This window comes from Meleagris gallopavo, chromosome 3, assembly GCF_905368555.1.
Source record: "Meleagris gallopavo chromosome 3, MGAL_WU_HG_1.1, whole genome shotgun sequence".
NCBI lineage: Eukaryota > Metazoa > Chordata > Aves > Galliformes > Phasianidae > Meleagris > Meleagris gallopavo.
This window is the reverse complement of record NC_139406.1, coordinates 56,817,442-56,889,530: the sequence shown is the minus strand read 5'-3', so window position 1 is coordinate 56,889,530 and position 72,089 is coordinate 56,817,442. Positions and strand designations below refer to the sequence as shown.

General features: G+C 40.4%; 2 protein-coding genes across 2 annotated transcripts; both read left to right on the top strand.

The window, feature by feature from the left end:
* Positions 1-42,325: 42,325 nt before the first annotated feature.
* PENK (proenkephalin) lies at positions 42,326-46,409 on the top strand. Its single transcript, XM_085221148.1, has 3 exons — positions 42,326-42,529; positions 42,799-42,940; positions 45,431-46,409. The coding sequence occupies exons 2-3, from the start codon at positions 42,803-42,805 to the stop codon at positions 46,094-46,096; spliced, it is 804 nt and encodes a 267-aa protein (XP_085077274.1). The 5' UTR covers positions 42,326-42,529; positions 42,799-42,802; the 3' UTR covers positions 46,097-46,409.
* A 9,596-nt stretch (positions 46,410-56,005) lies between these two features.
* LOC100550995 (epidermal retinol dehydrogenase 2-like) lies at positions 56,006-66,634 on the top strand. The gene is made up of 6 exons (XM_003205059.5): positions 56,006-56,329; positions 58,826-58,957; positions 60,312-60,411; positions 62,062-62,206; positions 63,180-63,302; positions 63,823-66,634. The coding sequence occupies exons 1-6, from the start codon at positions 56,006-56,008 to the stop codon at positions 63,914-63,916; spliced, it is 918 nt and encodes a 305-aa protein (XP_003205107.2). The 3' UTR covers positions 63,917-66,634.
* The last annotated feature ends 5,455 nt before the right edge of the window (positions 66,635-72,089 follow it).

The following is a 72,089-nucleotide window of genomic DNA, read 5'->3' as shown; positions in this document are numbered from 1 at the left end:
CGAGTAGAAAAACAATTTCATTCAACACTGACAGGGGATACCACAAGAGAAAGGTTTTCTGGGTTGAGACCCTTATCAAGGATTTTTGGTTTCTACCTTGCTTCTGATTATGTGGCTCTTTCCACTGTGCAGGATGATATCGTTAAGGGCTTGAGAGAAGATAGAGGAGCTTGACTGGGGGAATACTGAAAATGAGATCTTTCAGTTCAGACTGATTGTCAGAAATTTTTTTATAAAATGAAATGAAGGCTACATTTAAGATACTTGGTGTATCTACTTGTCCAGTGCATAGTTCTTGCCCCTGCCTTTCCTGCTGTTAATCATACTGAGACAAATCCTACTCTGCAAGTAGCCTCCTAAAGTGGAAGCAAGTGGAAGCATCCCACAAGGTGTTCCACACTGTCAGTAAGAGAACCAGATTTTGAAAAGCATTTCCACATTACTGACTTGTGAAAACATTTTGTTCTCCAAAGTGACTTAGGCACAGTTTCTTCAGGTAGGAGAGAGTCAGTCATCTGAGGGGAGCACAATCCAGGCTCATCTGGGACTTGATCTGCATACCACGGGATGTGGGGGGAGGGATCCCCTCTGGCTTAAGTAACTGTTCAGATTGCTTCTTCTTCCAGTGGAGGAAGGAATGTACCTTGAGTATTGTAAATCTGGATAAGGATTTCTCTTAATCCACTGGCTGTATAGGTAACTGGTGACTCTAAGTACAACCACTCCACTTTTGTTTTATTTTAACAAGGAAAGACACTAACTCTGCCTGGGCTCCCTGAAAAATTGTTAAGCACTGACTGGGATAGAGCAGAAGAATAATGGCTAGTTAAGAGAACTATAATGGGCAGGCACAAGACACTAAGCTGATTGAGCTAAATGTAGAAAGATAAAGAAGCTTATTTCTGTGGACTGTGGGCTGCTTACTAAAAAAGCCTTAGAAAAGTGTATGGGAATTGCTGCTATCTGGATGCAAATCAAACAGCTTTGCTCCAAGAAATGAAGCTGTGAAGTGGCATGCAGTCTGTCTGTCTGTGTTCATATATATAGCAGGAACATTTTTGAGGGAAATTCCCAAGAATTACCAGTGGGATTTGCAATTTCTTGAGCAAACAGAACAACTGTTGAGGAAACAGGCCCACTCAGATCAGCTAATATATGCCCAGAATCTATTAAGCAACATCATTCCTTTTTTGACAGAATTAGATTTCAGTTAAGTCATGAAATGAATGCAGAGCCCTGTGTTCCGTTATCACTGAACAAATCAACAGCAAATATTTTTAATTAAATTATAAGTTGATTAAAATACCTTAAGGATGGTATAATTGTGCCTGAGTTTGCCATGTACACTTGGGGATTTAAGAAAATGTTGAAAAAGAGCAGAAAACTTTTTGCTCTGTGATGAAAAAGAATATAAACTCTAAAGTAGAGCTGAAAACTATTCAAAATGTGAGAATTAAAATTTAGATATTCCAGAATAGAGCTGAAAAAAAAAATATAATAAAGTGCTTGTGTTCTAGCAACAGATTTGATTGTTATCACTTAAATTATATTGTTACATCAAGGTTCTCCTTATTATGAGGAAAACTCAAAATCTCCTCAGTACAAGCTGCTGATTTTCCAGCTATTTATACAAATCTATTCTGATAATATGCAGTTATATATGCTTCACCTCTATCAGATGAGTCTAATCCAGCTCCTGTCAGCGTGGAAGACAAGTGCAGTGGGAGTGGACCCAGTTGCTTAAAACTAAGGTCTAGTATCCTGCAAGAGTAGTTATATGGACAGTAGCAATCTGCAGCCTACCCAAATATCTGGCATTTGGAAATGTTATGTTTTCAAGTGGGCCAAGAAGGAAGACCAAAGACAGTTGCTAGGAAACATCTGTCTTTCCAGCTGCCCCTGGAAAAAGTTTATTTCCATTCTGTCCAAGCCTGTCACCTCAACACTTTGGAAGCTCCCAATCATCAATGACAAATTTCTTTCTTTAGTGAACTGACAAATTTAATGTTGAATGCTGTTCCCAGAACAATAACTAATTTGAGTGGCCTACATCTTAGCCTCCAAGGTGATTAGGTCTGATTCCCTGCTCTGGAGGCTGTACATTCAGCAGTTCAGAGGAGGTGTAGGCCTCTTTCCCCATTGCCTGCAGTCCCTTCTAGAAGACCCCAAGGATCAGTGCCATACTGCCATGTGTAAGGTACTGGCTGCAAAGGCCAAGGTCAGTAAGGCAGATCAGACGCCAGAAGGACTGTGAAGGCCCATCGTGACACAACTTCAGTTCTGCAGCCTTGGCAGGAAGGAAACCCTGCCCCATTGCTGAGCTGCCTGGAGCTGGTGAAACAAGCCAGCCCCCTACAGGCTGCCCTGCATGAGTTCAGAAAGCTGTTATTGGAGAGTCACACACAGCTGATAACCTGGAGACTCTTCCTTCACTTACCACCAGTGTTCTCCACTTATCTGTTAGTATATGATTATAAAAATCAGTGAATTCTCTTAATACAAGGCAGTATGTCCTGGGTTGGGAAAGAACAAGGTGTGGGTGCAAGTTACCCTGGAGGATTCTTATGAGGAGAGAAGTGGAGTGTATCAACGTGTACTGCCATTTTTAAGGTTTCTACCAACATAACATAATATCACTGGCTTGGGATGAATGCTGAGACTTACTCTGAAAACCAAGAATAACAGAAGTCTGCACAGCATTGACATGTGGAATCAAACTCTATAACCACAAAATTGTTATAAAGCAGGTATGGTTTATTCAGTGCTGCGCAGACACCGGGTGCAAAGGGGATGGATCCGCCTAACTTGCACACCGTCTGGAAAAATGGTGCTACATATATAGGCTGAATACATAATCAATAGTTTTCCCAGAATTCGGATACATATTCATTTCACCCCTGAGAGTTCATTAGCATGCAGACCCTCCCCTCTTGTGCGTGAGTAGTGGGTCGTGGGATGAAGATTTGTTGTCTTCCTTGCGAAGGCTTCTGACCGTTTTCGCTGTAAACTTCTGACCTTTCGGGGGGGTATCCCAACTGGTTTCTTCTTGCCCTGCGGACATCTAATCACCTCCCTGCCAAATGTCCTCGGGCTGTTCTCAAACCCTTATCTTCATGGCCTTCATCTCCCTCACTATCCCAGTCACAGTGTCTGCCATCCTTTATTTTCTAACAAGCTCTACATTCTTGCTTCTATAAACTATCTCTAACTATTCCCCTTCACCCCCCTTATTCTCAGTCACTGTGAAGCCTTCTTGCCTTTTTACTTTCACTTATGGGGCCCATCTCACCTTTCAGCATGTGTATAGGGAGAGGAAGAAAGAGCACAACTCTGAAGTACCACAAACTATGTCTGTTCCAGAGTTCATCCATATGTATGATCACAACAAAACATGAGGGAAACACACTCAGATAATGGGAAATAACCTCAGATAATATCCCTGGTAAACTCTTAGGACATTCTTATATTGTATAACTGAAACACTATTCATGATCAGCAGGGAGCATTAAAGATCTCTGCGTGCAGCCCGCTGACATACAACTGCATTGGTTCACCAATATCGTATCGTTCATTTCACTGATATTCCCTTTGAAGGTAGAGAAAAACATAATATTCATCAGAGGTTCCTTATCACTAAGGCATAGCCATAGCATCAACTCTGTTCTTGCAAAACTGAATTTTAACATAAAACGATCATCAGCAATGGCACTCAGTTGTTAATTTACTTAGCGCAACTCTCACCAAAACTCCTGTGGTCAAACGTACTATGAAATAAATCCCAACAGCAATTAGTAATGCTTTACAATTATAATCATGACTGATGACACAAAAGATATCATAAACTCTCTCTTTAGCAGAAGCTAATAGTGTGTTTTCGTAGAGGGGAAAATTTCATCTTCTTCACTCCGAGAATGTATTTCCATACTCGCTTTCCATCTAAAACAGAAATCAATTATCTCAATACTGAACTCATTCATAAAGAGCAAAGCTAGATAGCCACTTCTCTTTCCAGATGAATTCAAACATGCATGTGGTCTAAGCAACAAAGCTGTATACACGCCTTGTGAGTCAGCAGTTTTTTTGAAAATATCAGCTTAATAACTGGGACTGTAGATGAAAGGATATCTGGAGAGGTACACATTATTGTAAGAGGACTGATCAGTAGAGTACAGCTAGAAGAGGTTATACATTGTTCCCTATGAGTCTTCAGAAAGCAATATAAGTTTCTAAACATCTTGGGTGAATTTGAGTTCAGACTCCCTCAGGGCTATGTGCAAGTTTCCTAGCACAGTCAAAATGGAGAAAATTAAAGTGCATGACTAGAAAGCTTGAATCGAATTATCAACAATTCTTTGATTAATACTGATAAGCAACATCTTTGTTCATGAGAAAAAATATTAGTCTCAGTTGCAGAGTTTTGCTGTCCATCAGGTATTATTTTTTTAATTTTATATATCTGAGAATATTATGTGATTCACATTAGTGCATTTTTTCCTCAGGAATAGTAAATCAAAACAGTTTGGATTATTCTGGTGCTGGAAGTTAAAAAGTAGAAAGGGATTTTTATTTTTATTTCACTACAGAGAAAGAAATTAAACGTCTAGGAACTATTTCCATCTTGAAATAGACAAAATTCAATATCTTGAAAATTTCTTATAAAACTAATCTTTCCAAAATTCATATGAAACCAAACAAAATTGTGTGCTTAAAATAATGTTAAGATAGTTCACTTTGAGTATGGTATGTTCTTTAGAAGCTTGTCGTGCTTATAACCGCAGAGTCAAAAATATAGGCTGAACAAAACACAAAACTCATTCTGAAAATATCTGAGAAAAATAGTCTGATTATTTGGAAAATCTTCACAAGTGTGAACCATGGGAAAACAGAGATTACTTTATGAAGCATTATGGATTTAATAAAATTATATTTTACAGCAAATGGAATTTTGCTTCAGAAAAATTCCTGAGGGTAGCTCCAAATGTTGTGATGTAGGACAGGGAGGTTAAGACTGGCAAGAAAATTCACTTTTCTGGAAAGTTTTTATTTGAATTTATGTTACAGTCCCCCTAGGGGTATTTGGTTGCCAATGAATCATACATTTCATCCATATCCATGACAGAATTGGTGCTATATTCCCAAAAAAAAGAAGAAAAAAAAAACCAACAGATATCAAAGACTTTTGAATCCTGTGCAGATGACACCAAGTTGCAGATGACACTAAGTTGGGAGGTGGTGTGGATCTGCCTGAGGGTTGGGAGGCCCTACAGAGGGATCTGGATAGGCTGGATCACTGGGCTGAGATGAATGGGATGAGGTTCAACAAGGTCAAGTTCTGGGTCCTGCACTTTGGTCACAACAACCCCATGCAGCGTTATAGGCTTGGGGATGAGTGGCTGGATGATTGTGAAGAAGAAAGAGACCTGAGGGTGTTGGTTGATGCTCAGCTGAACATGAACTGACAGGGTGCCCAGGTGGCCAAGAGGGCCAAAAGCAGTCTGGCCTGCATTAGAAATAGTGTGGCCAACAGGAGCAGGGAGGTGATCATCCTCCTGTACACAGCACTGGTGAGGCCGCACCTTGAGCATTGTTTTCAGTTTGGGGCCCCTCACTACAGGAAAGATGTTGAGGCCCTGGAGTGCCGTGTCCAGAGAAGGGCAACGAAACTGGTGAGGGGTCTGGAGCACAAGTCTTATGAGGAGCTGGGATTGTTTAGTCTGGAGAAGAGGAGGCTCAGGGGAGACCTTATTGCACTCTACAACTTCCTGAAGGGAGGTTGTGGTGAAGAGGGGTTTGGCCTCTTTTCCCAGGCAATGAACGGGACCTGGGGAAATGGCTGCAAGTTGTATCAGAGGAGGTTTAGGTTAAACATGAGGAAGAACTTTTTCTCTCAGAGAGTGGTCAGGCACTGGAATGGCCTGCCCAAATAAGTCGTGGAGTCGTCATCCCTGGCAGTGTTCAAGAGACACCTGGATAAGGAGCTGCGAGATATGGTTTAGTTTGTGGTAGCGGTGGTAATGGGAGGACAGTTGGACTAGATGATCTTATAGGTCGTTTCCAACCTTGTGATTCTATGATTCTATGATTCTATGATTCTATGTCTGCATTCACATGGAAGGCAAAAGTTGGTGCTCCTGCCTCCCCCCCCCGCCCCAAACTCATGCTGAATTTAAAGATGTGTGTCAGTGCTTCTGAGACTCTAATTACAATCGCTAGATGAAAAGTAACTGCAGAAAATGCTGTCTCTGAGCAGGAGAGAAACCTATTCTCCAGCAGCAAGACAGAAACAGACAAGGTCAAGGAAATCAGAACAGCACAACTTCAGTCCAGTCTACAGCATCAGGTGATCAAATTGGGTAGGAAAGCAAGAGGCAGCAAGCATGAGAGCCCCAGATTACCTCAGCTCTCTGCTAGGATGGGTCTTATGTCACTGTACATGATTATGTAGATCTCAGCACAAGTTCCCAGCTCCTCAGGTGGAGTTTGGGGAGGTGAGAGAAGGCTTATCTGACATCCTGCCCTACCCTGCCCTGTTCCATATTGACCCCAATATAAAGGGAGGCCCGCCCAAAGGTGCTTGTTCTCACATTTCTCATCACCCAGGTCAGAAAAAGACACAAATTTATGGCACACTTTTTCTACAAAAAAAAAGGTACATAAATCCCACATTTTTTAGTTATAAAACATAGGAAGGAAAGTACTTCCAAGAGCAGCAGGAGCATCCCCATAAGCTGGACCAAAGAGGTTAGTACTGGTCTAAATAGCAGGTTTCCTCCGTTTTTTATTCACTGTTAATTTAATATTTTCCCTCTCAATTTCAACATCTGCAGAACCATTATCCAGCTGAACAGTATTGAGACAACTGCTGTTTGACAGTTTATCTTCTACAGTCAAACACAGCTTTTATTTTTACCCTGCCCAAGATTAAGCACAATAATCCACATTAGAAACGGATTTCTGACATTAGCAGTCAAATTTGATAACTGTTTACAATTCCAGCTGGGCAATTAAACAGTGTTAAGTTTTGGAACCCCTCTTCATTCAGTAATATAACAGGCACTTTTCTGATTAATAAGGAATTAGACTATCCATAAACTCTCTGCTGGATGCTAAAAGCTTTGTTGTGACAAAAATCTTTCACTGTGTGACAATTAATGCATCTAATTTCCTAGTTTCCAAATCTTCCATGAAATGTTAGGTTCTTTTGTCATCGTTATGTCCACAGAAAACACATGATGTCTTCTCATAGACACGTGCTCAGTATCTGACTCAGAAAAAGGCTCCAGGAAAAGTGTCATTACTTAAACATCATTTCTGAAAAAAATATATATATTTAACCCAATAAGAAGGAGAATTTACTTTGCTGAGTAAAAGTCACACATAGGTACAGGGATAAGACATGAGTGAGGATGCACTCCACCAATTTTTAAGGCTGCAGCAGTGATCGCTAAACCCTCTCTCTCTTATTAACTGGTCTTAGTTTAACTGTTCTTTGTGATCATGACTGACTTGATCTTACTCCTTATATGAGTTACTCGTACATGAAGTCAATGGTAAACAACTACAAAACAGGTAATTAGTAAGAAGTTATATCCCACTATTTTGCATACTGTAAGGCTCAAATGAGTTTTCTGCATGCAAAGCAGATGGACTAACAAGTAGAACTGATCTGATAAAATAGATAACCAAGTCCACAACTCACTAAGGTAAAAATTGTTCTAGTTTTATTTTTTAGTTTTTGTTTGTTTGTTTGTTTTTGTTTTTGTTTTTTTAATGAATGGTCTTAGTTACTTACCTCAGAGTTCCTTCTTATGACAATGAAATCTAAAAACATATTTCACTTCATTCAAGAAGATTGAGAGAAAATTTGCGTGGAAAAAACTGTAAGTATTTCAAAAGTGTGAGGAAATAAACATTCAGAAACAAATCATATATGTTTCATGAGTTAAAATGCCTTTCTTTTTTTTTCTGAGTATTCTCTTCTAAAAATTTATTGTTTCCTAACTATCAAAAATAAGCGAATTCAAAAATTGCCCCAACACAGCATAATATTTTATTCTCACAGTTACTAGTTTTCATGTTTGTAATGGATTAATTAGGATTATTCTAAATTAGTCTGTAAATCTTTCGCCACTACGTCATGGAACCATGTCACAAGAATCATAGAACCAAAGTATCATAGAAACACAGAATGGCTTGGGTTGGAAGGAATCTTAAAGCCCATCAAGTTCCCACTCCCAGCCATGAGCACAGCTGCCTCCCAGCAGCTCAGGCTGCCCAGGGCCCCATCCAACCTGGCCTTGAACACCTCCAGGGATGGATCATCCACAGCTTCTCTGGGCACCCTGTGCCCTGTGAGTAAAGAATTCCTTCATAGCATCTGTCCTAAATCTCCCCTCCTTTAGTTTAAAACCAGTTCCCCTTGTCTTATGACTATTAGACCATGTGCAAGCACACACTGTTGATTCATGTCAAGCATTTCATCCACCAGAAGTCCCAAGTCCTTCTCTGCAGGGATGCTCTCAATCAGTTCTCCAAGTCATGTAGACGTTATCTGGGATTATCCTGACCCAGGCATCACACTTATCGCTTGGCCTTGTTGAAGCAAAGATTCAAGCACTCCAAACGTAAAGACCTTGAGATACAAACCCAGATTTTGAAACAAGATCCATAAGTGTAGGCACGTCTCACTCACAGCCTGTAGGCTGCATGCAGCCTGGCCCAGCCCATCCTGTGGCTGCCCCCTGCCCCACACCATCATGGCTGCAGGTCTGACCCACCGAGTGGCCTGACCTGGCCCTGGGCATGCACCCATCAATCACAACAGCTGAACGTCGGTGTGCAATTGGCACTGACTGGGCTGAAAATGGGAGATGGTGGTGGTATGGCAGCAGAGGTTGAACTTTCCCACCAAATCCCATTAAATTTTGTTACCATGTGACAGATGGCAGCAGAGGGGCAGTCCAACAAAATGGTATCTGACATGGAAGTGGATATGAAGTGAAGGTGTGACATTGAATTGTTCCATGCAGAAAAAATTGCTCCCATTGACATTTATTGATGCTTGCTGAACATTTATAGACCAAACAGTAGATATGAGCACAGTGAGGTGGTGGGTGGTGCATTTCAGCAGTGGCGATAGTGATAGTGGGTCACCTCTGCTGGTGCAGATTTTTATGATGTATGGCATGCAGGCTCTTGTTCATCTCTGGTGAAAGTGCATAGGTAATGGTGGTGGATATGTTGAAAAACAGTGTTTTGTAGCTGAGAAATTGCTCTATCAAATAGCCTTATTGTGCTTTTTGTATCTCTTGTTGTTTCCATGGAAATAAATAGGAGGCATTACTTTTGGTGCAGCCTACCTATATGTGGACCAAACTATTCCTCTTTGTTCACTGCAGCCCAGGCATGACAAAAGGTTGGCCACCCATGCTTAAGTGGGTTAAGAGGGGGGCTCTAAAGCTGGTAACAGGGCTGAAGGCATGTCCTGTGAGCAACTGCTGTTGTCACCAAACTAGAATAGCAAAAGGGAGGTCTATATATGAAATTAAAATAAAGACTGAAGCAAGTATACTCGTGATAAATTCAATATAGCTTTGTGATTAAATTGGTAGTGAAGAATCAGTGACGCAAACATTAGCACAAGACTGCAGCCTCAGCTCTTATTCAGGATTGTCCCTTTTCAAGGGAAAAAAGGCCACTGAATACAGCCCAACAGAAGGTCTTGTACAGAGCATGGACTTGAAGTTCCCTGTGGTTACTCCTCTGGGCAGAGGTGGAAGGTTGGTCTCTAAAAATGTTTGTCTGTTTTACGACTGTGAAGGAAAAGGTTTTTTTCTCATAATAGTAAGGTCAAAGAATTTGTTTTCTCTCAAGCTACGAAATAAATAACAACAGTAACAGAAGATCATCAAACTGATGTTCAAAGGAGAAAAATGGAGCCAACAGATTACTATCTTCTCAGCAGGGTAGACATTATTACAAGTCAAAACACTTCAAAATCCCTTTTCTTATGTGATTCATTAACAGACTTTCAGCCCTCTTTATTTTCGTAAGAAAAACGTATGTATTTCTTCAGTGGCCTGTCTTTAAGAAAGTTGGGGCTAACAGTGCAAAACCTATTGTCCAATTACTTGTCTCAAATGTGGCACTTCTGTAAATGTCAGTGCTACATGAGTATTAAAACCATCCATCTGTGCGTGGTCTCTGAGCTTTGCTAAACAATAAAAGTAAATTGTATCACTGCACTCTGGAAGAAAAAAGAGGTTTAGAAGTTTTGGTATTTCCTTACTTCCTAGCGTATAGCTAATGCAAATTCTGCATATTAATGTGTTCTCTAACACTAAGTTTATAGAAAAATTGCAGATGGGATTCAGGAAACCCACCTAGAAATGATAGTCTGTATCATTATCACTGTATATCTTATCTTAGTCTGCATCTATATCACTGTATTTCTTATTGTGGAATACTGTTTTGTGACTTTGGATATATTTTATTTTCAAATAAAAATGTGTTTCTATGATCAAACTTAGACTGTATGTACTTCAAAGCACTATCTGAATTTGTTTATCATGGACTAATAAGCCTATCATTTTCATTTAATAATCATCATCACTTTCATTAACAACTCTATTTTTTAATAATCTTGAGTATGCTAAAAAAAAGTTTGCTCATAAGAGTGTTCATGGAATTCATTCTCTGAAACAACAAATACCTGCTCGATATTTGTAGCAAGTTCAGACCCACACCTATGAAGATTCTTGCTAGTACTTTATTATGTTACACTAATACATATCCTCATGACACCCAGAGGACAGTGTCATAAATACATTCAAAGAAATCATGATGCTAGTGAAATCACAGAGCAATCCAGATTACAATCACACAAAACAATATGGACACTTGTTACATTTATGGTAGACTTAAAGACTGAGTACGTGCAATACTAAATACTAACCTTTGGAGCTGACTTGATAGTAAAATCATTACTGAAGTGTTTGCCTGACACTATATACACTGACTAAGAAAACATTTGAAATGTGTGGATGTCTTACAATAAATAAATAAATGAATAAATCATAGAATCACCAAGGTTGGAGAAGATCATCCATTCCAACCATCTGCCTAGCACCACTATTTCCCCACTAAAGCACATCCCTTAGTACAACATCTGCAGCTCCAGGGATGGTGACTCCACCACCTCCCTGGGCAACCCATTCCAGCATCTGACCACTCTTTCAAAGAAGAAATTTTTCCTAAAATAGTAATAATTAAAGTAGCAAATAAGTGAATTTTGAGTGAGTGTATGATACATGTAAATCCTTCCTCCTGCTACCTAATATATAATGATAGCACAGTCTGTATTGCTTATGTGTCCTCTGATTTTGTTTCCTGCGAAAGCCAATTACTCCTAGGAACCATGCCCAGTATATAATTTACAATAATAAAATAATAATAATAATAATTAAATGCGTAGAAGGAAATTGTAGATAAATGGTTTTGATCAGTTCATGCCATGCAATTCAATTTAAAAAATATAAACATTATCTATTTAAACACTCATCATTTAAATTTATTAACATTGTAGAACAAGAAATTTGCCAGTCAATCAAGCTTTGTCGGAGTGCTACATGGCAGAGTATTTTACACCTAAGTGTCCACAGGAAATCCATTCTGGCTTTTTGACTGCGCAAAGTTGAACTTCTTAGTTTTATGCTGCCTTTGTAAATATTTCTGAAAATGTGCAGCTTTATGGTGTAGATGCTTTGGAGAAGACTTCATTCATGAAGATTTTGAAATTTCCAAGCCAACGCTGTATCTAAAGCCTTAAATTTTCCCACAGGAAAATTTTAGAGGCAAATACAAATTTCTGATCAATGGAAATATTTTCATTTAACTTTCTTTTTATTTTGACTTTTTAATTTTTATAGGATATATTTAAATTGACTCAATCCATCATTTCAAAGTCAAAAATTGAAATGTTTTTTTCCAAAAATGACTATACTGAGAACATTAACATTTTCAAAACTTTTCCACAAGCTTTTATTTCAAGCAAATCTTCAATGACATCAAGATTGATTTCATTACCATAGAAATTTTTCAAGAGCTCTATTCTATCTTAGTAGCCTCATTTTATTTATGTCCTCTGAGATACGTTTCCCATCTGAGATTTAAGTCATGGAAAGAGCAACAGTTGTCAACAGTTGTGCCATTTATTCTCTTAGCCCAGGATTTTAAGCTTTGTGTTTCAAAACAGGACAGATACAGCCATTGCTTTGTTCCTAAATATCAAGTGTCCGGCAGCTGCTGGCTGCATCAGGCACTGGCAGGTGGAGCAGTCCCAGACAGTCAGGCAGTTGTCTTCTGCCTGTCTGCCCACCTGCCCCTGGTGCCAGCTGTAACTACACAGAAATCCAGAAGAAAAATGGACAATGACTTGACATCTGGTTTTCATTCATCTAGGGAAAATGTTTACATGGTCTTGATTTCTAGAAATATGCAGTGAAAAGTCTTTTTCCTAAAATTGCTAATCAAATGTTAGGCAGGTGTTCAGAGTGCATGGAACCCCAGGCAGAGCAGAGATGGAGAGGCCTCCCACCTGCTCCACACCACAGTCTTCCTTTTTCCATACAATTAGAAGGGTACCATAAAAGCCAAGTCTGCTATATAAGTCACCCTGAAGGTCTCATAACAATTCTCAAACTATGGATTTTCAGGAGGAGATTCCTCCGGATGTGGGAGATAAGAAGCCACCACTGGCATCTGTCTCAGAAGTGGATGTGCTCTTATTACATGACAAGATTATGTCCACATGACTGCCAGTCTCTTGACTGCTATCAGTCTGGGTCTGTATCATACCTGATATCAGTAAACAAATGCAAAATACCATCAGAAATTGAAGGATTTCATTGCAGGGGAAGGAGTGGTACAGCCTCAGTGCTATTAAATTCTTGATCTTGTAGTTTGGAAGGCTTAACAACTTACCATGCCTAAGCCTGAATTCCCATTAATGTGTTCACACATAAATTAAATTAATTGTTGTTATAGTCTTAAGTTTTCCCATGCCTGCACTAACAGGACACTGCACAGAGCTATGGCAAAGATGTGTTGTGTAAGAAGGCTTTCCTCATCACCTCTGAGCTGAGGGACAGAAGCAAGCTGGACCTCTGAAGACGCAGCACAGGGGACAGAGTCATTCAGCAGCATGCATGTAGCTGAGAATCACAAGGAGGGAAAGAGACCATGGGTTAGGTTAAGAAAACAGTCTAGAAAAAACAATATAGGAAAATCACATCTCATTCAATACCTAAGGCAATCTCACAACCTTCCTTTCTTACAATAACAAAACAGTAGTAAAAGCACCTATGGCTCTTTCAATTAGAAGTGCTGATGTGCAGCTAAGCCAGAAGATCTAGGTGTCCAAGTGGGCAGAGTGCTGTCCTTGGTCCCCTTTGGAGAGCAGCAAACTGGATCCAGCTGATCTGAATCTGTAGGAAAGAAGGGAGAGCTGTGATACGGATGGAGGACCATTGGGCTGTAGCAAAGCAGAGCTGCATCAATCCATGTCCCTCCTCTGTTATTGGTACATCTGGCTGTGGCAGCAGTTTCTCTATGCATACTCCATAGAAACAACTACAAGCAGAGGTGAGGGATACTTACCTGTCTCACCACAGTGCTTTCTCTCACCATAGTGCTCATAGCTGCAAAAGGCTGAAGCAGACACACTGAAAGAGATTCAGATTAGGATGCAGCCGATTAATTCTGTAAAGCTCGGGGGAGCTGACTGTGACATTCTTACATTGTGAAATTTGAAGTGGAAGCGCAATGAGTTATGAAGTACTGACATTATGCAAATGACATGTGACTGTATGTGCGTGAACATTATCCAAAAATGAAAGAGCAAACAAAGATCTATAAAATAGCAGTTATCATTAGATTGAGAGGCTGTATCTTCACTTGCTCGGAGAAGCTCACAGGAGGAGATAAAATTCACCAACTAATAATTATCACAACAATAAACAATAATTTCTAGCAATTCTCAAGGCAAACTGAAGTGTGTGTGGGCTTTCCCTAACAAAGAAACTTTGAGGCTACTCACAATAAAAATGCCAGCTTGTGGGCCCTCTTCATATTTGTACTTGTGCTAAGTGTAAAGGAGTGAGTTACATGTACAAGGCATGAAATCCGTCTGAAATTCAAAGAGGGATTTAAAAACAGGCACTGAAAGTATGCTTGAAAAAGTTGAAGAATCACTGGGGCAATGCACTTTATTTCAATCATAATCATAAAGGATGGCTTTAAAAATACATACTAAAATCAATCTTAATGATCAGAAAATGTAAGAGAATTTTTTATGTTTTATCAAAAAGAGCTTTGAGGTAAAAAAGAGCAAACTACCAGGCTTCTGGCAGTTTGATACACCCCCTCACACTTCTAATGTCAATATCCATTATTAAAGCTTCTGGGCACCAAATCCAGGGATTTAAACTGCTGTGATATGCCTGTATTTGTTCAGTCTGTCAGCTCTCTCTGTCTGAGACCATTTGTATCGGTTGGCAAAGGATGGAAATTGATAAGAAAGGGCATGTTACACAGCCTAGTGATCCTACTCTGGCATGGATGCTGCAGGATGCTGCACATCGTCATACAGCCATAGCACAGAAAGATCTCCAGCTAAAAACTGACAAAACACAGAGCTTTTGACCTTCACTATCCATGGCTCAGCCTGGAAATGCAGTGAGCACACTGTAACAGTGGCTGTGCTTGCGAATGATCAACTATCTGTAGGGTGAAAGAAAAAGAGTAAAGAGTGTAGGAATCCTTGGTGCTCCAACTTACTTGTATAGTCACTCATATGAGAGGTAAAATTGGAAATGTGTGAAAGATAAAAGGCTCACAAAACAAAAAATATACTATGGTCAACAGGAAGACAAACAGAGGTTCCTGAAAATACAGCCCTGCACTTATATTTTCCTGTTAGTAGGTCACAACTCTTTAGACTTCTTCTCAGTGAATAATTTGGGGAAACAAGTTCAGAGCTGATTCAAATAATTTTGACTTACATCTTTAGGAATGATTTTCTAGCCCACCAATCCTCGCTTTCCAATTTACTTGTAATACATGTTCTGGGATGCAATCACTATGATGAACCCATTAGCCAGGACTCGCAAAATAAAAAAAGTAGCCACAAGATTTAGGGGCATTGGTGCAACCTGAAACTACCTCTAAGTCTTTTTACAACAGACAAGCAATGCTTCAGATATATCTTTCTGGTTGTAACCCATTTAACCTGTGTGTAATAGATCTACAGAATATGACCTGCAGAACAAAGATATGCAAGAAGTGAATAGACACAAATGTAGTGCTGACTGTCATTCATGTGGTGCTTCACACCAACCTCCCTTGGCTCTTATGTCCTGTAATTGTTAATCTTGCTGGCAGAACTTACCCAATACTTGTGTTGCCTTGTGTGTCCTCCTTCTTTAATGTTTAAGAGGTGAAATAAACAAAGAAATCTGAACAAATTGGAACATTTTCAAGTGCATCTGGACAAAAGCGCCACTGCTGTGGTATTGTCTGGCTGCTGTATGTGGTAAAGAGGCAACCAATCTCTTTGTGCAGGTCACTTCTCAGTTCTCTCCTTTCATTTCGCATATTTGGATTATGCTGTGTTAAAGTGATTCCGAGCAGTTTATGTAGATCTTGAAAAGCTGCAACATAAAAGCTGCATGGTACCACTGTTGTTAGCACAGTCTCTCATCTCTGGGTATCTTCAAATAATAACAGAACCAAAGGTACAGTTTCATTCAAGATGAGCTTTATAAGAAGGATCAAAACACTGCTGGAAACAAAGATCATAGAACTGCAGCTGCTGGGAATTCCTTCATCACTGAACCCATCCTACAAGTAGTACAGATTTGTGTGGGTATTTTATCCACTCCCTCAAAGGAAATTCTGTTTTGTGCTGGATCATTATTGGTAAAAAGATCCAGAGGCAATTTTACAGAGTTAAGGAGATGAGATTAAGCACACAGACATTTGCTTGCCCTTTCCCCAGTGGACTTATTCCCTGTCACAGTACAAAATGTGGGCACCCTCTGGGGTGCCTCCAATGCAGGAAAAAGAGAAGAGGCAGTTCTGGTCTCAATGGGGTGAGAGATCAGCAGACTGGCACAGGAGCATGGCTTGCGTGGCGGACTGGAGTTCCATTATCATCCCAATCAGTGCTGGGCCCTGAAGACACCTCAGCAGCATCTTATTGCAGTTTTTAAAGCAAAATAGAAAAAAAATTATGACTGCTTCAAGTATGCCTGGAAAAACTTGGCAATGCTATGAAGAGTAAGTCATATTTATGTTCTATCAGCATAGGGAGTACAGTGGCCATCTTTTAGAGGTGCATGTAGAAAAGAAGCTGCACAGTGTATGTGGTCAAGAGCCCAGTTATGCAGTGATGGCCTGGAGGAACTACAGGCTGGACTAGACTGCAATCTCAGTTACAACCTGATGACAACAGACACTGATTTTAATCAGCTTTGCAAAGGGTACTACACTCAGACCAGGAAATACCCACACTGAAGAGAAGTTTGTGCTGCCCAGTATTAGCCTGAAAGTTGAGCACATGAACAAAGCAGTTCATCCATAGGAGCACAAGTTAGGTGCATTATTACCTGCAGCAATAAACTAACATGGGATATGATGTGCCAAGCACAAGGAGAGCAAAGGAGAACTCTCCATCACAAAATGGTCAGTAGATCTCCTCAGACTTCAGTTTTTTCCCTCTGTTCCACAGTGCAGCACTGCTGATCAACCCAAGCAATGAATTGAGCAGGAGGCAGATCACCGAGATGAGAAGTACAGCATGTACTCCCCGTAAGGCAGTGGGTTTGGGAAGCCATGTCCAACAGTCACTTCAGTGTCTGTTTGACAGTGTTACATGCATGACTGAAGGAATGTGGAAGGGTTTTAATTGAATTGAAATACTTATTTTTTTATGCTTATGTATTTGTTTCACAATATCTTAGGTATTTCACAACACTTTGCATAAGGCAGGTTACTTCTTTCATTCTTCTACTGAAGAAGTGTGAACTAATAAATTTCTGCAATGGGAGAAAAAAGGATTTATATTAAGCTTCACTAGACCTTAAAGTGCTGAGATATTACAAAATCTGAATGCATCTCAGTAAACAATTATAACATTTCTTGGAGGATGAATTAATGATATATTTTACTGAAGATTTAATACGGATCAAAACAAAAAATCATGATTAATATAGAAATGTAACAATTTAATTTAGGTATGAAATACAAACTGTATGCCACCTTTCCAGAGAGTTATTAGAAAGAGAAATTGATGAGCCCAACATGAAAATGGAAATAATATTACTGAACTTCAAGAAAATGTCAGGTCACAATGGGCTTGGATGTTGTTTTACAGGCCATTCACTCTGAAGCTTTTCCCACACTGCAGTGGGAAAAGCGTGCAATCCAGTGTTAGATAATACCACATACCCACAAACCCTCAGGGAAAAATTGGTTATAACTGCCAGTGTCCACATCCCCAAACAAAGCAGACCTTTCAATTACACAAATGTGTATTAAACATGTAATTGTTTTTGCACTGCAATCTAAGAAGCATTCACCCATATTCTGTGGGGATCTGGCTGACCTTCTCTTTCTCCAGCTGCCAAACTGCATGAATGAATTAAAAAATATACGAGAGACATTCCTGACAGTATTTGTCAGTAAACAACAGCAGACATGCTACAAAGATGTTATGCAACTGGGAGTGCAAGCCATGGTATATTTTCCATATTAACAGGAGGCCAATATTATGGAAAGTTTCATAAGCCCCAGAATCGCAGAAAAAAAAAGTGGAAGGCTTTGTCAGCCTTGGACAAACCTAACTTGGTTGTCTCTTGTTTCTTACCATTTTTCCTTTTTCCATAGTCCAGTTGTCATATTTCCTTCTGCCCACTCTAGCACAGGGCAAACCTCCACTGCAGGATCTCAGCCACCTGAGATCCTTTTTTTTTAAGTGTCAACATAATGCAGGTCCTCTACTCTATAGACCATCCATGTATGGCCAGGTACGTTCTGCATTCTGCATTTTTCTATTTTATAATTTCAGTTTCCTCAAGGGAGCAATCAGTATGCTTCTCCCCTCTTTGTAAAGCTATTTCCTGTCTTTTATTAAATCTCTGGGATAAAATTTACAATCAACATATTTTCCTTCCTATTTTTTTCAGTTTAAATTTGAATGAAAAACAACCACAGCCCTTTTTCTCTGCAGTGACTCCTGGCTTTGACTGGAAGATGCACGGCTTTGACTGGAGGATCTCTCAATTTGCCCTAAATAGAAGAGCTACTTTAGACTCTGTGATGGTCCATCACCATGGATTGCTTTCTTCCCCTCTCACTCTCTTAATTGTACAGGTGCTAATTTCTCAGGCTCTCTCAAGACAACTCAGATCCCCATGCAAAATGCCCTAATGTCATCTCTAGCTACCAAAGCTAGTGTGTGGGGGAATTATGCTAAAAGCAAGCTCCTTTGGGGGAGAGTAGTAAAAACCCTGCAAAATTATTACTAGTTTCTAACTGTGTCCAGATCACAAAGGACACTAGATGTCCTAGATGCAGCTTCTAAATGGTCACAAAAGTTGTTATATTCTTGAAGAACTGGTAGTATTCTTTTGACTATAGAGATCTCTTGTTCAAACACTTGCACAATTTCCCAGAGAAAATTGATCACCATAAGAATACAGACAAGTAAGATCAGGAAATGGATATGAACAATCAAGAAAGAATCCTTCAGCACAACGGAAGTATGCTGCCCACAGATGTCATGTCACCCACGTCCATGTGGGAGAGCTTCATAACTTGACTGGACAAGGTCCTGAGCAACCTGATACACTTCTGAACAGGAGTCTGAATTAGATGATGACTGGAGGTCTCTTTCAGTCTGCACTTTGCTGCGATTTGTTATTCTCACAACCATTGCATTGTTGTGTTTTGAATGGAGACTACCGTCATGAGAGCAAATGTGCCACAGTAACGTCTAACAGGACTCTTGCTGTGTCCATTAAGGAGCACCTGTTAATGATCACCCCATAAAATAAGACACACTTGTTGAATAAGAATATGCAATGTTTAATTCACAGAAATGAGCAGAGGAGGATGAAGGGGGGGGGGGTTGATTCAATGATCTTTTGAGTTTCCTTCCAACCTCTGCAATTCTGTGATTCTGTGAACTTGTCATTTATGTGGGTCTGTAATATTGCATCTAGGCTTGCTGCTCCTCATTGTATTCTCCTCTGAAAGTGCCCTCATAGAGACATGTTAATTTTTTTTGGTTGTCACACGCAGTGGCAGCGGTCAGCATACTCATCTCCAACTTCCTTGGAGACCCACTATAACAAATAAGATTTGGAGTTCATTCCAACCTTGCTACTAATGAACTTTTTCAATACTGACATGAATGTGGCACACATTCTTTTTCATTGTAATCTGGTAATTGTCAGGAGTCAGTTTTTCCTGTTTGGATGCTGAAAGGAATTCTTGTAACAACTTCAGAATTAACTAAGCTTTGAAGGATTAACACTGGGAAAGCTTCTAAAAACAAGCAGTTTGGTAAGGAGTGAAACTAATGAAACTCAAATTTCAAGTTTATCTGTCTTTGACTGATATCTGATCAGACAAGGATGACCTTCTTAGCTTTTCTATCTACACATGGGTACCTATTTTCCTAATTCTACCTTCTGAAAGGTTTCTATCCTTCTATTAAATGGGGTTGAAATTGAACAAATTCAAAACTTACTATAAGGAGCCTGACACAATCTTATGTACACACAGTTAGGACTGCAAAAATCTAGGTATAAACAAATAAGGTTTATTTATGAACTACGGATGTGAAAGTAAGACATACTTTGAAGCAAAGGTGAGAAAAGAAAGCATTACAAGTGAGGAAAAAAGAAGCTCAACAGCACAAGCAATGATCCTTCTGCTGAGAAGTAACTATGAGAGTGCCTGCTATGGCAAACCATTTACAATACCTTTTTGGGGTTACACACCATGACCATGTTATATCCCATTTTGTTTTGCTTAGTTTTGTAATAAAGATCTTGAAAGCTACTGAAGTATTTAACATATTTCACACGTTCTACTGCTGCATTTTTCATAGCAATAAAGATAACAGTAGTGCAAAAAAAAAAAAAAAAAGAAAGCAGCAGCACCCTATCAGCAATGACAGGTACAAAAATCTGCTATGTCTCACTATGATGCAAAGGGTTAGGAATTGACAGCAATCACAAAAAGTCTTGCTGATTTTGTCAATTTAGTGGCAGCAGGTAAAACTAGCATTTAAAATACTTTTGGATGGAGTTATACATAAATATATATATACAGCTAGTCACATTGAAATGTAATATGTCTTTTTCTTATTGTCTCACTGCTTTCTGAAATAAAATCCTACTTTTTTCACAGAATAATGTGCTTGTGAGCTGCAGACCAAAAAAAGATGCTTATTTGATGAAAAGGAAATTTACAGAATGTGAATCAGGGCAATAATTCATCTTTCTTTCCATTGTTCTTACACATTAGTCACTACCACAAGGTTTTTGTCCCTCCGTATTGCATCCTCCCGACTCACTACACTGAATCACAGACCTTTCTGATTAGCTGCCTTTATTTAGCCACACCATAATCATTTGATTCTCTCCATGCAAGTCAAAAGCAGAGCTGCGATCCATCTGTTAAGTTATAGACCATAAGTCCCCATCTGTCATCCGTGGGCCAGTGGCAGTCCCTCGAGCACTCTGTGCCTGTCTGCAGAGAGCTGGCTGCTCTCATGGCGCTGCCTCCTCCTCATCTCCAGCTGTTAAATCACATTAGAAGATGGGTGAAAAGCAGAGGAGAAAACAATGGGCATAACATTGATTTTCCATGCAAACAAATGCTTTAGCTGCAAGAGGGATGTTACACAATTGCAGATGCGCAGGGAGGAACCTCGCAGCCATGTGCCTCTCTGGGCAGAGCTGTGTGAAGCTGTGTGAGCACCAGGCCCCAGCTCACGGCTGCAGCAAGGCCTCATCAAGACAGCAGGGTGTTCCTGCAAAACCAGAGCCTCGGTTGCCCTACTTTGGCCACACACACAAGGCAGCACCATCTGGTCCCTACCCCTGTCTGAGCCCACAGTGGGACAGTGGCAGCAGTTTTCATCCCCTCCTCTCCACCTGCCCCGGGCTACCTACCCACCAGCAGCACATACTCCCTAACATCTCGCTCGCAGCCCAGCATGCAAGTGGAAGTGCCATCAGCTCTCATTTATTCCAAACGCTGAGCTACTGCCTGCAAGCGCCTCAGGCCTCTGCACTGCTGGTCCCTGTCAGATGGCCTGCTGGGATACATTCTTCAGCCAATACATCGTAATCTGATTGAGATAGTGAACCCTATACAGTCCCAAGCTGTCTGGCAGATACCTGAGCCCACCAAACTGCCCTTCAGCCAGCACCCTGCAGGCACTGCACAAGAAATTGCCATTACAGATCAATCTGAAAACTAAGGATGAAAAAGAGCATAACCAAACAATATTTAATTTCATATAAGAGTACTTGAAGGGAGAGGAGGTGCTGCAGTGGCTTTTTGATTGGATTTTATTCATACTTCAAAAACATCTCTCATTTTAATTTATGCTGAATTCCTTAAAATGTTCCTGCACATCATACCGAAGATACACAGGCAAGAGTGTCATGGCAAAGGCAGATTTTTGTGGAGTGGGCACATGATAATTATTCTTCCATGAACAAGGTAGGTACCTCACACATGGGTTACCACCTCACAGCTGTTTGCCACCTGAGTTTATTCAGTAAAGCATGTTAATGTCTGAGGCTAGCAGCATGCTGGCAGTAGTGTAGCTGAGATCCAGCAGGACCAAACAGCCCAGTACCAATTCACTGTTGGCCCCTGCTAAGAGCAGCTGCGTGTACAAGGCTGGCACAGAGCTTCAGGTCAGACACGTGGACTAACACCAAAATGCAGCCCTGCAGCCAGTTCTGAGATCCCAGTTGTGTCTAAAAACAGGCTGATGTGGGAATACTTCCATGCAAATATTGTCTTTTACTTCTCCATTCCCAAAACTATCAGTTTAAACCTGAAATCCTCATTCTTGGAGCACATGTGAATGCACTTACCACCTGTTTGACCAGGACCATGAGTGCAGAACACCACATTTGTAACTGCACACAGCTGAAGTTTCTTGGGGTCATTTGTGCCAGGCTTAATGTTCTTCAGTGTCTTCAGACTAAACACACAAAGAAGACATGGAGCTGTTGGAATAGGTCCAGAGAAGGCCATGAAGATGATCAGAGGGCTGGAGTACTTCTCCTATGAAGAAAGGTTGAGGGAGTTGAGTTTCTTCAGCCAGGAGGAGAGAAGTCTCCAGGGAGACCCCACTGCAGCCTTCCATTACTTGAGGGGAACTTAGAAGGGGGACTGACATTTTACATGGTCTGATAGTGATAGGGAAGGGAGTTTAAACTAAAAGAGGGGAGATTTAGGTCAGATGTTAGGAGGAAGAATTTTTTCACACAGAGAGTGATGAGGCACTGGCACAGCTGCCCAGAGAAGCTGTGGGTGCCCCATACCTGGAGGCGCCCAAGGCCAGATTGAACGGGGCCCTGGGCAGCTGAGCTGGTGTGGGGCAGCCCTGCCCAGAGCAGGAGTTTGAAACTGGATGATCTTTAACGTTCCTTCCAACCAAAGCCATTCTATGATTCTATGTGTTTAGGCCCCTTATTGTGCCTAACTCCAGATTTATGGGGGCTCAGAATACCCCACATACTAAACTTGTTAAACAACTGATAATCAAGGTCCTCCATGTCTCTCTATTATTCATTCAGAACAAAATGGACTTTTCCTGGATCTTATGCTTTGCTAGTTTGGAAACAGCATTTTTTCAGCCCCCATAGTCCAAATCTGAGTGCATACAAACTTTGAGAAGGATGGGTCTGGTTCCAGGAGCTTCATTTCTATTCCATTTTTAATCAACAGTGTTAACAAAGGGGAGTTTTATGCTAATACCCCAGTTCTCATCAACTAATGTAACAAAAAGTAGAAAAACTATCTCATTCCTAGGGATATAATCTTCACTTTCTTTTGGGAACACATACATAATGAACTAATCAAGCTGTGAATGATAAACAACTGCTTTAAATAGATAAGAAGCAAATAGGCAAAGAGACAATAAGGTTATTAAGGGAATAACACTGTGAAACTGAGTGACGTGATTATCTGAAATCCGTTTAATTTCAAATTTAGCATTTCTTTTTATGTTCATTTCTACAATTTTTCTTTTCCCTCTTGTTCATGTTCACTTCCAAATATTTCAGTTTTACAAAGTCTAAAAAAGGGTAGATTAAAAACACAGAATATGTCATCATCTAAAGAAAAAAACTAAACTGGCCTAAAACATTTAGCATTTTCCTATATGTCTCCAGGATCACATGTAAAGACTTTCACACAGGTTGTGCCTGATTCTCCACTCTTGCACTTTAGACAGAAGCCAGCACTGGTTTATACAGAGATAACTTAGTACAGTCCTGCCCTGATGCTCTGGAGCATGGACAGGGATGCCATGTGGCTTTCCATCTTTGATTATGCAGGTATCAAAAAATTTTCTTGAAAAACACAAATGTAGAGATAAAAGGTTTTATTTCAATTTCTGTTTTTTCTAACTGATAAAGAAAGATAAAACTCATTTATAAGCCATCAGTTAATTCTGTTGTTCATTTCCATCAAAATAAATAGGAAACTTGATAAACTGAGGTAGTCTGTATAGTCCTCTTTTTCTCACATGCGTGGAAAGGGTATAATGCTCTTCCAAGCAGACTTGCTAGTTTCTGTAGCATACAGAGAGATGGAAGAGAGGGAAAATTGTGCACCAAAATCATCTCATAGAAGGAACGGCAATGCTTCAGTCCTGTTGAAGTTGCCTCACTTTAAACCTGCAGCCCAACAGCTCCGTAGTGTACTGCTCATATTAGAGATGGCATCAAACCTTCACCAAAACATACAAAAACCTTCATCAAAACAAAAAGTTCCCTCTTCATTCGGAGAACTGTCTTCACAGTCCCCAAACATCCAAAAGCTTCCATCCAATAGCAAGATGTTTCTCTTTCTGCACTATATCACACTCTCTTAATCCTCATTTATTCTCTGTCCTCATCTTCTTCCACAATGTTTGGCTATTCAGGGATGCGTATCTTAAAACTTCTCAGAAAAAAAAAAAAAAAAAAAAAAGCAGCAGCAATTTTCCTCTGCATAGTTTCATTGATTTGGAAATTTTACAGCTTTTTACCAGTGTGTGTAACATCCTTTTAAATAATGCCTATAAATAATGTAATTTTACCATATAAAATAGCAGTTATGTGTCTGTATTGGTTTGAACACAAATATGCCGTCCTTGAAGCAGAAGAATTCACTAAATTGTTTGGAATGCTTTTATAATCACTGCTAACATGAAAGTATCAAAAATCCTGCTTTTATACTAAATTAAGGCCAACAACTCCTGCAATAGTAACTTTATGTGATTTTATGTGCATGGGGCATACAAAATGATATAATAAGCAGGAATATAGTGCTGATGTTTTTCATCAAAAGAATAATTCAGTGTGGAATGACATCAGCATTCTTACTAATATTTCTTCATTGGTTTTAGGCAAAAGATCAAAGAAATGTTGTGAACTGATTTTTCACTATATCTAGTTAAGGTACCCGAGAGACATTTAATGACTGTTCAGATTAGACACTAGTTAGTGGGAAATGTTGAGTAGGAATTGATAAACTAAAAAGTCATTCCCTAATGCCATGAAATCAAGTTTTCTTCTGTAAAAAAATACAACGTATTCATTTTGCTTATAAGGACTCAACCGATTAGGTCCTAAAAGCCTTCTGCAGGGTTTTATTCAAATTAAACTAAAAATTAATACCTTTTTATTGCAGGGTTTAGTGGGAGTGGGGCGTGAAGGATGCATCCAGCAGAGATATTTTATTAAACCATACTTGATTTTTTTTAAGTGTGAAACAGTTCTCAAATTTTTCCAAACACTGCATTGCTGTGGACAAATAATCCCTACTGTGGTACTGGAGGACACCGAAAATAGCAGAACAGGGAGCCTTGGAGGAACACTCCCACAAGTCAAAACTCCCAAAGACAGTTTCCACATGCTCAAAGTGGGAGAATAGAACTGAATTTGGATCTGAGCCTGTGTTCTTCTACACTGAGGAAAAAAGATGGACTAGTGTCACAGCAAGTGAGATGGGACACCAAAGCAGAGCAGAACAGCTGCTTTAGCAGCAATGAGACAAAACAAAGAAATTCTGTTGCGAAGAATACAGAAAAATTAAGAAAAAAAAAAAAAAACCTGACATGAACAGCTTACCTATTCATTATCCTCTTGAGAAGTATGTTCAGCGCATCATACAGCTAGTGATACTGAAGAATCAGTAATGGTTTTGACGTTCTTCTACAGCATACTGCTTAGAAAACAAGCAGTGTTGTTGCAACCAGTGAAGCCTGGAATTACACGTCCAATTATTCATTTTGTCTACCAATGAGGACAACAAGGTGAAAGCTTATTAGTATAAAGCTTGCATGGAATTAAATCTAGCGTAAAATTAAATCATATAACGTAGATTACATTACTATCTGCTCTACACTGAGCTAATTAAAAAAAAAAAAAAAAAAGTTTGCATACATTCGTATTTGATAGCTGTATTCCAAAGAAAAGAACCCAGTTGGAAGAGGAGCACTATTCATACATGATCTTATACATCTTTATGTGGCTCGGAAGCAATGGAGTTAATAGTGACAGTAGCATACAGCAGAAGGAATATTTATGAGGTTGAATGGTGCTTTCTCATATACATAAAATGTGTTCATTAGTCTTTAAAAATACCTCATCTCAAAACAAAGATCTCTTCAGCTCTTAATCATATTTGTACCAGGTATTTCAGAGAACAAAGTAGATAAAAGAAAGTAGATAAAAGTTGCTTATTGCATGTTGTCAAATATGGAAGACTTTGCACAACTTTTTCCCCCCAAAACAGTTATTGTACTTCCTGTCATTATTCATTCCTATTCTTTCTAAAGGCCAGTAAAATAAAAACCAAATGAAAATGCCCTCATAAATGTAATAAGATGACAATTTCACTATATGAAGCCAATTTGAAGACAATACGAAGACAATTTCACTATATGGTTCACCAGCATTATTCATATGATACGTTTCTGATCTTTTAAATATACATATAGCAGAACTGGAAAACTTTCAGAGAAGGTCAGGAAGTGGAATCAAATCACAGACAAGTTTCTGTCTGCACAATCATTTCATGATCCAGTGTGTTTCAAAAGAAATCTCATGGAGAATACAACAGAGCTGCAAATTCATTAATGATATGGAAAAGACATATAGGAATCAACTGTCTCTTCTCATACCCAAACTACAATGAAACTATGAAGAGGCAGCTTGAAAAAGCACTAGGAGGATGTTAGTATCATACCTATGGAGTAGATCTGCAGGGCTCCTCAAGAGACGACCACACGGATGCTGAAAATGGACGGGGATCGAGGGGTACCTGCTCATTTGAAAGACATCCTCTGAAGTGGTGCACTGAACAAAAACAAATCCTGAGATATCCTGAGGTACCTCAAATCATGAGGTACCTGTGCTGAAAATAACTGAGATAAGAAAACTGAGGGAAATATTCATTATAATTTCTTGTCTTGTTCTTGTGTTTTCCTAGGCTGTGATGTAATGAGGAAATTATGGACAGTATGGGATTCTTAATGTTGAACTGATAGCTGGTTTGAACCAGGATGGCTTCATGAAGAAAGAAAGAGGCAGTCTCTCCAGCAAGCAAAAATCACATATGTAAGTAGTTTTATGATCATGAATTCTTGCATCCATCTCCAGTCAGGCTTCTGCTTTTTTTGCCATTAAAATATTACCAGCATTCACATTAAAGACAGTAAACCATCATTTCATGGCAGCATCTTATCTTCAGCTCCCACTGACTTCAAGGGCTTCACAATCATGAAAATCTGCCAGCAGGTTTGTAGAAGTAGAAAGGTAATCAAGTTATTTTCTACAAATGTATCAGAAAAAAATGATAATTATTTTTCCAGTATATAAATCATCACAAAGTAGGAAGGTCAAAAACTTCAGGTGTTTTTTGGACACTCTCTTTCAAAGAATATGTGATTCTGCAATCCTCTACAGGATTTATGAAATGCATACGAAATCTCCAAGACTAATTCCTTTCAGACAAAGAGGAGGCTAATAAGCACATGGGTCTCTGCACATCCAGGCTATGAGATAACTATAATAACATTCAGATCAAATCAGTGAAGATTATATCCTGGAGTGTTTTTCAATACAATGAAGTATTTATAAGCTTTCTCCTTTCAGTAAATACTATAGAACTATTTTGGTTAATATTTAAACAGCAAAATTTTATGTAAACCCTTTTAATTTGAGACTTATATCTGAGAGTTGTGTGGAGTAACAACTACTTGGAAAAGAAACATAAATCCTCTTGTTAACAAGATAGCTATCAGCTATCGTGATGCCTGCAGGTTGGCATAAAATAGAGCTAGTGGGGGCTGGGGAGAAAGAAACCCAAGAAGTAGTCATGCTTGGTTCTAATTATTTCATTATTAAAATATCTGCAAAGGAAGACTAGCATGAGTCATTTTCTTTGGGGACAAATTTTTCTCATTCTCAATCATGCTGAGCAATACCTTGCTGCATGCGTGGTTCTGCAGAAACCAATGCGACTCTCATGAAATATTATTCAGTGTTAGTCAGAATAGCTGCAGGTTGTTTCTAGAGTTTGGGAATTTTGAAAGAGCAATTCCTCCTCCTGCCCTGAAAAAATAGATTCTGACACACCTGATTTTAAGAAACTGGGAGGGAAGAAGGGGGAAACTAATCACTTTTTAAAGAAAACTTGAAATCTGCAAATTGTTAAGCACTTTTAACTGCGTGTGGGGGGGAAAGTAAAATGCTAGTTATTTGGCTTCGCATAAAATTTTGTTGAAGTTCCTTTTTGTATTAGCGGTAGAGAGACTATTTCTCCAGGTATGAGCTGAAGTAATTTCATAGTTTTTAAAAAAGAAATTGCACATATAATCAATAGCATTTAACAAAGAAAAGTTAATTAACATTTGTCAGTATGGCAAAGAGGTCTCATTTCCTTTTTTTACATTATCATATTTATAAAGATCTGTGCTGGAATGATGTGTCTACTTCTGGATTCAATATTCCCTAAAAGCACTAAGAAAATAAAGACTACATGAGTTCTTGGAGAGTTGAAGAAAATCCTTCACTGTGAGAGACAAAGCAAAGCAGATGAAAAGTATATTTAGAAAGAAATCTGATTCCAGTACATAAATACTGTCCTGCAAAGAAAACATCAGATAGAAAAGGTTGTGTAGTCCTGCAGAAGGATTATAACAATCAAGGGCTGAATCTTAACCAAAACTAGTTTCGATTAAAAAATAGAGATAACTGCCTAATTATGGGACATAAGTTAATTACTGGGGAAAAAATAAAAGCTATAAGCAGAAGCTCAGCATTCTCCATCTTTGAATATCCACAGAGGAACACACATCTTCTAAAGCCAAGACATGGGCTTCATAACAGGAACTAGATGAACTTAAGTGACCTATAATAACAAGAGGATAAGGCTTGCCTTATGAGTCAATTCTGGTTTTAAAATCAGAGGAAAGTAACACAATCCAAACTTTAGAAAGATGAAAAATGTAGCAAATAATTATTCTGCAGACTTGATGGAATTCAGCGTAAGCTAAGGCAAGCACAACAGAAGTACAGCAGTACTTTGGAGCAGAGTCATTGCCTGAGGAACAATCTACTACAGTAATATCATTTGGAAAAAAAATAAGCAAAAATGCTTTGTTATCTTGGTACTTGAAGAAAAGGTAAAAAATATCCCAAATATTTTGCAGTACTGCCCTACCGAATAGGAAATATAAAATGAAACATCTTAAATTGCTTATGATGGATTAATGTATCCGAGCTGGTGGATCATGATGGAACAATGCACACGAGAATGAAGCAGAATTTTAAATGGAATCTGAATCTTTCCAAAACTCTAGGAACTGGAGGAGGAAGTTTGAGTAGACATTTCATCCACAAGTGACAAGATGCATGATAGAAACTCATTTCATGAACCCCCGCTTTAACATCTGAGGTTCTTAATAAGAAATAAAGAATGGTGGGAAATGGCAAACATAATGCTGGAAATGTATGTTGATATTTATGTCATTTGACATTTAATGACAGATACTCTCTATTGTCTTATGCCTTCCACATTTAATTCTGTCTTAAACTCTGAAATATGGAAACTAACACCTTTGATTTAAATGTGAAGTTCTAAGAGGCGAAGAGTCAACCATATGGCAGAACAACTTAATCAAATATAACCAGTTTTAGTCTTTATGCATCCATAATCATATCAAAAGTGCTAATCTTTTTAGTTTTAATGTTAAATTGCATACATTTTTCAGGTTGCTAAAGTGGCTCTTTAAGGCAAAATAGAAAGAGAGCTAAAGTAGCAGCTGAATTTTAACAAGACTTTTCTACCTATGGAAAACTTAATGAGCTTGCATCCAACTTAATTTTAACAACACATTATATATGCACTATTTTCATGAAAAATAGTGAAGGGAAATGTCTCAAAAGACTTTTTAGACCTTAGCACTAATTTATATTTATATTTAGATTACTTGAAATGTTGTTGTTTTTTCTATGCTAGTGAAAGGTTGGAATGTGGTAAATGTGATTTTCTTATTATTCTTTAGATGCATCTTTTCTGATATCAGTGGTAAAAGTACATTAGTGGTGAATTTCTTCTTCATTTATTGATATTATTTCTCATTAAAGTCTTATTTTCACTCTTCAGCTGACAACAAAAACAAGGATACTTTTGCTTTTCAGAGCATCAAGAGCTGGTCTTGAAGGAAAAACTGACATTATCATTTTGCAATGATAAGGACATACTAAGCAGGGCTTTAACCCCTTTTGTTTACCAACTGCTAACATCTACCTCTTTAAAAGCCACTTAGTCTGAGGTCATTCTTGGGTACATAGAGTTCAAATAAAAGCATACGAAATTATTACTTGCTTTATTTCTCATTATAAAATATGAAATATCTTTATGAATATTGAATAAAGATAATGATTGTAAAAAAACATTAGCTGAACCTGGGGACACATGCACTATTTCTTCAGGGAGTAGTATACCACATACAGCAACAGATTAAATCCACACACAGCCACACCACCTCACCCGTATATCTCATTTCTGCAGGAGGAAGTAGAAAGAGATGCTGAGCTGTGCAACTCCTTGCAAGAACAAAAATAAGCATTACAACTGCCTTAACCCACTGCTGTACCTATACTTCCTTGGTGCCTGCAAGCTGCTGTGTGCAGGTCAGCACCACTTGGCAGACATCTCCTTCAGGGCTAATTTTTTTTCCATTATCCTCTGCCATTTCAGCACCGCAGCTTGGCCGGAAAGTTCACTGGTGTTGGTTTGCTATTGGCGTGAAACACATAGAAGCCCTAGTGAGTTGTAACTGCGATGCCTCCTCTCAGTGCCCCATTTCTCCAGCACTCCATGTGCCACGAGGATGAGCAACTGGTTTATTCCCCTGGGTTTTAAATGTGACAGGCAGCATTATCTTGAAGACTTCCAGTACTATGTTTTGTTTAAAGACCTACACATGATGAATAAACATACTGAAAATCTTCCATGAAAGAGGGAATATAAACATCTCTCTGCTGTCAGCACCTTCACCTGGGATACTAATTTTCTAGCAAGAGACAGATGTTTGTAACATACAACCATCCCAAAACATTCAAAAAAGAATCCAACACTGCTCCTCTATGACTTTGTTCACAGGAGGCAAACCACTCTTAGCTGCTTCTTAATCACCAGAAGAGTGGATTGTATTTTACATCTAAAGTGGTAGGATGGAAGTAGTGGGATGTAGACTCATTCCAAAACTCTGCAAAACAAATAGTAGCTGTGGTTTTTTACAGGTGAGATTTTAATTATTAGGCAAAGCTTACTGAGATGATGTACCGCCCGGCTAGGGAAAACTCTTTTTCAGTATTAGAGGTTACATATGCAATCTGAAATGAAAGAAAACTATCCTTTGTGCAAGTAACCCTATCGTTCCAAATCTGTCTTGCAATAAATCAAGATGCGAGGGGTGATGGATGAGAATTTACTGCTAACACAATCATATTCTGAATGAGCCTCTGCAAGTGCAGCTCCAAACTATTTATCAGAGTTTACAGAGTTCATGTTGAACTTGACAAATGTAGATAAAGCTATGATTGTTCTAACTATGATCCGTAATCACATACCTTTATTCTTTACTTCATCTCTGTTTTGCATCCTGCTGCCTCTCTGCAGCGCCTGCTGAAATGGAAAAGGCAAATTTCTTCCATTTAAAATGTATTTTATGAAAAGTTGATATTTGATATTTTCTGTCTCCTATACTTGAATAGTAAAAGACATCATTGTCAAATCAATGGAAACAAAATTTCATATCCATGGTGCTACCAACAGCTGCTTAGACAAAGCTCTCTTGTTTTCATAAACAATTCCTGTGACAGGCAGTTAACATTTTCTGATCATTAGCTGATCCTTCCTACATTTTAAAAACTTGTTTACAGCATTGATTTGAAAACTTCAATAACTAGAATTAGTTTTTTTTTTCCCTATCAACATCAAGCATGAGGAGATATCTGCAGTAGAATCAGTAAAGCAACCCCATGACCAAGAATTGTTTTACTTGTTTACATGCGTGTATTTACACGATAAATAGGGAACTGAAATTCAGATGAGTTATAATTACTAACAAGAATCTATAATATATCAGTGCTGTGGATGAGACAAAAGAAATCCTTGACAAACTAATAAAACAAAACCAGAAAAGTTCATTAAAGAGGAAGAAATTCAGCATACTTGGGATCCATAGAAAATTGTATGGGTGAATGCTTTCTTTCCTGAAGCACACAGAAAGTATATTCTTGCAGGGATGAGACTGACAGGCTTGAACAGTGCAAGTACTTTGAGATGCTTGGATGGGAAGTGATATAGTATTGATAAAATAATAATAATAATTTAAAAAAAAAGGAGCAAAAATGTATCAACAATTTAAAAGAAATCTAATTTCTCTTGATTCTTTTCTGATAAGCTTGACAATGCCAATACTAATAGAGTTACCAAAGACTGCAAGGTTTATCTTGAGTGTATAGATGCTTATGGGCTTATAGGTTTCTCATTGAAATATGCTATGCATCAAAGCACTGAAATGGGAGATGGAGTGATCCTTCCTAAGCATCATTACTATATTGATATACTGTTTCGCTACCACACTGCATAATTACATCAACCTGCTGAAACTATATCAACCAATAGGGGAACCACCACTTCCCATGTGGATTAATTTGGGGGAGAAGTCTAAGCACTTCACTGTGTTTAGAGACTTTCCTGAAAAGTGCATGAAACGTTAGTCCAGTTTAACGGCACAGCTCACAATCATGCATCCGTCTTCTTCCATTTTGATTGTTTTTCTTAATAATGAAGCAGTTATAAATCATTGCCTGTAATGGCATTAAATCAAATGATGCACTGCAACTAAAAAGATCAGTGCCATAAAAACTGGCAGACTGGAAAAATATTAACATGAGTACATGACATGCAGACAAGGAAAAGCAGTTTTGAACTTCATCAGAATATATAATGTGGTATCAGTGTAGCAACATGAATTTGGAGTGGCAAAATACTGGCACTAAATTTCCAAAGGGTGACACTTTGTACTCCTCAGCCACTGAACTATTCCTCATGGGACTGAGACGTGGGATTTTAATTTTCAGATAGATTATGTAAGATTAGGTAAAAAGACTGCTCTAAATAGGCAGGGAATGGTGGAGCACTGAAAATCCCTCCTGATTTCATGGGCTGTTTTACCAAAGAGACAGGTAAATGCTCGTATTTCCAAGCTACTCAACCAGCCCAGATTACTGAGCCCAGTAAACTTCACATAACCCTTTCCTGCATCTCAGAAAAGGTGGAACAAAGAGGAAGAGTTACTCAGAAGGTAAATATTAGCATGAGTACTAATATCATATTTTCTGTAAAATATTGTAATTGCTTTCTATTTTTAGTTGATGTTAAAGAAGCAAAGATCCATAAAAGCATCAATTATTTCATTCTTAGATAAGTGCATTTCAGATAGTGTCCCCCCATGACTTTCTATTTCCTAATTTGTAACTCAGCTAACTGCTCAGTAGCTACTAATCACAACTCAAACCAAGTGAAGAGTTGTATCTTCACGCGATCAAAGAGGGAGTACATGATTAAAACTGAAACTCTGCTTTAAATCATTCTGGAATGAAATATCACATAGCCACAGAGAAATCAGCCACAGACTTCTGCAAAGTTAAGTGACATTTCACAGAATTGCATTATTTCTCTCCTTATGCTTGTAAATAGTGTTAAAAAATACCAGATTTGATTATATTAAGAGAAAAAGGATAACAAAAAGGTTCTCACCCTGCAAAAACATATTGACTGCTCACTTCTGCACATGCACTGATGGACATTACTGGATTTTTCACACTCACAGCAGCAAGATTCTGCAGATGATTCCAATAAAAATGTAAACAAACTTCAAACTTCAGATATTCTTAAGAGGTAAAGCAAACACTTTTATTTGAATTTCATATTGCTCTAGGCTACTTACATTTGATTTAGTACTTTTATTGCAATATATAATAAATGAAATCAATTTAATCAATATCTGATAAATTAAACATGTACTCATGCTTTAAAAAAATAAAACTTTGATCTTTCTTCATTACATTCAACACATTTTCTGAATAAATAAATAAATAAATAAATAGTAGAGTATTTGTAATGTCCCACATTACAGTTACCTTTCTATATTACAATTACTGCATTGTACTACAAAATATTCTCATAAATATCTAAGTCATGTATGTCAGCAAATTAAAACTGCATTGCCCTGTCTTTTATTTTCATTTTTTCCTCCTTGTTAGCCTACAATGATAACCCAGTAAGGGTTTCCCAGTCATCAGTTAGCACTCTGTCGCCTAACTTCTGATGAAAAATCCTGGAGGTGTAAAATGGAAAATATACCTTCCCCATAAACATCAGCAGAGAAAACAGATAACATATGGCAGAAAGCAAAATGAGATTTCAACTCCAACACTGAGATTCAGGAGGAATGGGTGAAGTTCACCACAGTTAAGCAGCCAAACCACGCCCAAAGCCCTAATCTTGAATTTCAAACACTGAGTTATTTCTGCATGTAGCACCTATTTGTTAAAACAGACTGATATTTATTTTCCCAGACCCAGTTGCACATTTGGAATGTGCAAAAAAGAGAGCAACAATTTTCCCCCCCCAGCGCAACCTTCAGCTGCCCAGAACAAAGGGTAACACAACCAGGGGTATCAGATCAAACCTGATCACAGATGGGTGAGTTTCACTGCTTTCTCCTGTCTCTGTTTTCAGTTGCCACAGCTCCATTCTTTGTAAGAGCTAACAAGAGAAGACGTGCTGTTGGCCATGACCCACTGCACACAAAGATATGGAGCTCCAGCATGGGCACCAAGAGCCCGGAGGCCAAGAAACAGCCAGGAGGAATTATGTCTGCAGGCATGATAGAGCAGCTCAATATGGGAGCCGTATCTAATAATCTATCTACAAATGATAAAATCATCATATAATCACAGAATTGTTCGAGTTGGAAGGGACCTATAAAGACCATCTTGGCCAGCCTACTTCCACAAACACTTAATTATGAAAAACTTGGAAATAACATGGATGAAGTATTTTTGTCTGATGTTTTTCCTCATGATAACTTTGAGCTTTACAACTACAATTAACTGATGCCCTGCTATTCTTATGTATTTACTGAGCTTCAGTTAGTTTACTTTACAGACCCTCTGTTCCTGAATTCATATATAGTTTTAACAGAAAGAGAACCAGAAGCTCAGCTGCAAAGTGCACCAAGAGAACCCATCTTTGTCATCAAAGATAGAAATCTGTCATGGAGAAGAAACCTGACATCTCAAAGATATTCAGAAGGCAACCAGCTTGCCCATTCTGTCAGTGAAGAAACCTAGCACAGACCCCCTGGGGATCCCTACCCCTCCAGCAGGTGTTCCTGTACGCTCGTGTTCTGCCCAAACAGGAGTAACAACAACAGATAGGGTTCAAAATGACAGTGAGCTCCCACAAGTGGGAATTCCTTGGTATCTCCCATCTTTGATGGGAAGAAAATTTTTGACATCACTCCACTGGCACACACAGTACCAGCTTTAGTATTTGTATATACCAGGCTGATACCAATCATTCTGGAAATGGCAGCATAGTTCGATTATAAAAAACAAGATGATTAGACAAATGAGTCATTTATATATTGCCCTGGGAAAACAGCAGAGCACTCTAGTCAATTTCTTAGCACAGAAAGTTCACTGCAGCATTTTTTTAAAAGAGCAGTCCTCATTTCAGTGAATAATTTAACTCTACACATCCTGTCAATCATAAAGTCACCTCATCCTGAAAACCTAGGCAAAGCGACAAGGCAGATAGAGGAATGCCTTCACCACTGCTGTCTGTAGGGGAAGGAGGAATACGCGCCAGACAACAGCTGAAAAGACAGTGGAAGACAACTTGAAATAGGACATAAAATATCTTAATCTCATAAAAACTTGTAATCTGTGAATTTCTCCCATTCAGTCTTATCCTAGATAGAGTTCTCTTCTCTCTTCTGACCAGATGCAAACTGCTTGCTTACAGTACTCATTCTCTATATCAAAAGTGCTAATGCATCCCAGTAAAACTTATTTTTGCTTAAAATACATATTTTCAGTATTGTTTTTCTGAAATCTTTGCTAACATTAGACTGTTTATCTTTGACGTGACTATACAGATCAGCTGATAAAATCTAGGATATCAGCGTAGATAACAGAGTATCCATAGTAGATCATGAAATCATAGAATGGTTTGGGTTGGAAGGAACCTTAGATCCCACCCATTTCCAACCCTCTTCTGTGGGCAGGGCTGCCCCCCACCTGCTCAGCTGTCCAGGGCCCCAACCAACCTGGCCTTGAACACCTCCAGGGATGGGGTACCACAGCTTTTCTGGGCAGCTGTGCCAGCGCCTCACCGCTCTCTAGGTGAAAAATTTCCTCGTAATATCTGGCCTAAATCTCCCCTCTTTTAGTTTAAAGCCATTCACCGCTTCCATACAGTGACAGCACTGGAGTCCATGTTGGTCATGAAGGACAAGGGCCAGGCTGTGCTTCAGACTTGGGAAGGTCACTGGTCCAACTCCCCTGCAGCATACCAGATAGCCTATCATCCAGTATCCCACCTCATACTTTGATTAAGCTTGATTAAGAGCCATGAATTTTTCTTATAAGCATCAATTACTTTGTCTAGAACAATGCTGCCAAGCAAGGTGTTATCAGATGGTAACTGACAACATTTACATTGCGTGAGAAGGAAATGGTGAATTCAGAGCATCACGTGAGGTGACACACAAAGGCATTGGCAGAACTCATGCTGGGCTGCTGTGTGACAATGCCATTCTGACCACTTTCATATTGTAAACAACCATTGTGTTACACATGCACACTAGCAGTGGCTACCACTGTGATTTCAACCACTTTCAAAATGATGAAGAAAAAGCCAGGTATTGCCATACAGCAATCAAACTGGGAGATTTCTGGGACACTGGAAGGAGCCAGACACAAAGCAATCTTGTGCAACTCGTGTATGCTCTCCCAAAATAATCAGACCGTCTTGCCACATCTCATTTTCCTTTACCATGTACTGTTACTACATAACGTTTTCACTCAACGTGATAATTCTTTTCCCTCCAAAATCATGCAGGATATGCTCAGCTCTTGCATAAATTCAGTCCCCAGGTCACACCTCATCCCCAGGCAGATCCACAACTTTCCTGAAATATATTTGGTAATTCTTTACAGAAAAAGCATTAAAGGTGCAGCTGGCTGAGGTGGCTTGTTAGTTTTTGGAGTGTTCATTTATGCAGCAGGAGAAATGAAATGGTTTTCAAGCATAAATCAACCAGCTTTAAAGAAAAGGAATGTAGACTGGCAAGCTGAGAAGGGGAATGTCAGAGTTCCAGGTTTTTAAATAGAAATACAGAGAGCAAAGAGGTACAAACAATGGCCAATGAACAGTTCAAATATGTATAAAATGAAAAAAATGTGATGGTGATAATGTTACTTATTTCATTTTCTAATGTCAGCATCTTCTTCCCTGTCCTAGCTGTATACATCAAATTAAACATCCACCCTTCCTTCCTACAGAGAAGGCTTGTCAGAACATAACTGAAGGCCCAGTTCCTGCAAAGCAGATGAAATGATTTACCTCAAAAGAAAAATGGTGCAACTTTAATGTGATGTTTCTGAGAACTCTATGCTTTATGCAACTTTCCCACTTCATTTTTTTTGCAAAGACAACACCTGCTGAGCATTTTCAGTTCTGCGGGGATTACAGCTGTGGCTGCAGCTATTCTAGAGCAAGCTCTACTGTAAATGAAAGTTGGTTTTGCATCTGGGGAGTTGAGTTTAGCCAACCATTACATCAAGGGATGTGTGCTTGGTGCTGCACGGAAGACAGATTCCCAGTGTGAGTGAGGGAATTCCAAACAGAGATGTAACAAAATAAAGTATGAGCCACTTTGCTATCAGCATCATCTCTGGGGATCCCCTTCGGTGCAGAAGGAGATGAGGGAGAACACATGTGGCCCTCGCTGCTCCCTTTGTAGTCCCTGGCAAGGTGCAGGAGGCTGCAGGCAGGCCACAGCTGGAGCAGGACACCACTCACTGCCCTGCTCTAAGATGCTCCCCGTTGGGCTGCTGGCAATCAGAGCAACCACTGACATCATTGTAAATGACGTTTGTGAGCTGCCCACAATACTGGAATTCCAAGCCAACTCTGCCTTCCCTGCAGCACCAAGTGAGAAGGAATCCAGCCAGCACTCAGCTGGTCTGCATGCAAAGCATCGGGCTCTCGTTACAGCGTGAGTCTGCAAAAGCAACTTGTTTGGAACATTGTTCTAAAGTGTGAACACAGCACGCCCCAGCTGGGCAATGAAATACTAGCAATGAGAATGTGAGACTGGGAATGGGGGAAAAGCTCCGAAATTCTTCTGTCTGAATGAGAACAGTGGGAAAAATAGCTCAAGCTCACACTCCTGATACATTATTTAGAATCTGTTTTTCTTAATATTACCGAAGTGATCAAAATCCTTTTTACAATTGCACCTAATCCTTCCACATATGCATTAGGCACTGCAATCCTTTCCATAGATGGAATGTAATCCTTCCTCAGTAATTCAGGGGTGTGTTTTCTTAATTAAAAAAATGAGGATAAATCACTCCACTCATGTGGAGTTCTTATTGTTTTAAGTAATAATCACTGTGCCTGGATTCCATCACAATGTATTTTGCTACTGAGCACACTCTTCCTTCTTTATTGCAAATCCCTTTCCCCTGGTCTCTGTGGAAATGAGCAGCATAATGCCTTTCTAACAATACAGATTTTGCACAGTTTGTTCTGCTCACTCTGCAGCACATGCTATTTACTGCAGTTCAGGCCAAATTCAGGCCAAATTCAGGAATCTGTGAGTGCACAAGCTCATTGTACCCATGAGAAACATTATAAAGCAAACCTCTGAATGACTCCACTGAACAGTATAAAAGTCTATGCTTCGTTCTTTTCTCGTCTTACAGCACTGCAGGTAAACAAATGCAGCAAAAGTTGTATTTGCTGGATGCTTCCAGTGAATGCATGTCATGTTCATTTCACTCTGTTAAAAGTAGTGTGAAACCTCCTTCCCCCTTAGAAGGCTGAGTATCATCAGCCAGAAGAAAGGGCCAGAAATTGTCCACACTACCAGCAAAAGCATCTCATTGCAACTAGGCCAGTGCATGTGTTTGCCTTCTAAAAAAGGTCTCATTTTTTCAGTGGTAAAAACATTACTAAAAAGATCCAGCCCTGTCCGAGGTAAAGCAGCAACCCAGTTCTTCATAGAAGATTAATTTTAATAGCTACGAGCAGAATTGGTTTAGTGGGCGTGCTGGTGTTGTGTTGGTGGTTGGACTAGATGGTCTCCTTGGTCTTTTCCAACCTTAACAATTCTGTGATTCTATTCTATGTTTCTGTCTGCATCACTATTATCTTCCCTATTTCTGCATATCTCAGATGAACACATACTTGTCTATTAAGTTATACAGTATGGAAAGTGCTGGATCATCTCAGTCCTATCAAGGTGCGTAATTTGGGCAATGCCATTCTGACTGTCTATTGAATATCTCTGCATTACAATTCCTCAGTTCTTAATTTAGACATGCTTTAATAATGATATTGCAAAAGTATCAGTGCATGCCTTATGTCTATATATTAACAGTTCATCTCTGTAAACTACCTTGGTGATGTTTGTTTGGTATAGGAGAGCTGTTCTGCAATGCCTTTCTCAACTCATATCAGTTATCCCTTTTCCCATTAAAAATAAAGCTAATTTAAATGAACTAAATGGAACCTGACTGCTTGGTCTTAGGAAACACTGTGACCTTTTGCATTGAGCTGAAGAAAATAATCAACATAGCATGCCTGGTTTATGTATCCCAGTCCTCATTTTGACTCTATCAGAAGGGCTCTGTGTTATGTAGAGGGCTGCTTGGGGTTGCTAGCAGTGTGCTTTGCTCCTATCTCCATAAATCTATCTTTATTCAGTGATTTTGAAGCAGCTCAATTAGCACAATGAGTACAGTTTGGGAAGGAAAGCTGTTCCCACAGTAAAGATACCAACGTGAAATTCAAGAGTTCCAGTTTTGTAAAGTAATTCAAATTATGTTCCTCAGTTTTCTGCCATTAAGATTAGGATTTCATCTTCCTTTCCCCTCTTCTTAGCTGAAGTCTGGCTGTCTGGACAAGCCCTAGGACGACAGAGCCCTTGGGGCCTCAAGAACTACTGCAGCACAAACAGTTTGCTTTTGCGTGGTATATTTAGATGACAGATAAAAAGCAGTTGGTGTCTGAGGCAGTTCTGGATGTTATAAAAGCCAAAGCTTTTATCAGCACCAGGACTCTGTTATTACCCGGTTAGTAGGGAGCAACAAGTTATCATCGTTACTGCTGTGAAAAGTGCTCCCTTTCTCTTTATGCCTCTTTATTTCTTCGTTCCTCAGATCTCTGTTGCTGAGGAAATATTATTCCCCACTCCTACAATAAGTAATTTTTATGGAGCTTTTGCTCTGTTTTCTTTTGCACAGACAGTCCAAGTTCTCTCCTGCTTTCATCCTCCCTCTGCAAAGAGGACTCATGCACAACCGCACCCATAAGGACTCAGGATGAGGAGCAGCAAAGACTCCACAAGCAGAGTAATCAGAGAAGTAGATGAACCAAAGAGCGCTGGGTACAGAGTTACAGAATCATAGAACCATTTGAGATAGAAGGGATCTTTTGAGGTCATCTACCTAACTCCCCTGCAATGAGCAGGGACATCTACCTGCCTTTTTCTCAGACCAGGTATATGCTTTACTCCTTCCTCACCATGTCTCTTCTGCTCTTGAGGTCTGCACACTATCTGCAGGGCTTATCTGCCTCTCTGCGCACTGTGAGATGCCAGCCCTGGCTGGCTTTCGTCACAACCAGACTGCACACATCTGTGACATTAAAAGTGTAGCAAATGAGGATGCAGACGTAGCAGCTGAGTGGGTAGGCTGAGCACATGCCTGCATGCAGAACTGTGGCAGCAGGAGCCAGTCAGCCCCAGAACGTGGGAAGGGGAATAATCATGATCCTAGTGAGCTATCTGTCCCACCACAGCATGCTATTAGAGCGCAAGCCAATAGATGATGACAGAACTGATGGTCAGAAAGGGAGGGTCAGTACTTGACCTGGAAGATTCATCTGATATGTCCAAAACACGGGGGGAAAAAGTCTATTTTTAAAGAGAATCCTAACAGCAAAAGAGGCATGAATGTGTCACCTCTGGAGTTAGTCAGAGCCTCCCCAGTCACCCTACCCGGGCAGAGCCAGGAGGCCACAGTGTACCTGTCCAAAGCCCTGCAGCACACATGCTGACTCAGTGGCACAGCAATTAGTCTGTTACTCCAAGTGCTGAAACAAGTACATACATGGGGTGGTTGTTAAAAGGCTACCCTATCTCTTGAGGGTTCACTAACCAAGTCTGGCTGAGACTACTGAGGAACAGAGGGGTTGGCTTCCTTTTCATATACAATGATTTTATACAAGAGCTGTCTTTGATATACTTCTGCTGCTCCCAGAATGCACTTGAGCCTCCTTAATCGGAGTATTTGATGCACAGGCCAAGGTGGCACAAGGCACCACTTCCATACAGTGACAGCACTGGGGTCCATGTTGGTCCTGAAGGACAAGGGCCTGGCTGTGCTTCAGACCTGTGGAGGCACAAACTGAAGTGTCTTCCTCTTACTGAGTTGGAGAAAACCCTTAAAGGTCACCTGGTCCAACTCTCCTGCAATGAGCAGGGACACCTACAGCTACATCAGGTTGCTCAGAGACCCATCCAGCCCAGCCTTGAATGTCTCCAGGGATGGGTCATGGACCACATCTCTGGGAAACCTGTTCCAGTGCCTCACTAACCTTAGCATAAAAAAATTTCCTTATATCCAGCCTAAATCTCTCCTATACCCACTCTAAATCTCTCTCTTCCCTTGGGAGAAGGGTACCCTTATGGAATTTCATTCAGCAGACCGTGTGAAGTCCCTTCACTCAGGCTCAGAAATGATGAACTCAAAGGACAGCAAATGCAGAGAAGAACATTTCCCACTGTGAGGGTCTACCTCGAGGCAGAGAGCTGCAGAGCAGCACTTGTTTGCTTTGGCAGAAAGAGGGCTGGGAAGGAAAATGGTCACACATAGAAACACCAGGAGAAAAAAAAAAAGCTCTTTAAACTGCTCCGCACGGCTACGCTGCCCGACTCACGCCGATGCTGCACGCTTCCACCAGAGCCCGCTGTCCCGACGGCCGGGGCACTCGCCCACCCCGCCGGAGCCACCCGTAGAGGGGAGCAGCGATGCTGGGGGGGTCGGGGAGGGATGTCGTAGGTGCTGCGTCAGCGGGAGCCCGGCGGCGATTGGGGGAGATCGCGCTCTCCCCGCGTTCCCTAATTATAAAGTGCCCGCTCCTCACACATCGCACCCGCTCCGCTCGGCTCGGCGCGGCTCGGTTCGGCCGGTATCAGCCGCGGGCTGTCCGTCCCTCCCCCCTCTGGAGTTGCTCCGGAGGCGCTGGCCGCTCAGCCCCGCTACAAACACCCGCGGCTCGACGCCGAGGCTCCAGCAGCGAGGCGCTGCCCAGCGACCGCCGCGAGTCCCGAGGGGAGCGCTGTGTGAGTGCCCCGCGCCGACGGGGCGGCTCTGCCGGGGGTGCAGCGCCGGGCTCAGGCGGGAGCCGAGGCTCGGGCTTTGCGGGGGATGCGGTGAGGGGTTTGGGACGGGCGCTTCCTTGGACGGCAGCCGTTGGTCGCCGTGTTCTTATTCTTGCGAGAGTTGCACGCGGAACGCGGTTGAAACAGCGTCGGCCGAGCTTTTTCCAGCCCCGGGAGGGGTGGGGGTGGCCGGGGTGCCGCGGCCGCCGTCTGACCTCTCCTTCTTGCAGCCTCATGGCGTTGCTGCTACGGCTCGGCTGCTCGCTGCTGGCGCTCAGCACCTGCCTGTTGCCGCGGGCGCGGGCGGACTGCGGGCGGGACTGCGCGGCCTGCGCCTACCGCCTGGGGCCCCGCGCCGACATCCACCCGCTGGTAAGCGGCCGGGCGGGACGGGACGGGACGGGACGGGGGCAGGGAATGGGGTAGGGAACGGAGAGGGACGGGGCGAGGGGGACAGCGGAGTTGGGTTGGAAGGAAACAGCGCGGGGTCCCCTCGCCGGGCAGCCTCGGGCAGCGGGGGAAGAGCCGAGTTGGGGCTGAAGGGAACGGGATCTCGCGGCGAACTCCGAGTCCGCCCGGAGCATCGCTGTCTCCTATTGCGCTGGTGGTGGAATTAGCAGCGTGCCCGTAACCATCCCTCTGGCATTTCAGCTCCTCCCGAGGTAAATCACGTTACAAAGCTCCAAGATGTTTTTATTATTGTTATTTCATTTTTTAATGACGTTGAAATTATTCGATAATGCAGTCAGAGAGACAGCACAACTTGCAATGTAAGCACAGACGGACCGGGGTCCGGTGCCGGTGATACCGCAGCCCCCGGCCACAGATTGCCGCACTCTCAGCACCTCTCAGTGCTCAGGAAAGTTTTCCTCTTAAGGTCTCATAGGTTGTTCGGGAGTAAAAAGGAAGGACTGGGGCTGTTCTGTGTGCAGAGTTCAGAGCACTGAGCGCATCTGCTTGAAGTGCTTGCTCTGAAAGGAAGGACTCGCTGGTAACCACAGTAGGTTTATGGCATTCTTAGGATGGTTCTGAAGTTCTGTTTACATTGTATATATTGCTCTGCATACATTCAAATATTCCAGATTTCAATGAAGCTTTGGCTTTAATGCTAACCAGAAAGAAGTGGCAGCTTGCCCTTTTGGAGGAGGGCTGTGTGTTTGTTGTGGGTGTCTGTATAATGTAGACATTCTCCTTTGCATACTTTCAGCAGTTATTCAAGAATTACATTTCCACCCGTTAGCAACACTTATTAGTTTAAATGGGAAAAGAAGCAACGTGCCATAACATGTATTTCTTATCCGGGTACAGTTTCTGGAGACAAATGTTTCTTGATACTGGTGCCTGGTAACATCAGAACTGATTTTATCATGTTGTATCTGTAAGATATAGCCTGGTCATTCACATACTTGAGATGGCGTACGTTCATTTGGCAATAGGCTATTTAAACTTATTGAGAAGGGAAGAACAGATTTATTCTTGCTTTGACTTAGATCAATTTCAAAGGCAGGCTGAAGCTGAGATCACATTCGGTTTATTGCACAAGTATAGCGTAATAGAAATAAGCATGGAGTGTGTGATAAAATAAATCATTGTGTTGCAAAGTACAGAAGTCCATTTCATTTTCTTGTGATCGTATCAAAAATTGTGTGCCAATTTCTCAGGATAAAAGTGAGCTCAGCAGACAGGTAAGATCAGAGGTAGTGAGAGATGGTCAGAGAGATGTTAAGAGAAAACTGTGCTGAGATTTAGTTTCACACTTTTCAAACAGTTTGAGATCCTTAGAGAACATCATCCAGACAAAATAACTGTTTTCATTACTGAAAAACTTGATGATTTCTTCTTTTTGCAGCTGAAGAGTTTGGTTTCACAAGTAAACTCCCCAACACAACAGAGATGGGAGCTAATATGTATGTTACTATTAACTGGTTACCTGATATGTGTGCAAGTGCTGAAAACTTTTGTAACTCCTATCCTGAAAAATTTTCTTTACAGTCAAACACAGCTCAGGATGTTTTTCCTCTTTCTGATTATCACTGCTTTCTAAGTCAAGCCAGCAAAACCAGATGTTTGATTCTGCCTAAGAAAGTCTGTAGTTCTTCATTTGGAATTGGCACGCGTTTGAAAGGTCTGCTCCATAAATTAAAACAAATTGTATTATACAAAAATACAGCCTTTAGAGCCATGCACTGCGTTGAAGGTGCAGAACAGTATGATACAGCTGGCATCTTTGCAACAGTGATGCCATTTGATTTATTCCAAGTATCATAGAATCATAGAATGGTTTGGGTTGGAAGGGACCTTTAAGATCATCTTGTTCCAACCCCCTGCTGTAGGCAGAGACCTCCCTCTAGACCAAGTTGCTCAAAGCCCCATCCAGCCTGGCCTTGAGTGCTTCCAGGGAGGGGGCATCCACAACCTCAAAGCTTCACGGAATCATTTGAGTTGGAAAAGGTCATCTAGTTCCACTCCCCTGCTTCTTTTGTAACATAACTGTTACTTTTAATGATGCACATTTATTATGCAGTGAACCTCAACTGGTTTATAAATTCCCACTATTAAACACAGTAGCTCATAAAAATTCACCCTGGTAATGGAGAGGCAAGGGCTGTCTTTGAAACAGAATCCTAGAGATGGCCTTGGCATGCAGGAGCAACAGCCCAGCTTGTATCCCCTCCCTTAGAGTGGGTATTGCCAGGTCCTTCACAAAAGCATATGAAAAACTTCAGGTGCTGACAAAAAGAGTAGTCCTTCCAAGGCGCTCATAAAGAGAAGCTCCCTTGTGGTCTTTTAAAAAGAAGAGGAGCTAAGACAAGATGTTTGTTACTATCGAATCACCCTTAGTAAACCACATCCGTTTTACAGGCATGTACACTAGAATGTGAAGGAAAACTGCCTTCTGCCAAGGCCTGGGAGACCTGCAAGGAGATGCTGCAGCTGACAAAACTGGACCTCTCTGAGGATGGAAACGCTGCTCCAGGAGACAAAAAAGAGCTGGATGAGAACCATCTGCTTACCAAGAAATATGGGGGCTTCATGAAGAGATACGGGGGTTTCATGAAGAAAATGGATGAGCTCTACCACCCAGAGTCAGAGGATGAAGCTAATGGAGAAGAGATACTGGCTAAGAGGTACGGAGGGTTCATGAAGAAGGACTCAGATGACGATGCCCTGGCTAATTCCTCTGATCTGCTGAAGGAGCTTTTAGGAGCAGGGGATAACCCTGAAGCGGCGCATTACCGAGGAATAAATGAAAATGATGGAGACGTCAGCAAAAGATACGGCGGCTTCATGAGAAGCATAAAGCGCAGTCCAGAACTGGAAGATGAAGCCAAAGAGCTGCAAAAGAGATACGGTGGTTTCATGAGAAGAGTGGGGAGGCCAGAGTGGTGGCTGGATTACCAGAAACGGTACGGCGGCTTTCTCAAGCGCTTCGCTGATTCCATTCTCCCTTCAGAAGAAGATGGGGAAACTTATTCCAAAGAGGTCCCAGAGATGGAAAAGAGATACGGTGGATTTATGAGATTTTAATACCTTTCCCGTTATCCCTTTTGTCCTAAATGAGAGAGACTGCCTTATTGGTCATAACTTATTGTAATGTGTTGCTTGTACTGTACAGTTTTTTTACTGTCCTGGTTAATGATGCAACCTGTGATCTGTTGTTCCAGGTCCTGTGTTCTTTCAAGTCAAATAACTAATTTCTGGTTTAGTCAAGTTTCAGTCTGTGCTGTAGTTTCCACGCTAAAATGATTTTGATTACTGTATTCATTTTCTTTAAACAGGAGGTACATCTACAGTAGAATTGCTTTACTGTATATACAATAAATTCTTCATCCTAACTGCATCAATTCTGAAATGCTTTTTTTTCTGTTATTTAATCAAACATATCATTTTTTTCTTAACGGTGAGCGTAGTAATGCCAACACGTTCTGTAATTACAGAATTTGTACTGCACACACAACACCTGAAATAAATTTTTGTTTTTAGTTTTCTCATCGACTTAGAATACCAGAATAATAAATATATGCTCTAAAGAGGATATTATTGTATTTGCTCTATCTGCTCTCATTTTAACCAATTAGCTGAATTCATTGTCCTTAACCATTTCATGTGAAAACAGTTCATAAACATCTTTTACTTAAAGCTCTAAAAACATTTCTCTAGTTTGCAACACAGTGCCACAGTTGTTTAGTGACAGCTGTTGCATTCATCCCACGTAAGACTGTATGTTTGGCCTTTAAGTTACAGACACTGACTCAAGAACAGTAGGTGAATTGGTGCACAATAAACATGACCAAAAACTTCATAAAAAAAAAATCAAAATTCTATTTACGGAGCACCTGACAAATGGTTTCCTACAGAGCAGCTTTCTGTTTGATTCCTCAGCTGGTATAAAGCACTTTTACATTACTGAAATATGGGAAATTGCTGGTCAGTCTTGTCTATTTCAAATGAAGACAGTGTAAGTATATATGAGAATAAACAGGAAACCCATCACCAGTCTTTCAGCATTTACACTGAAGGGCAGCTCCCACCCCCATTTATGCTTCCTTGTATATTTCTGCCTGACTATTCCCTTAGCTTCCTAGAGCAGGTGTCAGCACTTTTCCCTCACCTACGGCTGCTCGTTACCTCCCACACATTAATGTGATAAAAATCTCCTTATCCACGCATACTGACAATAATTTCAGGCAAGACATTTAAAACCATAGGTCTTACACTTAACATTTATATAGACAAAATTCTCAAAGCTGTTTAAATATTTGACTACTACTGAAATAATTTGTGGGAGCTAGATGTCTAAAACCACCTCTGGCTCTGGGCTTGGTATCTGTAACTTAGATTTGCACAGTAATTCCTACTGACATAGAAAGCAGCTTAAGGGTCTGATTTTAAATTCAAGACAACAGGGTTTTCTAGGTACTCAGTACTTTTAAACACTAGTCTGTAGTGAAGTGTCCAAATACACACTTATAAGCCTAATAGTTGTGATAATTTTTGGCTTGGCCTTCAGAGAATTCTCTGAAGCAGCCAAAATCCTGCCCACTCACAGGTGAAGAATGTGGAATGGGCTCCTGGAACACATCAGCTTGTAGAGTTTCATCCAGAAGGACTTCAGGCTGTGCCACAATGCCAGCCAGGTCACGGAGGGCATGCATCAGCAGGTGTGCTTGAAAATCACACTCCATAAGGAACTAAAATCACAATGCAGTTTCTCTCTTATATTCCAACATTTATTCACTTCTCCCTAAAGCTCACTTCCAATTTAGTTTAAGAGAGGTTTATGCGCAGTTTGTAGCTGAAATGAGCACTGCTGCATAGATTTGGCAGTGGCAAAAGGTTTACCAGCTGTTGTCACCCATCCCTCACAGTTAACAATTTTATGATTTAAGGAGGAATGAAACTCCCAAAATTGAAGTGATCTAGCATGGATCTTGCAGAATGAAGTATTTTCATCTAAACCTTTTCTCTTATTTTACATAGTAAGAAAGAACTTTACATTAAGTACCTCTAACTGGATATAAGAGTGAGAACATCTCACTCTTGGTCCATGTTCTGTATAGATCCCATAATTTTCCTCTTATAGAACATCCCCGGGATTGTCAATTCTCCAGATGATTATTGAGACAGCTGTATAGCTCTACTGAAATGAAAGTAGAAAAGAGGAAAGCCTGGTATCTGGAAAGAACATTGATTACGAGAATATTCTCAAGGAAGAAATGTCACCCTGTGACCAAAAACCAGATTCTACGTTTCCTCTCCCTGGCTTTTATCATTGTTCTTGGCACCTTTACATGGCAGTCAGTATCCAGAGTTAAGCCACATGTGATATCACTGGTCTGAATACTAAGTATAACAAAAACTGAATATGAACAACAATATGTGGAAGGATCCAGTCCTGCCAAAGGGCTTAATGCTTCTGCATTAGGAAGAAAAAGAAATTGAAAGAAAAAAAATAGTCTAGTTGAGGTGGGGCAAGGATGAGCTGGGCTTTTTAATAGGAACTAACTAAAGCAAGGATGCAAAAAAGGATTTCCTGAACCAAATGAAATTCACATAGGGGGGTAGATCATGAGTGAGAGATAAGCTAATGCGTAGAATGGTTTCTGAATGCAACACTGCATGCAGCTGGAGCTCTGCCTTAAAGCATAAGCTGAAATCTTGAGATAATGAGGAAAGGTCACTGTGCTATTCCCACATCTTACTTTGTGCGTTCTCAGATGAGCCTGGCAGATTCTATTAGATGAAACATGCAGAGCACAACTTTGAATTTCCTATATTTTTACTGTTAAACTATATTTAATATGTAGTGCAATATACAATAAATATAAAAAACTATTAAAGTGTTATTACAAAAGTTACTTCGTAATTATTTGTAGGTATAATTATAATACTTTATAATCGTTTATAAGCATTTCATAAATACAAGAAATTATAACATAAATGTTCACTATTTCAGATAATGCTTCCCCAGATAGAATATTTGTAAGAACACAAATATGTTGTAATTCGACACACTGAAACAGTTATTATTAAACTATTAAATATTATTAAAAAAAAAAAAAACAGGGATCTCCTAGAAGGAGTCCAGTGAAGGGTCACAAAGATGATAAAAAGCCTGGAGCACCTCCTGTATGAGGAAAGGCTAACCCGAGGCTGTTCAGCCTGAAGAAAGGAAGATTGTATCACACGTACATTGCAGTAATAGTCCACTACTCCCCCTGCCTGCTCAGGCTGGGGAGATATCCTGAACCCTGCTGTAAACAACAAACAGCATAGCAAAGCCAGCTGTAAGTCATTAATCCAAGCATTCAATTACTAATCCCATCAGCCTCATTTAAAGCACACTGACAGTTACATATCCAATTAACTGTTGCTATAGAAAACAAAATTGCTTAGAGATATTTGACAGACAAATCTTAAACAGCCCAGCAGGGATACAGAGTGAATTTGTTTAATTAGATTGTGACTTTACCTAAATTGAGCATTTACTGTAAGCCCTGCTGAAACCACACAATGAAATCTCTCAGAGTTAACAGGTCATCGCAAAAGCACATCACTGTGCTAAATGTTTTGTTAAAAGCACTGCACTATACTGCTTCCCCAGGGAGAAGTCTGGCATCCCCTTGTATGAAGATTGTCAGTGCTAAACATTCTCATAGATATCAATGTCTTTATGTGTATGAATCATAGAATGGCCTGGGTTGAAAAGGACCACAATGATCATCTAGTTTCAACACCCCTGCTATGTGCAGAGTCGCCAACCACCAGACCAGGCTGCCCAGAGCCACATCCAGCCTGGCCTTGAATGCTTCCAGGGATGGGGCATCCACAACTCCTTGGGCAACCCGTTCCAGTGAATCACCACTCTCTGTGTGAAAAACTTCCTCCTAATATCTAACTCTAAACCTCCCCCGTCTTAGTTTAAAACCCTAAATCTGTCCCATAAATCTCCCATCTTAGTTTAAATCCATTCCCCCTTTCCTATCACTATCCACCCTCATAAACAGCCGTTCCCCTCCTGTTTATATGCTCTTTTCAAATATTGGAAGGCCACAATGAGGTCTCTCTGGAGCCTTCCCTTCTCCAAGCTAAACAAGCCCAGTTCCCTCACCCTTTCTTCATAGGAGAGGCTCCTATATGTGTATGAGCATATGTGATCTTTGCCTCTTGCCTTTCTGCCATTCCTTTTGTCCTGCCACAGTCTCCTCCAGACCCTCAATGAGTGTTTCTATAAGACTGTGCAACAGTTTATTTTCTGAGTACATTACAATGTATGCATTGATGTGCACCCAAGCTTGCAGTGGGGTCTACATGCAGACCTCTGACCAAGGATCTTTGTGATTGCAATCTCTAATTACAGTATACTATGAAAGCTGTTCCTACACTCCTATGAGGATCTGCGTCCTAAATCTTAGATTTAATGTCTCTGCAAACATTCTAAAACAATTATTTGGGTAATGTTTTTTTCCTCTTTCGTGAAAAGACAATGCCAACAGAAGTCTAAATGACAGGTGAATCTCTCTCATAAAAGCAATTGAGTCAGATAAGTCACATAAGCATTTCTTAAAATATAGACAACATTTTTCTGTCATGATCTGCAGTATAAGTAGATTTTCCAGTGGGCCTTGCACGTTTCTCCAGATTTCCATTTTCATTTCTGCAAATAACTAGCTGAGAAGTGTGTAAAACAGGGCTGAAATTTCTGCTGCACCACATTTCCCCATCTAAAAAATATTCAGAAGAACAATGGCGTTGTATTGTACTTCTTGTTAATACAGCATGCTGTGACAGCTAATGACACAGTTAATGTGACAAAGTCATTCTCAGGAAGCAATTAACTCATTATTTTCCCGTCAGTCAGAAAAAAAGCTGTCAGCTTCCATTTGAACAGGAGTAGTGGAAACTTGCCAAAGTAAAGAACCTTTATGGGTACCCATGCATACTTAAATTTTGGATCAGCAGATCCAGGATACAGGAGATGTTTTGCTCACAGATATTTACCATACTGAGTTTTTCCATAGCAGAAGAGAGCAGAATTCCCTGAATGGGGTTCTTGGACTAGATGAAGAATACTGCCAGTTGCTCCTTCTGAATTGCCCAGTAATCCCATAGACATAAGGAGTTTCACCAGCGCTACATAAAATGTCTGTTCACTGCATCATGACCATTCACAGCACATAGATACAGCCAGCTTAAATCAGTCACAGATTGATGTTATATACTTCTTGTTCAAGTCCTCACAAACCTGGACTTTTTCATTTTAACTTCATTCCACAAATATCATTGAACACTAGTAGCCTGCTGAAAGCTCCTTTTCCTTTTCCTGGAAGGCCAGCTCTGTTCTGAGCTGCATTAAAAAAGGGGTGGCCAGCAGGGAGGTGATTGTCACCCTCTACTCAGCTCTTGTGAGGCCCCATCTGAAGTACAAGAAGGACGTGGAGCTCTTCAAACAGGTCCAGAGGAGGACAACTAAGATGATCAGAGGGCTGGAGCACCTCTCCTATGAGGAAAGGTTGAAGGAACTGGGCTTGTTCAGCCTGGAGAAGAGAAGGTTCCAGAGAGACCTCATTGTGGCCTTTCAATATTTGAAGGAAGCATATAAACAGGAGAGGGAACAGCTGTTTACGAGGGTGTATAGTGATAGGACAAGGGGGAATGGTTTTAAACCGAAACAGAGGAGGTTTACAGAATAGATCTAGGGTTTTAAACTAAGACGGGGGAGGTTTAGGTTAGATATTAGGAGGAAGTTTTTCACACAGAGGGTAGTGACACACTGGAACAAGGTGCCCTAGGAGGTTGTGGATGTCCCATCCCTGGAGGCGTTCAAGGCCAGGCTGGATGTGGCTCTGGGCAGCCTGGTCTGGTGGTTGGCGACCCTGCACATAGCAGGGGGCTGAAACTAGATGATCATCGTGGTCCTCTTCAACCCAGGCCACTCTGTGATTCTGTGATTCTTACCAGCCCTTACTAATAGTTCACCTTAGGCATATTTGTTTGGTTGGGGTTTTTTTAATCTCCAAATATATGAACACATATTACTTTATGACTAATCTGCACATTAGTTGTTGATACTGACAGAAAAATAATTTTGACTGACTGAAATAATATTTTTCCACAAATTCAGCAGAGATCCAAGGCACTATTAGAGTTTGCAAAAATGAGTTTTCATTTTGTTTGTCTATATTTATCAAAGCATGCGTTTGAAGCAGCACTTTGCAGCATGTGAATGCTTATCTTAAGTTCTAAAAAGACAAGTACAAGTCATCCAGCTGTCCAGTAAAATAAGTATTTATCACCCTCTTTATTAAAGTAATTTCATTCTATCTTTTCCTTTTTGTTTTGGATTTATTTTTGGCAGTACATTTTTAAGTTTTAAATACTTACAATATATGAATGCTTTATTAATATGCTGATACATAATTAATAACAAGGCATTAAAAGCTGCAGAATATAATAATCATTATTCATTATTAATATTTTGAATATATATTGCAGCTCAGAGGTCAAGATACATCTTGCTACCATTCACCTCACCTGTTTGTAAATAAACATCTTCACCTTCTCAGTAACACAAAGATTAAAAAACTAATGCTAGCCTTCTGAAGTTTAATTACAGGAAAGTCAATAAGAAAAGTACCTCTCATAGAACTGTATGCTTGGCTTCACTGGCTGTAGCATTATTTGTTTTCTTTTGTTTTGTTTTTTAATGCAGTCAAATATTGTAGAAATTTTAATTATTGCATTTTTATAACTATTTATGAACTGGAGCTTTTGGTACAAGCCATTTGAAGTTCACTGCACCAAAAGGGAAGTCTGGAACTGTGGAGAAATTGCCATGCATACAGCAGCCAGAAGAATAAGTTTCTATTTGACAACAAAGTTCAACGTTTTGACAAACTGGGACAAATGGTGACAAAAAGCTTTATGTGTTCATGGTTTCCAGATGTTTAATCAGTTTCTAAAAAAGCGACCAAGTCTACCTGGTGGTGAGTGGAATGCAACCTATTCTAAGAATGCAGGGTATCCTCAAACTTCTTTGTCACTTGTATAACCTTCCCTTACTACACTGAAGCCTCTAATTTAGGTATTAAGTTATTAATCATCAGATGACAGAGTGGAACAGACAGCACTGGAACAGGCTGCCCAGAGAGGCTGTGGAGTCTTCTTCTATGGATATATCCAAGACCCTTCTAGATACCTACCTGTGTGACCTACTGTCGGGTACCAGTTTTAGTAGGGGTTTGGACTCGGTGATCTCTTGAGGTCCCTTCCAACCCCTGCAATTCTGTGATTTTGTGATCATTCTAGTCTTAACTACATATGGAATGACAGCTGGATGGTCAGGTCAGCATAAGAGCAGGAAAGCTGTGTGTTTGCATACTTGTGTAAGCATATGCTCTCTAAAAGGCATACTGCAGTTACCTTTAGGCTTGCAAAGTTCTGGTTGCAACACAATTCCTTAATGATGCAGTTTGCTTCAAAACCTTGTCCCAGTAAACAAGTGTCTCCACTGTTTTGTTTCATAACCAGGAATTCAGCTCTGAATCATTTCACCTTCCTGTCCCATAACCGGTTGCATTTCTTTATGTAATTGCTGGTTACAGCAGAACGTGCTCCAAGTTAGCTTACCCACTTACGTTGCATTCATTACTTCTTGCTGGAAACTACACTGCACTGAATCTTTCAGATTCTGCCTTCAGCCCTAAAGACTGTTCTTCAGTTTCACCTTTTTGTGTGATCTAAACAGAATATACACCAACTAATTGTGCATTTAAGTACAAAACTCCTATATAAATGGTGTTAGCACTGAAAGTGTAGAATTCTCCACCATACTGATCACTGTGACTTCAAATTACATATATTTCTGTTACCCTCTTAGTGGCAGAAATGAAGAATAGTCAGTAGTAGTCCAGTGACTACTCAGAAGCTGTCATCTAAGATTTGAATTGCATTTGCAACAGAAGTATCTGAATGAGAGCACGCTGTGACTCTCTTCAAATCCATTTGAACAACTTCCCTGTGGGCAAGACCTGTAGTATCACTTACTCAAAATGCAAAGTGCAAAAAGTACTGCCCTCTTTATTTGCTTTTTTATATAACCAGCATGTGGAAAATGTCACGGTGATCATGACAAACTGAGATGATAACAGAAAAAAGCACGAGTGTGAAAGCTCAGTAGAAATGCCAATTTTTATTCAGTCTTTCACTTCTTGTAAAAAAAAAAAATAGCGACATGACAGAAGTGCAGGATTGTGGGCTTAAAGCTAGCTAACATCTGTGTGAAAAACTGAGGAACCACAACTCTCATCTTGAAAGTGTGAAGCAATGACAGTCAGTTTTACTGTTTTACATGGAGACATTTACGATTAGTGTCTCCCTTTTTACTCCCATTCCAGAGAATGGACAAGCTGGAGATCAGTCATTTTGTTACAAAAGAAGTAGCATTTCATTTCATGCCTACTGCCAGTCCACAGCAGAGGGGGGAAAGGCAGCAAGTGGAGAGGAATCTCCAAGCTCTTTACCAGGACTGTCCTCAAGCCCTGAGCAAGATGCCATGACTCAGGGCCATCCATTGCATTTTGGGCCAGGAAGGCTGTGTGACAGCATGCTTGTGTATCATTAGGACAGGATGAGAGATATTCATTCCACCGCTAGCACCAGGCCAGCCTGTCCTAGGCTCATCCATCCCTTCCCAACAAGCCCAGAAGGTGGGCAGGGCTTAGCTGAGCCTTGGGTCTCAGGGCACACCAGACAGAGGGTGCAGACAAGGCAGCTGGGCAGCAGTGGTAAGCATTGGGCATGGGGACAGGGCCTGGCAAGCAGAGGGGTGTGAGGTACATGGGGGTACACCCCAGCAGACAGGGCCACTCTGGGGTGGCTGAGGGCAAGTGGGAGGCTGGTGAAGGGTCTAGGGATGAGCTTTGTTGTTCAATTGAAAATACAGCATGCCATCTGAGACAGCTGTCTTGTTAATAAGTTGAGCCCCGGCAGTGCTGGCACATTGAGTGTCTGTCATTCGGCAGCCCACGGTTTGTGAGAGGTGGCATGGTGTGGCCCTGACCAGCTGGAGAAAGGCCCGAGCCATCTGCCCTTCCTGATCCTGGATGATTCCTAGAAGTGACTCTCTAGGGACACAAAGGTTTTTGTTTTTCTCAGTTACTGCGCTGTTAAGTCTGGCAACTATTTTTCTTTTCATTGTTTTGAGGAATACTTGTGCAAATACAAAATTCAGCATGGAACTTTGACCTTTTTTGCCTGTTTGACAGCATGCAACCAATATGTTTCAGTAACTTAAAGCTTACCATGAAAAGGATGTGTAAGCTACTGACTGCTGTACAGGAAAAGGTCTGGTCAAAATATGAGAAAAAATACCAAGTTCTAACCTGTAGGGTCATGCTTTCCAGCATATTGGTCATTTGCTCACAAATCAAAATATGCTATGTCATTTGGAAAATATATGCTGCATGGATACATTCTTATTACCTGATTTCTGAAACAACAAATCTCATTTTATGCTAAAGAGCAAAATTATACTTCCTAAGGCTGATATCATCCCAGTGTTTTCAGTCCTTTTTTTCTTCAGTTAAATCAACTCACTATGAAAACAAACTACTCTATAGCTGTTGCCATAGCATACATACGTAAGATGCATGCCTAAAAATCTGAAATAATATTGAGGGCTCTGGAATGAAGCATCTGGAGTGTAGGATCTAGCAGATGATACTTGTCTTAATCCTACAGGTAAGAAGCTGCCAGCTTTCACAAAACAAGTCTTTAGATATATTTTCTATTTATGCCAAAGAACAATGTAAATGAAATAGCTCTTCAAAACTCAATCTCTTTTCCTAGGCGATATCTCAGTGCTTTTAAGTGCCAATGTGATGTTGTATTTCTAGATTTTTAAAACAAAAGAGCAATCTTTGTGCCTGAAAAATCATGTTCGGATGCATCCTGAAGACGCTGAAGTTCCTGGCATTATCCGTGTACATACTCTTCAAAAGTTTCATCCAATGCATATTTCCTCCATGCAAGAAGTCTTTTGCTGGGGAAATAGTGCTTATTACTGGAGCTGCAAATGGGATTGGAAGGCAAATTGCCCTACATTTTGCTCCTTTGGAAGCAACCTTGGTTCTTTGGGACATTGATGAAGAAGGTAACAGAGAAACAACCAGATTAGCCAAAGAAAAAGGAGCTAAGCAAGTGTTTGCCTACTACTGTGATTGCAGCAATAGGGCAGAAGTCTATGAACAGGCAGACAAGGTAAGTTACAGCTTCTGGTTTCTGATTTTCCTTCTTGCTTGTGATTTTCTACTTTCTACCTGGAATCTTAGAAACTATGCATTCAGTAAAGGGAGGTAATCATGTACAATGATGACTGTTCTCTTATTGACAAGTAACTTCTAGATGGAACTTAAACTATTTTTGTTGTAAAGTAATTGGGTTTAATCTGTTCTGCTGAGACTTACACATCTCCAGTATTCCTTGTGAGGTGGCAACTTCTTTTATATTAGAAGTGTGGTATATGGCAGAGATTAACCCTATGAATGAATCTGCTAGTCTTCTAAATTTCTGTAAGATATCAAGAAACAACAACAAAAAAGCAATAGAACATTGTAAGGAGGGAAGTCCCTTTGTAGTAAACTGCAAACACCTTACCCCATTCAACCTGTTCTGTCTCCTCCCCTGAGCAGCACAGGGGAAGAGGGAATGTGAGCTGTGGTCAGTCCCTAATGCTTTGTTTATGTCATTCCTTCATGGTCACTCCCTTCCCCTGCCCTGTATGCATCTGGAACTGCAGTTCTCATGCTCAAGGTATTCTTTTAGTTGTACTTGCTACCAGCACTTGGGAGCACATCCAACCAGCTTTACATGAAAAAATAGTTTCTGTTGGAACAGTTGGTGGTAGAACCACAAGTGGTTTCATAACGCTACTTGCACAGTGTGATTAAGAATGTATCTATCATAATAACACATCTGCAGAGATGAACACATTCTGGCCCGTGCTGACCCCAGTTTTCAAGGAAAAAGATCTTTGCCAATTGAGTATTACAGGTCAGGTTATCCTCACCATGTATGTCTCTTATTATTACTCCTACAACTGCAGTCCATAAAAAGAATTCCAATTATTTCAACATTCTTAATATCAAGATCTTAATATGTTATCATCTCCCAGCAAGTTGCAGGATCAGTCAAGCAACTTGTGATCAGCACTTCAAATGTGATACTTGATCCTTATTCAAAATGATACTACAAATCAATCTGCCATTCTTCCAGAATGCTCTTCTTGCAAGAAAAAAGAAAAAAGAAAAACAAACAAACAAACAAACAAAAAACATTTAAGAATTCACTAAGATCAAATATCTTTTAAAAAATAACATTTTAAATTGGCTTTAATTCCCTGTTCCCATAAATGCTGATTGCTTCCTGGAAAGACATGCATCAGAATGATCAATTTAAGATCATGTAAGTAGTATCTCTGCTGGAATTTTCCATTGATGGTGCATATTTTGAAGTAAGTGATTTTTGTTCTCAGTTTAACAGAGACTCAAACTGTTTTGTGCACTCAGACGATTCTCAGCCTCCAGACACATTAACCAGGGCTCACTCTGCAGAACTTGTTGTGTCCATACTAGTGATGAGAACTCTGACATGCACAGACTGACCTACAAGTAGAAACTCAAAGAGCTTTTTCGGATTCCTGAATTGGTGTGAAGGTGTTGAATTATTGTTAATTCTACAAACATTTTTTCAGGTATTTTTGGGAATTGAGCAGTCATATAGGGGCAAGAATTTTATTTTCTTTAAGATCTATTCAGCCAGGAGCATCCTCTACTACTGGAAATACATGTAACTTTTTATTAGTAATATGAAAAGTCTTCAGCTTGGACACAGGAGATAAACCAATAGCAGAAAAGTTAATTTATTTGGTTTTGTTTGAGATATTCACTGCAGAATAGCTTAGGTATGTTCCTATAATGGAAGCTTTATTTCTAGCAAGCAAATCAGTGTTCTGAAGGAAGAGAACTTAGGAAAAAACTGATAAAGAAAATATTAGCAGATTTTTAGAGTCAGGAGTGTCGACCCGGGAACTCTGAGGGAAATCTGATATACATTTCATGAGCTACAAATGCATAGGTGATGTATTGCTTATGACAGGTTTCAAACCCAAGAGCAAAATTAGCAAATATGCCAATTTTAAGTGAGAGGACACCAAGAATCTACAAACCTGTCATACAAAAAAAAAACTGATAGAAATGATAATGATAATTTTAAAAAGTAAATAAATAAGAATAGACACCTGAATAAATACATAGTGAAGAATAATCAGCTTGAGTTTTGTTCCTGCAGGCTCCTTTGAAAATCAGAAATATTTTGGAGTTCAGAAAGCAATCAGACAAATTGGGGGGGTGGGAGGAGGAGGAAATGATCATCAGGATATCTTAAATAGAAAGATACAGACACCATATTTGGCTCAGAAGGGTACTAAGCTGCAGAATGCAAAAAGCTGTGGAGTGCACCTTAGTATCTTCGTCCTTTGTTACTGCTTTCTCCCATGAGCCAAGGGCTGAGAGCCTACAAAGACTTTGATCTCGCACACTAAAACAGTTCCCATGTATCTATGTTTCCAGTACGGGTATAAGCAATTGTAACTGTCGCTAGACTTCTGTCATAAATGAAGCACAGAAGGCAAGTATACTTTCTAATATTTTTGTTCATCTTTTTTTTTTTCTTTCTTTCTTTTTCTTTTTAATTCAGGTTAGAAGAGAAGTTGGGGATGTTACTATTCTAATCAATGATGCTGGCATACTGCACACCACAAAGTTTCTTGACACTCCAGATGATGATTTTGAAAAAACCTTGAAAGTCAACTTCCTGTCTCAAGTCTGGGTAATGTAGATTTTTCTTTCCGAGGGGCCTGAAATGCACAGTCAAATATTTCAGGCAAATTGGAACACCCAATTTGGAAACGGGTGGGAAGGATCTTGACTGGGGAGAATTCATTTTTTTAATCATCCTGTAGTTGGACACACATCACATTGACAGTTTGTCTCACTGTCTCTCAGTAATGTTCACAAAAACCTACCTGTTCAATGTGCTAAACACAAAGTCTTTGTGCACCTGTACTGTGAAACATGTTCTTTCTGTATCAGCTGTGGCTGAAACTACTGCTGATGCTTTGGCTGCTAACTTTTCTACTCTTGATGCTTGCAGACATAAGACAGCATTGTCTAGCATTAGGGAGACATAACCATGCTGTTTGTGTTGATGTCAGACTTCAGGTTGTGCTTTCATTCCTAGTCAGTGTCTTCTTGATGTATGTAGAAAACTGATCTAAATAGTATGTGTTTGCTTTGCTTTGTTTTCTTTCCTCTGGGGGAATTTGATGCTATCTGGGGTCTCAGTTGTCCCTTACTTTTCTCTGTGAGGGAGTGCAACCCTTGCCCCTCTTGCAGTTGTACTTCACATGGCTGAGTGTGCAGCCTGCATCAAGGAAGAACACAGTGCTGCAAAATGCCTCACTAAATGGCATTCCTCAGTGGAAAATCATTGCGGGCAAAATCCTCTAATCATTTTCCAGCCCACAGTGCCTTATTTTTCCACATACCAGACACAAGGGTGCTGGGAGAGATGTTCTTCTTGGCAGATCTGAAGAGACACAGAGCAGGAGGACAGTGACTGAGGGCCCCCTCACCAGAAAAGCGCGTACCAGGCACATATCTGGAGTGGAGTACACACTGCAGTACAACTCAGCTATTGAAAAAAATCTGTAACTGCTCCCATCTTTTTTCATCTCTTCTGCCTCGTAAAACACTGGAGTCCTCCTTAGATAATTAGTACTAACCATCACGGCAGTTTGAGGCCCAGAGTTGTCAGGAAGTAGTTTACGAGTAGGGCCTGTAGCCAACTGAAGTGCCCATTGATGTGTTGGCTTCTAGCTCCCTCTTGTGTACAGATCTTTACTAATAGTCAGACTACTCGAACTGTGAGGATCCCGCGCGAAGAGAAAACAAAAACTTCATCGTTTTTAATAATACAGTTTTAATGCTGACAGATCTTCAGCTGGGGACCTGTCGTTCAAAGAAATGTTGCCTGTCCTTTATGAATTCTTACAGAGACTGCAGATCACTTTGGTTCCTTGCAGAATTATGTTCCAGAAAGTAAATCAAATTGTAAAATCTAATTTGGAATGCAATAGTTTTGACACATCTATCTGTTATGGTATTTTTTATATGTCTCTCAGACTTGCAAGGCTTTTCTTCCTGCCATGGTTGCCTGCAATCATGGACACCTGGTCACCATGTCTAGTGCAGCAGGACTCTTGGGAACCTACAGATTGACAGGTTAGTGTCAACAAATGCTATTAAAAATTATGTCTTCGTGACAATACCTTCTCCTAAAGATCTCAGAAATGCTTGGCTTAAGCTGTTTGTACTGACGTATTAGCACTTAGGAAGAGCATGGAGATAGAAAGGTATATCAGCAGGTAGTGGTATATCGAAAAGGAAGATGGTGGTGTGTTGCCCATATAGCACGGGGAGTCACTGCTGATTTTAGTAGCTAACTGCAGCCTGTCTTATCTCTGCAGAAGAAGCTTGTACACGTGCAGCAGGAGGTAAATAGTAACAATTTCTGTTACTAGTTTTTCTGCTGATGGATGTTTAGAGTCCTGAAAATATGTGGGTTATACCTGGAACTGTACACTTAGCTGGAAAATGTTTTTCAGGTTCAGAAGACACTTGGCAGAATTTTCAATAAAATCCTTTCAAATTAACTGTGTTTTAAGTAATGTAACAGCTCCATATTCTCAGCTGTTTCCTTCAGGAGAGCTGGCTGCTATATCTTGACTATTTCATCAGCATGTGTGTGCTGCTCAGATTCTCTCAAGCCTTTCTGACTGTAACTCTGAAGTTGCTCTGTGAGAATGTGAATTTCACATCAATAAGTATATTTTGTTTCTTCTCTTAGTTGATGGTGTTGTTTTGGTATATATTTGCCACCTATTATCATTGGATTAGATTCTATGTTGATAATGGGACAAGTCTAGTTTTTATCATTTAACTGTAAGGCCTATGACGTAGGCCTATGACTTGCCTGTCCAAGTGTTATAATGTTCTATACAGTAGCTATGCATGTTTAGATTGTTTGTTTCCACCTTCAGGCAAGTTCTGAAGAAGAACAAACAGCCTCTGACACCAGCTTTTGAACTTCTAGCTGAAGTGGATTTGATCTGTTTTCCTATATAAATGAAAAAGCCTTAGGAAACTACATGTATATATTACTTTATATTATATTAAAACAAAGTTTACAGCTGGAAAAAAAATTGTTGAATAGTTTAGGTTGGAGGAAATCTTTGGTGATCATTTGTTCCAAACACCCTGATGAAATCAGGCCAAGTGTAGGTCACGTTGCACAGGACCTTGCATGGTCAAGTTTTTATTGTCTCAAAGGAGATTCAATGTGTTCATCAAGCAGTAAAAATTAGATAGGATTCGGTCTTCCCATGTAAACAAAATAGTATTGTAGTTGCAAGGCAATATCAAAAGGAAAAATAATGTGTTGAAGCAGTATTTGTAAGTAGGGTATTTATGTTGTACCACTAGAAATAATTTTTACTGACATGTAATATGTGATATCAAAGAGTGAAGACCATTCTGAACTAAAACAATGCCTGGTTTGCATATGAGTGTCTGGGAGTGCATATAAAATATTAAGTAAGGCCATCTTATATCCCTCTACAGTTCGCTGGAAAAGTCTTCAGGAAATTATTAATCTTATCCTTAGACACATCTACACCGGTAATGGTCAGGACATTGAGATTAAGAGTTAGCATCATCAACATGTGTAGCATCCCTAAAACACTAATCCAAACCTTCTAATTCATAACAAATTAGTACAAGGTTGTAAGTAGTATTACAAAACATTAAAATTCAGTATATAATACTATGGTATTTTTGAGATATTTTGTATGTTTCTTTGTTTCTCTGTTTCAGATTATTCTGCTAGTAAATTTGCAATCATTGGAATGATGGAAGCCATTGATTCAGAACTGGATGAGGCAGGAAAACACGGCATTAAAACCACAATTGTTTGCCCCTTTTTTGTGAATACTGAATTAATTAGAGGTATTGAAACCGAGTAAGTAAAACATTATATATTGTTTCATAAGTAAAAAGTCATCACTACTCACTAGAAATGCCATATACAGTCTAGCTCTTATAAGGTTGACTTGTTTTTTATTTAGTATTTGGCACACACACAACTGTATCTCTTTGCTAAGAAATCCAAAGTTTGCCTACAATTAATAGCTGACATGCATCAGAGACTGTGCAGTGACCTTGAAATCCGGGAATGGTTAGGGATATGTGGCAGTATTTTAGGCAAATTCACTTTTCAGCAGAATGGGCACTGCTGATGTTCTTTGCCCCATGTAATTTTGGTACTGTCATTACTATTATGGCTGCTAGGATATTTGTCACCTGTCAGTAACAGTTGTCCAGTATTAGCAGATATTGTACATCTCTGAGAACAGCTGTGGTATAAGTACCTACGCTGCTGTATTGTTCTAGTGACAGGAGAGGCTGCAGGCACTGATTCAGCCATTGCAGCAGTGAAGAGCAAACAGTCTTGGTTTTTCAGCACTCTGTTCCTGCACCCGCCACTCATCATCCAGTAGAGGCATGTATTATGCAGAGCTCCTGGCTGGAAACAGGCCCAATCCTGTTTATTTAGCTGCCAACCCAAAATCTAAAATAAGAAAGAGGTATGCAGAGGGCTGAAATCTTATGCATAGAACATCATAAACCACAGATGAGCTGGAATTTTTCAATGCCACAGTCAACGTGGGCATTAACTTCAGTAGGGTCTGAGCTGGGCTTGCACAAAAGTCATCTGTCATTAAAATTTGCAACATCACCAAACTTTTTTCTGTTTGTTATGATCATAGAAGGAACAAGCAGGATTGCACACTGCTTTCCAGGGCTATTTAAGGGGGAGGAGAGAAATTCTTGCATTAAATGATTTCTGTGTTAGAATACATCTCAAAAGTAAAATGTATTTGTATTGTATGTATGTATGATATTCCATAATACTTTATTTCTTGTTTCACTAGACACCCGATTTTACTTCCTATTTACGAGCCAGAGTATGTAGCCAGCAGGATCATAGATGCAATTCGAAAGGAAAAGATGTATCTGTTCATGCCTCCAACTTTACACCTTTCTGGTTTCAAAACGTAAGAACATGTTTCCTCTAGTCTATCATTTCCTTCTTTCCTTTCCCATATGCCTCCAAAATCAGCAAGGTGGTTTAGTTAAAATCTTCCTTTACTTATCATCCCTGCAGTCAAACCAGCTATAGGTAATCAGTTACGAAGAAACAGTTTTGATAGTTTTTATCAATTTTATGGACTGGTATTCCGCTGACACCTTCTATCTCAAATATACTTCTTAAGCTACAGTTCAATATAGAAATCAAAAATTTCCATGGGATGGTACCCTGGGAACACTGCCTGGACTACAACTGTCTGCTTACAGTAACTACCTCCACCAATGCTGGGCTTTCCACAAAACTGCTTGTTTTGTATTTATTTTCCCCATTTCTAATATGGGAGTACCAAATGCATTATTGCCAAGCATGAGAAATAATGTGCATGTGTTCATGTGTTATGAATTTATATTAGTACAGTGCATTTTTATTTCACTTTAGTTTTTTTTTTTTTTAAAGTGAGGCTAACTTGGTGTTTGTCTCATCAGTTTAATTCCCAGAAAAATCATACTGCTCCTGCAATCTTACCTGGGGGTCTACAACAGCTGGGACAAGGTCATAGGTCGGAAGAAGAAAAATTGAAACCATAGTATTGTCAAAACCTCAAGTGCCATCAAACTGGTTTTTTCGGTAAAATCAATTTTTAAGCTCGTTCATTCTTTGACAGAAAAATTGCTTCTTGTGTAATCCTTGACATCACTCAGCATACAATATAATTCTAAATAATTGTCTTTTAATCACTGATTCTCAGTCACAACCCTCTCTCTCATTTTGTGACAGCACGCTGCTTACATACTTATCTGAGCTCTCAAAAATAGTCAGTAAAACCAGGCATAGATGTTTGACTTCATTTCTTACTCTTTGAATTCTCAGTTTCTGAGCATAATTTCAAAGCACAGGAAAAATACACTATTGTTCATGCATTAAGAAAAGCCATAAAAAAAGTTGAACGTCACTCACATTTTAGGAATCTTAGAAGACCTAAACAAGATTTAGTGAATGCCCCCTCCCTGGAAGCACTCAAGACCAAGCTGGCTGGGACTTTGAGCAAGAGGGAGATGTCCTTGCCCATAGCAGGGGTTGGAACTAGATGATCTTAAAGGTCTCTTCCAACCCAAACCATTCTATGATTCTGTGATTCTGTACCATCACTTAGAATAAACAAACCATACAGAATTGTTCTCAGTAGCCCCAGAGTGCTTTATCTTATATTAAGCAACCAAGACACCTGTCATGAACTATATTGCTTTCAGAAACTGTAACTTCAATGAGATAACCTGTTTGTTAGTGTGAAATCTGTGAATCCTAGAAGAAAAAAAGTTCAGGTGGAAGGATTGGTACAGTTATGGGCTGACGCTTGAGAAAATCTCTTCTTGCAACTGGATGGAAGTCACATCCATCTCCTTCAGCCATCTCTCCATGTAAATGAAGCCAGAACGGAACACAGAATCACAGGGGAAAAAACATTTAAGGAGAAGAAGATATGGAATTAGTTATGCCAGAGTATGTGCTGGTACTTAATAGATAAAAATCAATTCTTACGCAAGCTTTTGGAAAATGCTAACAGAGTTTACATGACAGAAAATAAATTTCCAGCCCCAAAGAAGGAATGTACAAAGCACAGATATAGAATTCCACACTGAGTAACTAAAGACCCCCTTAATTAATTACCTACTGCCTGGGTTTGTCACCATATTTGTACTTATCTAATCCCATGCTCAAGTGCTTCCTTTCAGCTGCAGGTTTCTATTGAAGGACACACTCCCACTAAAGCCCTACTTTCTGAAATCTCGCTTTTCTCAAATCACATATCCATTCAATACATCCTTTAAAACACCCTGTGGATATTTCCCCTATGAATATTTCTGAGAGAAACAGAAAGCTATCTGAAATTTGGATCTTTGGAAAACTAGGTTCATTGATTTGTATTTTGAAAAACTCCCCATTGTTAAGATAAATGTCCTTTTCTTCTGACTAGTGAGACAGGAACAAAGTCTAAATTGCTGCCTGCAAATAATGATCCTATTTCCTCAGCTGAAAATAAGTATGTGAATATTGGGATTCCTTTAATTTGGATGAGTGTTGTAATTTAGTTCTCAGTCTATGACTTTGTTTAAGTAACAATATGAAATAGCATGATGTGTTACTTGTGAATTTATTGTGGGCCTGCATATGTTTGATATATAAACTCATTACTTGTGTGGAGAGCATGAATGGGACTTGCATGGTGAGATGCAAACAAATGAAAACCTGTAAAATGAGGCTCCCATTTAAAGTAGTGTTCTGTTAGGGACATTGAGATTTGGTGGACTGATGCTCATTAAAAATCTGGTGTGTCAGAATTAAATACTTGTAACCAAAGAACACATTGGACACGATAAGAATGAAGAATAATGTACAGGAAACAATGCTTTATTTTCTAAGCCGTATTCCACCCACTCTGCACAGCCACCCTGCAGAGCCCTATCCTCCATGGCTGCACTCTGAGCCAAGAGCTCTCTTTGGCTCCGTTTCTCCTGGCTAATCAGCTTGGCTCAAGAAGGAATTTATAAAGCTTATGCTTTCTAAGGCTCACAGTGATTTGTTAGATCTTCTTATCGGCCTTAGAAATCAGTAACTCATTCTTTTCTGTGAAAATATTTCATTACATATTTGTGCGGAAAAGAGATGTGATAGATGATGTCATACAACCATAAAACTGCAAGCCAAAACCTTTCTATTAATGTCCAGAAGACACAATGGGATGCTGTTCCGGGCTTTTAATAAAAAATTATCAGTTTGTGTTTTGAAACACAGTGTCATGCTTGAGAAGCATCTCTGAGATATTGGCAGCTCGTCAGAAATGTATGCTTTCCCCTTTGAGGCTTTTGCCTAGCTCACACAAAGAACACACAAAGAACATCGCCGGGGAAATGCTGCTGTTACTGAAGCTGCAGCTGGGACTGGAAGGCAGCTCCTCCTGCTCTTTTCCTCCCTGGGAAACAATCCTGGTGAAACTGTCGAAGAAGAAACAAACACTGTACCTGTAGCAGCCCTAGACTGATTCAACCTATGTAGCTGCATCAACAGAGAGGTGATTTGTTATATTAGATAAGATATTGCTTTTCTCTCTTATTTCATAATCCTTAGTAAAATATTCTTTCTTAGAGCATATTTTGTGTATAGAGAAAGTTGTAGAATCACGTTTCTTATAAATATCAGCTATATTCTCATTACAATCTTTTTGAGCAAAGTAGTGTTTAAATAATTTTAGGTCATTGTGTAACATTAGAAATCCTTAAATAAACCTTAGTAGCATATGCAAATGTAATTTCTCAGTAATTCTTGTGATCTTTTGGGTATTTTACTGTCAGTGAAACATCTGACACTGCCTGTGACAGTGCCTCAGACAGGGCTCAGCTCTCCTGGCCATACACAGTCTGCTATCAGAAGCTTGCAGTCATTTCAAGTAGTTCATAGTTTTGCCTTTTTAAAAAGGCCTCAGGTGACGCTGTACCCCCAAACAACATAATGCTGGGCAGAAGTATTCTGTTAAAATGACTAACTCAGTGATTATATCCATTTCCATTTAAGCTAAAAGGGTCTCCATAGTTCTGACACATTCCCAACCTCCTACTGATCTCCAGCTGACTTTTCCCAGTATAACCCTGAGGGAAAGGGACCAAGGGATTCAGAAAAAAGAGAAGTCCATCTGAAGTTGCCTGCTGCCATTCTTAGCACAACTAAGTTAAAATTGTTGCTTTTGTTTGGAAGCAAAGACTCCTTCCCTGAAAAATGCTACTTAGTGAGCTGCTTGATCACGTTCAGAGGAAGCCTTACTCATCTCGCTGTAAGATTCCCTGACTGGACCCAAGTTTGGAGAAATGCTGCAGTCTGTACACATTTTAATAAGTAATAGAAGTCAGTGAATATATGGCATTTATTCCTAGATATCACAGAATCACAGAATGATAGGGGTTGGAACAGACCTTGGACGGTTGGATTGGATGATGTTGGAGGTCCTGTCCAACCCTGGTGATTCTATAAGTCTATGATCTGTGGGGATCACCCAGTCTGATCTCCTGTTACAGCAGCTTCCCTACAGTGAGTTCCTCACAGAATCACAGAATGAAGAACACCACTTAAAGTAATTAGAGCCTTTCCCAGTTTTCACTTCTAAATTTTATGAGGCCGTGTGTTTATTAACAAACCAACATATTAAGTTCTTTACTATGAGAGTGGTGAGGTGCTGGAACAGACTGCTCAGAGAGGCTGTGGATGCCCCGTCCCTGGAGGTGTTCGAGGTCATACTGGATGGGGCTCTGGGCAGCCTGGTCTGGTATTGAACGGGGAGGTGGTGGCCGTGCATGCAGCAGGGAGTTGGAGATTCATGATCCTTGAGGTCCCTTCCAATCCTGGCCATTCTGTGATTCTGTGATATTCCTTTTCACCACCAGCTACAATCAAAGTGCTTTCCTGAGCTTAAACAGCAGGAGTACTTCTCGATGGCACTTGTTTAAATTCAAGGTGTGTGACACAGAATTTTGGCACATGTTGCTAAAGATCTGACTGTGCAACACTTGTTTATACTGATGTGTATTCTCTCACCTGAGTGATCCTACAGCACTCAGTGCTTTTTGTCTCACTTGGGCTTGGCCAACTGAAGGCAAAGTGGCAGACTCAGTCTATTGGCTTGGTTGCCCCATTGTTTTATGGTGGCACAACTCACAGAATCGTAGAATCCTTAGAGTTGGAAGGCACCCCTGAAGGCCACCTACTGCAACTCCCCTGCAATGAACAAGGACACCACAGCTATATCAGGTTGTCCAGGGCCTTATTCAGCCTCAACAATAAATCTAGAGAATCCCTCTAAAGCAATTTATTTCTGTGAGCAAATGAGGAAGAATGAATCCTCTATACTGAATGTCTGCTAAAATGTTTAAAAATGAGGCAAGGGGCTTCCACTCAGCATTCTTAGTGCTACAAATTCATGACACAGACTGATAGCAAAGATGAGCAGCGGGTTTCCTAAGCAGAGGCTTTGTGCCAGGCTCTGATCCATTCGCTGCTGGTCTGGAACAGAAGGTGGGCAGTGATCATTCAATAACACTGAGGGAATGAAAGATACTTTGGGACTTTTTCAGCACCGCAGTCCTAATCCGAAGCCCTGCCAAAGTCATTCTTTGTGCCACTCTGGCGGGGCCGTGATGACTGGACAAGGGGAAATGGTTTTAAGTTGAGGGAGGGAAGATTTAGGTTGGATGTCAGGGGGAAGTTCTTTACAGAGAGATGGTGAGGTGCTGGAACAGGCTGCCCAGAGAGGTTGTGGATGCCCCGTCCCTGGAGGTGTTCAAGGCCAGACTGGATGGGGCCCTGGGCAGCCTGGTCTAGTATTAAATGTGGAGGTTGGTGGCCCTGCGTGTGGCAGGGGGTTGGAGATTCGTGATCCTTGAGATCCCTTCCAACCCTGTGATTCTGCGATTCTGATTCTGTGAGTGCGGAGCCCGCGGCCGCCTGCAGGTGGCAGCCCCGTCCGCAGCGGGGTTCTGCGCGCTGCAGGTGGCTGCAGCAGCCGTGCCAGGGGCTGAATCCGCGTTAATGCTGCATTAACGGCATCAGCTTTCTATTCATTACAAACGCACCAGTTGCATATATGATTCTATGAAACCGGTATTTTCCACTAACGTAATCTCTTCACGCAACATCAGACAGGCACGTACTCCTCTTCTCCCATCTGTGCAGCACATAGCTGCCGGGATGCACGCACAGCCCCACGGACACAGGCGCGAGCCGCCCGCGGCCGCCTCCTTCACTTCACTTCGGGCAGCCGGCGGTCCCTGCAGGCGGGGGGGGGATAGAGAACTGCTCCCCCCGGGCGCAGCGGGGCTTACGGCAGCCAGCGCGGAGCGGGTGTCCTTTATCCCTTTTTTCCTCTATTTTTTCCTCTCTCTATATATATATTTTTTCTTTTTTGCTCCTTTTCCTTTTAATTTCTTCTTTTCTCCCCTTTTCCTTTTTCTTCTCTCCATTTCGTTTTCTCTTTTTCTCCTCTTTTTCTCTTTCCCTCTTCTTTCTTCTTGCATTTTCCCCTTTTCCTCTTTTTCTCTTCCCCCTTTTTTTCTTTTTTCCTTTGTTTTCATTTTTCCTTTTCCCTTTTTTCACTTCCTTCCTCTCCTCTCCTCTCCTCTCCTCTCCTCTCCTCTCCTCTCCTCTCCTCTCCTCTCCTCTCCTCTCCTCTCCTCTCCTCTCCTCTCCTCTCCTCTCCTCTCCTCTCCTCTCCTGTCTTCTCCAGCTGTCAGTGGTTTCTATTTCCCTTTCCAAATGAGGCACTCATTTTTACCATGAGAGTATTCACCACTGGAAAACACTGAGGGGTCAGTTATAAAATGCAGGATAGATCTGTACAGCAAGAAAGCAATTTAAAGGAAACATATTTCTCTTGGACTATTATAAACCTTTAAGATCACAAACACAGCTGTTGCTTCAATGATCTTGCCTGAGTGTCACTAGTGTGTCATATAAACAGTGTGCAGAAGGGGGCTGCTCTCTACTGAATGAAAACATCTTTACCTTAAAAGCAACACCTTTTTGTGAATATTTCAGAGTTTCAGTGAAATTTTTGTTTTTGTGGGCCAAAAGAATTTGGAAATCTGTTCTGTGTGTCGGGAAACTCGTGCAGACCTTATAAAGTAACTCATAGCCATTTGTGTTCCTGGCATTGTTCTTGTATTCCCTCCCTGATGTGTATGAGGGCAGCCTTAATAATACCCCAATAAACCACCAGCCTGGCAAAAAGATAAGACTGAGCACAGGAGTGGGATCAGAAGGGCAAATTGTTACAAAAGCCACGTTTGAAGTGCAGTAAGACATTTAAAAAGATATGCCCAGAATGCTAGGGAATCTGCAAGATTAGATGCAGTTCAGAATCAGGTTTGGAAGTTCTTGGTGACATGAAATACCAGGAGCAGATGAGGCTGCTTGGCACGTGCAGAGGAAAGAGAAGGATGAGCACAGGAGAATATAAAGGAAATAAGGGAGGAGAGCTCTGAGCATTAACTGCGCTAACAGTGAAGATACAGTCATGAACACATAACATAGTGTCCTCCAAGACATTATCAAGAAGCAAATCACTGCACTGTAATGTCATGTGTGTAGGCTCTACTGCAAGAGAAGTTCCTATCATGCTTATTCCAATGCAAGTACCCATTGGATTGCACACTGAGGTATCCTGATGTGAGATTTTCACCTGCTATAAACACAAGGACATCCAGGACATGGAGCAGTGCTGAAAGATAATGATGTCCCTGTGGTCCGTATTCCAGTGCTCAGGAAAGCTTTGTTCTTGCTTCTCCTGATGCAGATGAAGCTTTCTGTGGAGAAGAGCTACTTTACAAAATCCTCAGAAACAGAAGGAAAATACATCCTCATGCAGTTAACAGTGCTTTGGTGTACATGTCTGAGGAGGTTGGACACTGAGACAGATGCAGTCATCTGTAGGCTCCAAAATCTCTGTGCAGTATGTGGATATATTTTACTGTCAGATCCAAGCCACAACAACCATGCAGATAGCCTGGAACTAATGTGCAGTTCTCCAGGGCAGAGACACCCACTGTGTGCCTGTGGCCATGGGCAGTGAAATCTTTGTACACTACCTATCTGCTCCAGTCTTGAAGAATAAGCACTTTCTCCCAACCAAATTAGATCCAGTTTGAACACCCCATCAAATAGCTTTGCGATTCTTCATGCTTTTACTTCAATTTCCAGTTGAAGGCATGAGGATTTCACAGCGCGTTACAGCTCCTGATGCGCATCATGTAGCACAACAAAGAGAAAGGGCTTTCCCAGAAGCTCTGGCATCCTTTGCAGTTGCCCAGTCAGGTAACGCTGATATGTACCAGGTGTTGTCAGGCTGTCCTAGCAGTACTACTCATCGGCCACGAGCTTCAGCATGTTGGATTTAATGAATTTGCTCAGCACTGTCAATCATAGTCGGAGGAATGTATTCCCCACGCAGCCAGAGATAAGCCCGAAGAAAAGGGGCTCGAAGAAGGCAGACAGACCAAAGTGAGACTGCTGAGACTTTGAGCCCTCCCTGTGTATGTGAGTGCACGAACCGTCTGCCTTCCCAGCACAGCGTCTGTATCGCTGCAGGAAACATCACGGAGAGCCGCCTTCAGCTGGCGCGCATTAGGCATGCACTTACAAAAGCAGAAGTCGGAATATTTATACATAGCATGGGTTAGTAAACTCCTGCACAAGTCGGTTACTGTGGGAAAAAGTCATATAAATTTCATCGGGCTCTGGTTGTAGTGCTGCAGAAGTGTTATTTATTCATTGTTAAAGTCTCACAATGTCTGCAGCTGTTCTTACATATTTTATTGAGAGGAAACTGCGAGACTGGAGAATCAATACGGAAATAACTTCTTTTAAAGGAACGAACTCGAACGACAAACTTCGCGCCCGTTTGAGATCCACATCTCTTGTTTTATCAGCTGCTCCCTTTCATTTGCTATTTTAGACATAGAGCACACCACCAGAAAGATCACGGTTGAAGTTTAAGTGGAAAAACGCGTGCACATTTTTACTTAAACACTTAAGAATGTGTCCTTTCTCTTCATGGTCTCTTTCTTCTCTCTGCCAAGCATCAACCAGCAAATATCGATTGCTACAAATCTAGTGAAAATGTGCAAGAAGACAGGCTGTGAAGTCCACAGTCCTTTTCAATCTGATTCACAAGAAGTGTTTTTAAATCTTGTTATGTTTTAGGTGAATAGGA

Excerpts from the sequence above, each read along its gene's own strand:
- PENK (XM_085221148.1), top strand. The coding sequence starts at position 42,803 with ATGGCGTTGCTGCTACGGCTCGGCTGCTCGCTGCTGGCGCTCAGCACC. Across the intron at positions 42,941-45,430 it reads GCGCCGACATCCACCCGCTG|GCATGTACACTAGAATGTGA; the intron begins GTAAGCGGCCGG and ends TCCGTTTTACAG.
- LOC100550995 (XM_003205059.5), top strand. The coding sequence starts at position 56,006 with ATGTTCGGATGCATCCTGAAGACGCTGAAGTTCCTGGCATTATCCGTG. Across the intron at positions 56,330-58,825 it reads TCTATGAACAGGCAGACAAG|GTTAGAAGAGAAGTTGGGGA; the intron begins GTAAGTTACAGC and ends TTTTTAATTCAG. Across the intron at positions 58,958-60,311 it reads ACTTCCTGTCTCAAGTCTGG|ACTTGCAAGGCTTTTCTTCC; the intron begins GTAATGTAGATT and ends TATGTCTCTCAG.